This window comes from Mixophyes fleayi, chromosome 10, assembly GCF_038048845.1.
Source record: "Mixophyes fleayi isolate aMixFle1 chromosome 10, aMixFle1.hap1, whole genome shotgun sequence".
Taxonomy (NCBI): Eukaryota; Metazoa; Chordata; class Amphibia; order Anura; family Limnodynastidae; genus Mixophyes; species Mixophyes fleayi.
In genome coordinates this window covers 5692399-5764487 of record NC_134411.1, presented here as the reverse complement: position 1 = coordinate 5764487, position 72089 = coordinate 5692399, and the positions used below count along the sequence as shown (strand labels likewise).

The window sequence follows — 72089 nt, the reverse complement described above, 5'->3', positions numbered from 1 at the left end:
CCCACCTTCTCCACAGTCCCTCTCATCTACCCCCCTGTGCCACCTTCTCCCCAGTTCCTCTCATCTACTCCCCCCCATGTGCCACCTTGTCCCCAGGCCCTCTCATCTACTACCCCCTCTGTGCCACCTTGTCCCCAGGCCCTCTCATCTACTACCCCCTCTGTGCCACCTTGTCCCCAGGCCCTCTCATCTACTACCCCCTCTGTGCCACCTTGTCCCCAGGCCCTCTCATCTACTACCCCCTCTGTGCCACCTTGTCCCCAGGCCCACCTTCTCCCCTGTCCCTCTCATCTACCCCCTTGCACCATCTTCTCCCCTATTCCTCTTACTTGTCATCCTGCAGCCCACTTCCAGCACTGGGTTTATATGTATTTAAAAATCCAAATTTATATAGTGTATGTCGTGTAAAGTACAGGAAATAGAAAATTTGTCATTTTTATATTCATAATCTATGATTTCTATTTCCTCCACATAGTGTCTATTGCAAAAAATACAGGTGTAGCCAAGGGCTCTTATATTTCTTCCCTATAGTGAGAGAAATTTGTATAGGTTACACCTGTATTTTTGAGGCTACCAACTACACAGCAATACAAAAGAATTCATTCAGTAAAGTGCTAGACACACCCCCACATTAGGTTGGCCACACCCACTTGGCAAATGTCACTCCCACTTAGATGGGGGCGCCGGTGCCCTGTCTCGCCCAGGGCACTAAAATGTCTAGTTACGGCACTGGTTTATATGGTATGATATTTAGGTTGTAAGCTACAATGAGGCAGGGTCTGACGTGAATAATTTAATTTTCTCTTTACAGCTCTGATTATATGTCGAAGCTATAATAAGCGCTAATCATCATCATCATATCAAAGCCAGCAAGCTTTAACAACATTTGTATTATTTACATTAAATCTTAAAACAGAACAAAAAGATAGCTAATATATAGAAACATACCAGATCTAGTTAATTTAATTGGTTTCTACTAAAATATTTTAAAATATTAAACAAGTAATCATAGTACAATCAGTGTCGGACTGGGGCATGAAGGGCCCACCGGGGGACTGCAATACTAGGGGCCCACCAGAGGGGGTGTGGCCAGCCATCATAGAGGCGAGACTAGACGCTAGAGGGGGAGTGGTCAGCCCACGAAGGACAGCTAGCACCATAGTGTAGTATATAAAGAATGTAGTGTGCTCATCCTTCTCTTTTAAAATGACAGGCTGACTGCGCACTTAGTTACTAACCTGCTCATGCTCCTCTGGACAGTTGGATATCCGGAACTCCTACTCTCATCTGCCCTGCTCAAAGTGAAAAACACACTACCGCGCAGGTTCAGAGAGCCCAGACGCGACTCTCTGCACCTGTGTGGTAGTGTGTTTAACGGGAGTGTTTGGCAAAAACGGGGAGGGGGGGAGGAGTTGCGCTCTACCACTACTGTTGCAAGAGCAGCAATAACACAGGTTATCCCTCTCTACGAACTAATAATATACTGAAAGTTAAGCGCTCATTGACTTATGTATTATTCCAAGCGTAATGCTAATAATAGAATTTGGATTCTTTTATCTTGAATACAATTTGTATTTTTCTATATCTTGTATTAGGCTGTGAGCAAGAGGCTCGGTTCAATTAGTGGGATAAAATTTAATGTTAGTTTTATCACAATTTATTGAATCCTGGTTAAAATACTTAAAAATAAATTAATATAGACAAATAAAATACTCCAATTAAACCACAGTATTTATATTATGAGGCATTGATTTCTATATACATACATATGGTATGGCATCAATTGAACATACATAAAAATTCAGACAAACCTAGGTATATAGACCTGGACTAGTCTAGCTACTGGGAGGCAAATGGCAGTGGGTATAAATGCTGCATTGATCCAGATATAACACAGTCACTGATATCTCAATAAAATAATGTTCAAAGCATACAAGTCCAGTAGATGGGAATTGGTATTTCTTTAAGTCTCTGCTAGTGCAATATAAATATTCAGATAACTGTCCACATATATCACATGGTTATTGCTGCGATGCTTTCAAATTTAACTTTGTTTACTTACAGTTTCAATGTATATAGAGATGGTGGCCGGGTACCCAGTGTGCTGAAATCAGAGGATGTTTCTCGTGGTCCGTTCTTGTTACTGTTGGAGAGGAAGGTGCCTGCGTTCCACTGTGGAACGCATCTGTCCCTTCCTGTTCTCGCGTATGTCCAAAAGATGAATTGTATGCAAGTCGGGAGTCAGCTGTTTTCTTAGCTCCTCCCTAACAATGGAGGGGGCGTGGCTATAATGTGGCGGGGCCTACCGGTGGATAGTCCTGCTGCCCTGCAGGCCAGTCCGAGCCTGAGTACAATAGTACATAAATAATAAAAGGCATCTCAGTAAACAAATTGAATGTATCAGTAAACCTATTAAATGTTATTCATACTGAAAAGTTCTTGTTTCTATGGAAACGTTACATATCTGATGTGTTTATTATGTGGAAGTACACATAGCTTAAATTCCTTCACCATCTATTTGAATGATAATATATATAATATGGCTTTCACACAACTTCCTAATAATGTGAGCAAAAGTGGGGACAAATTATGCAATCGTAGGCACTTTATAATAGCTGATGCTATTTCATGCATACTCACTTATATTGAGCATAAAACCAAGAGGACCCCAAAGAGCCAAATACTTTAAGTGTGTACAAATACTGAGCTGTATATCACAGATTCCTAGAAAAAGGATATGATTTCCTCACCAATGGCTGTGAATTTTATTGATAGATTTTAATTAATTATATAAGTACTGATGATATTATTTATTTATTTATGTATTTTATATTTCTATGTTTAATAAAGACGATTAATGAGTAAGAAAAAATACATCAAGAAGAATTGTCACATGCTAATGATAATTTTTTTCTACAAAAAGCAAAAAACTTAGAATAATGTGCTCCCTTTAGTAAAATATATTTTCATGAACCAATGTATAATAGGGTGGAAGACATATAGTACATGTAGTATATGCTGTTTTTGTTGTCAATAAAACCCTAAAAATTGAGTGACAGGCAAAGAAAACAATCTTCAAAAATATCCAATTAATTGATTGCAATTTATATGTGTATTGTGTCTACTTTAATGTACATGCGGCAGGGCCATAGCTAGGGCTGTACCAGTGGGCAGCCGTCTAGGATAATTATAATATATTCTAGGTTAATTTGGTTACAATTGATGTCTAGGGGACATCAGTTTTCCTTTTTGCCCCAGGCGCTAACATTTTTAGTCTAGGCTCTGACCTGTGGCATGAAATACATCAGGAGGACCATTTGCAAAAAAGCAATTATGAAGACCAGTATAATACAAAAAAGAAAACCACAAAACATATTTTTACAGGCATTTTATTGAGAAACATTACAGCGACCCTGTACATATAAAAAAAACCTTGACTTTGAAAGGGTTAATTAGAGGAGGTGACCTTCTCAAACTAGACCCATAGTTAACACCAATCAACTGTCTCTCTGCTATCTCCATATGGATGTGCCTCCACCCAGAGTAACAATCTCCTCTCAAATGTCATTCACCTGCAACAACACCACAATATCCTCAGTCTTCCAAACCTGCTGCCTTGGTATCACACTTGACACCCCCTATGCCTTATTCATAATAACCATTCTCTCTCCCAGTCTTGTTGCTTCCATCTTAGAAAAATTGATAGAACATATCGTTCTCTTACCCAAGATGCGTCCAAAACTCTGCAATCCAGTTTCTCATCATCTCCCAACTCAATAACTGTATCCTCCTCCTATTTGATATTTTCCTCACGCATTTATTCCCACTTTAATCTGCCCTAAATGCAGCAGCAAAAATAATCTTTCTCAATATCACCACCCTTTTATATACCTCAAATCTACTATCGAAATACTCTGGTTTACGCCCTCTTAGATCTACCTCTGACCTGCTCCTCACCTCCTCTCTGATAACCAACTCTCATTCCTGCGTATAAGAATTCTCCTATACTGCTACCCACTTATTGAATTCCTACCACGCCCCATCAGATTGTTATCTAGCCTTCAAAACTTTGCATGCTTACTGAAAACCTATATCTTTATTAGAGAATATCCTACTCCCACCTATACAGGTCACACTGATATACTCTCACAACTGCTGTCCTAATCTCTACTCTGAGCCACACTAACGCCCCTTGTCTCAGCTGTGCCGTTTCCCAAAAGTTTGCAACTCTCTCTCGTACAAGATGGTCCCTACTGTTTGTTTTCATGTCCACATTTTGTTTGTCAACCATGTATATACCTCTTTTATATATGTCCTGTTTGCTCCACTGTCCAGTGCTGCAAATCAACAATCATAATAATAATAATATTGCTTTCTCACTGCTTAGATAGTTTACTTAACCAAAATGAGACTCTTAATAATATGTATTTGGTTTAGTTGCACAGTAAATCTCATATTATAAATGGTACCAGCTGCGTGGCAATATAAATGGCCATATATGTGTACAAAACAAAAAGACAGCTGTTGTCAGCGCTTATAATTAACATTGCATATCTCTGTGTATCTAGCAATATGAAAACATAAGGTATTAGTTCATATTTTGATCAATACATTTAAGCCTGCATCCCAGCGTCAAGGGCACCTCATTATATGCAGGTCCTACACTTACCTATATGCTTTAAACACCATTGAAATGCAGTTTTGGTTTACTTGCACATTTAATTAATTTACTAACATGTTTTTGAAACAAATTATGTTTAAATTTGAACAAATTTAATTTTAGAATCTATAATACTCGTATACTTTTTTTTACATAAGATTATATCAATTGCCTAGTGTATATAATTTATTTACTATTGCACTTGATTACTTGTTTTATGTTTTTAATTATTTTAGTGTTACAGAAATTAGATCTTTATTAGCAAATTGCTTCCTTTTTGAGGGCTTGTCCTGTTTCTTATCAATGAATTACATTATGTCTTATTTGTTTCTAATTATACAATTTCCATATGTGCACTGCTCTCCAAGTCAATTAAATAAACTAGTTCTGATATGTTTGTCTATCTAGTAGATGCCTATTTGTTCTGTCCTTAGATTTAATAAACAAAAGACTAATTTCTTTAAACCTGTTGGTTTTGATGTATAAGTTTCTAGTTACAATATATAATGCTTTATATGTATATTGTTTTTAACACATGTATGCTTTTGTTATTTAAACTTAGGCAATTAATGTTTCACTTGTCAATTAACTATGCAAATTTTCACTGAGCCAGCCTTTATATAATGCTGTTGTTCCTCTGACACAAATTCATGTAGCAGAATCTGATGAAAACTGCTAAGCTGGAATGAGAGCCCAGAGCCATAAGTAGACATTCTGGCGCACGGAGTGAGAGAGAACGCTGGCGCCCCCTCCACCTTGCCTAGCCAACCACTGTGGGGTGTGCTTAGCCTTTTACAAATATTAGACTGCCTCCAACATCTAATAAATGTATCTCCCCCCCCTCACACACACACCAGCCCCAGCATTAAATTTATATCACTTTCTTTTAATAAATAAAACTATTCACCAACACCAAGCCTCAGTAAATCAATAGTATTCCCGTTTAATAAGCAGATATGTTACCCCCATCAGCCCTGACAATTAATTAATAGAATTCACATTTAATAAATAGGCCTATTTCTCCCCAACCTGCCCCCATATCAAGTTAATAGCATCCAAATTTCACCCACTGAGCCCTGACTAATTTGTTAGTGCTACATTCAATATAGGCTTACACTGCATTAATAGAACACCCCCAAACCCTGTAATACACCAACAACCCCACTAGCCGCAATATAATTTTAATACTCCACAAGCCTCCATTGTAATACTTCCACCGGCTCCCAAAAAATCTTACCTGTTCTCCATTTGGCACAGCTGGGATCTATTCGCGGACAAGTCCATTCCCCACCAGCTCAGTTTGGTCTTCTAAGTAGGAGGAGCGGAGAGAGACGGAATGGGGAAGGAGCGGTAAAGAAGGGAGAAGAGGGAGGAGGGGACGAGGGAGAGAGAAGAGGATGGACGGGAGAAAAGAGGGGAGAAATGTATCTCTCTGATCAAGGTGGCTGGTTCTGAGGGAGGGGCAAGCCACCAGAATTAAAGATCGATGTCAGGATAATAATAAAATAGACAAATCTTAGGGGCATATTCAATTAGCTTTTGGATTCGCGGTAACGCGCCGGAACGGCCGCGAAACGTAATACACGGTACCGCAATAACGTGGATTTTCGTTCGCAGCCCATAGGGTTGCGTACGAAAATCCGCGTTAATGCGGTACCGTAATACACGCAAGAACGCGCACTTTTCGCGGTAACGCGCGTTACCGCGAATCCAAAAGCTAATTGAATATGCCCCATAATGTATTATTTTAGAAAACCCAGTGGTTTTATTTTGGAATGTCAAAGCCAGTAACTGCTATTAACTAAAAAAAACATATTCTTATACAACACAGGGCACAGAGACTGAAGGTGAAATCAGAGTATGAACTTACTGAAAAGGGTCTCAGTATGTAAACTAATACCTCCCACTGGTCCCGATTATAGTGGAAAGTTCTGACTTTAGGGCTCTGTTAATCTTGTATTGCAATATTATTTATGTGACACACACAAGTTACATTGACATATCTTAATCCAGCTTATGCTCAAGATATTGCGCCGGGGAGTACACTGTTCTACTATCAGTAATTAAACAAACAATGGGCCTGATTCATTAAGGATCTTAACTTAAGAAACTTCTTATTTCAGTCTCCTGGACAAAACCATGGTACAGTGCAAGGGGTGCAAATTAGTATTCTGTTTTGCACATAAGTTAAATACTGACTGTTTTTTCATGTAGCACACAAATATCAACTTTAAATTTCAGTGTACAAATAAGCTGTGTGTTACATGAAAAAACAGTGATGGATATATAAATTGGTAAGCAAATAAACACAATGGGCCTGATTCATCACTTCATGTTTCTGCCAATTTTGAGTGTATCATACCAAAATCACTCTGCGCACGGCCAGAATTGGCAGAAATGTCCATGAACGTAGCTCTGTTCCGTGCACCTGTGAACTAAAAGGACTCTCACTACAATCTATGATTTCTGGGAGTGAACTGGGTGGGAAAGGGGCTTTTTGCCGTAGAGAATTTAAAGTAGGAAACTCAAGCACACACAGCCACGTCTGAATCAAGCTCTGAGCATCTGAAAGTTACTTGTTTTTCTGTCGTATCTCTTGCTCCAGCTATCGGGCTAGTCTTTAAACATTGAATACCTCATTGTGCCAATTTATCATATTTTCACCATTGCACTTTTCAGTTGAAGATTCAGTTACTTTTGCCACGCATTGGGTCTGATTCATCAAGGCATGTATCTGCTGATTTTGAGCGTATCAAACGCAAAATCACTCTGCGCATGCCCAGAAACAGCAGATATGGTTGTGACCGCAGTCCTGTTCTGTGTGCTGGCGAGCACAAGGGGCAGTTACTACAGCCTACTACGTTGGGGAGTATTCTGGGTGGGGAAGTGGTGTGCTGCCTTAGTCATTGTACAATGGGGACGTGCCAAGCCACAGCCAAATCTAGCTGTATGGCCATAAAAGTAATTTGTTTTTCTGTCGTATCTCTTGCACCAGCTCTGGGGCTAGTATAAGTAGGCATTACAGTAGCCCGACCCACCGGCTCTATACAGTGTAGAAAGTAAGATTTGATTTGAAAAACAATGCATGTGATCCCCCCTCCTAATGCTAGTAACCCTTGTACTGCCATCCTACTGCTAGTAATTGCAAAATCAGACGGACGGAGGGGAAGCACTAGGCAAGCCAGTGGCACTATAGCCCCCTTGCCTGTTGAGCACTGGGCTGAGTTCCCTAGGGAGTGGGGTCTGCAAGCAAAATGTGCACCCCCCTTTCCCCCAGGGATACTCAGCTTCATGCTGAAAGCACTAGGGCTCTTCCCACACACCTGTGCGGTGGGTGTGTGGTAATAAAGGGTAAAAAAGAAAGAAAAAACCTCTAATTTACTTGATGGAACTACAAGTCCCAACCAGCCTGGGTTGTCATTTACTGTCTGGGCATTCGAACACTTTCAAACAAAGACTGCAGCGACCTGGCTGGATGCTAAGCGATAGAGCAATGACTCAAACACACGGCAGTTCCTAGCACATCTAGGAAACATTGCCACACAGCAGTGTCAGTAAAGAAAAGTGGTGCAATTAGCAATGGAGCTCTCCTCTTTGTATGTTACCTATATAACACAGTACAATGTAAATGCAGATTTAAAAGACCAAGCCTGCCAGACCTATTATTTGTATTTCAGCAATGACAATTAGCAATGGACCTCTCCTCTTTGTGTGTAACCTATATAACACCATACAATTTGACTGCTAAATCAGAAGACCAAGCCTGCCAGCCCTAGTATTTGTATTTCAGCAACTGGTCTACAGACTATCAAGAACTGTGCTACCCCTTCTGTGTCATTCTGTGAAATGGCACTCGATCACCATGGAGGGCGGTACTTATAGAATCCAAAACCCGCGAGATCCGAGATCTGATGACGTAACAATGACGTTTTGCCTTGTTTTCAATTCTGAGGGTGCTCGAAAGTACCGAGCCAGCTCGGCTCGGTACTCGGATCTGCTAAGTTCGGGTGTGTTCGGTTCTCAGGGAACCGAGCCTGAGCATCTCTAATGAAAATAATATTGTGACCTGTGAGGTGTTCAAAATTGACTTTAAATGACTGGAAATTAGTGGCGCTATAGAAATAACTGATGATGATGATAATATGGGAACAAAAAGAGCAATTTTTTTCTAAAAAATACAGATCCAAAACCAAATGCAGAACACGCAAGAGCGGTTTTGTCAAAACCAAAACCAAAACACACACCTTAAAAGGCGGAAATAAATAGTAAAATATAAGGAAGAGGACAAGGAGTTCAAGGAGGATTCGAGCCAAGAATCACACAAGACTTTTATTCCAAGAGTTCCTATGTGTTTACACAGACAGGAGGATGGGGATCTGAATTTTAATTAATGTGTAACTCAGCAAACCAAAGTGACACCATATTTTAATTTACACACATGCCTCTGTATACATATGTCTCACCACTTCGTAATAAACTATGAAACGAATAGTATATGTCGCATTCCCCACCTGTTGATTGTATGTAAATATCAATAATATGCACTCATTATCAGAGGAGGGCTGGAAAGTTTTAGCCCTGGGATCAAGACTCGACTCAATAGATTGTTTTAATGGAAAAAATGCAGGTGGCCCAGTGACCCATCCCAAGGCAGCCTACTATGGGACAGGCCTGGGGGGGGGTGGGTGGTTGCAGATTCCCCCCCAACCCAGCCAGCCCCTGCTCATACTGCAAATAGGTTTCATAAGTGACTATCTTTTAAAACAGAATAATGTGACAGATATGCAAAGGAAAGTTTGCACAGTCAATTAGACACCTCATGCTTCCTTTTGGCTGTCTAATGCAGTGTAAATTTTTATAGAAATGCAACTGAACTCAGTAGACTAGCTAAAGACCCCAGGACCTTGCTAGGTCCACAATCTGTGTTACTTTTAATACATATGTTTAAAGTAAATATAATGGGTTTTGGAATCACTACTGGTATATACTATACTTATCCTCACATACCAATACATTTCTTGTTTTACCTACACTGATACAACTCGTTCATAATCTATTGAGCCTGGGAAAACCTGTCCTTTAACATCTATCCTAGTTCAGGTCCAGGCAAAACTAGATGACACAAAAACTAGATATTATCGTTGAGAAGCAAAACAGGAAAACTTTTAAATGTAAAAGTCACAAAGTTGCAATAAGAATGATGATAATAATTCTTCATTTTACCCAAAATCACAGACATTGCTAAAACTTTCTACAAATACTGTAAATTTCTTTACACAGCCACCAACCAAAATCTTACACTTTGGGCAAATCTTACTAAAATAACTGAACTCCAAGAGAGAAGTTGGAATCTCATATTACTTCACAGGAAATTATCTACACAATTTGTAATATGCAATTACATAAAGCCCTCGGGGTCAGGTAGCTGTGCTGAATATTATAAATTACTGCAACATAAGTTAATCCCTATATTATTAGAACTATTTCAGCCTGTTCACAGACGATGACTTTCATACAACCTTGATCCTCAAACCTGGTAAAGGCCCTGCTTTAGTATCAACCCAATTCTATTCTAAAAAGTAGAAATTAAAATTGTATCTAAAATAATGGCCAAAAGGCTTCAAAGTATCCTCCCAACGTTGAGAACCGACAACCATCCTTTGTAAGAGGAAGCAAGTATGAAAGCTGACACCCAGTCGCAAAGCAGATTACAGACTCCCTGGCGATTATTATGTATTAGATCTGCGTCCAATATCCACTATTCATGCAGCTGGTTTTTGACAGTTACTTGAGGTCTTGTATCCCCGTTACCACTGGATTTGTAGATCAAGTACTTTATTCGCTTCACCAGGATCTAAGAGTTATCAAAATCTTGAAATCGGATAACTACATTTTGGCGACTTATGCTTGATCCTCGGTTTAAGAGCTATGTCTTCTCTTTGTTTCCAACTGACCTAGATCTGAAAAGATGCAAGGAGCTCCTGGTGAGCAAGATGACAGCTCAAGTGTTACGTTACAGGACGGAATCTCCTCCTTAAGTTTGTCACTCAACTGCTGCTAGGAAAAAAACTTAGCTTTCCCAAGAGACCCAGGGACGATGCTGATGACTCAGCACAACATTGTGACATCTGGGTGTAAATGTATCAAGCTGCGAGTTTGCAACTCCAGCGATTTTCTCAGGAGAGTTGAAACTAGCCGATGTATGAAGCTGAGTTTTCATACAAAATCGCCAGAGTTCTGCTTCTGTCAAAATCGCTACTTGCAAAATCGCCAGAGATCAAACTCACCACTGTTCGCCACTGCAGCTATACAAGTCTACAATGTATGAAGCTGCAAGTTAGCAAACTCAGGAGAGTTTGCTTCTAAACACGCCAGATACAACACGCTGCTTGATAGCAGCGTGTTGTATCAACACATCACTGTTACACTGCCCTGGCAGTGTTAAAAAGTTAAAGAACAGATAAAAGTTTAAAAAAAAAAAAGCGTGAGGTCCCCCCTGCTATTTATGCTTTACCCTAGTGCTGCCTGACTAGTGCTGGTCCCGTGAAAATCGGGGAAAAATTTTGCGTGGGGTCCCCCCGATTTTCACTTTACCAGCACTAGGCAAACCAGCCAGGGTTGGCGGCACTATTGCAGGGGGACGCGCGGCAGGGGTCCCCCTGCCATAATGACTAACCAACCCTAGACTGTTCAGCGCTGGGCTGGATTCCCTAGGGAGTGGGGTCCGCCGAAAAAAATGAGCGGGCCCCCCCCCTAGAAAGAACCAGCCCAGTGCTGATAGCACTAGAGCTCTTCCTACTACCCCTGGGCTGTGGGTAGTAGGGTAATACGGCGCTAAATGGTTAAAGAAAACAAACTGACACCAATTTTGTTTGTGGAACTACAAGTCCCAGCCAGCCAGGTTGCCAAAAACAGTGTGGCCATGCTGGTGCTTGTATAACTACAAGCACCAGCATACCCACGGCAGCCAGGGCATGTTGGCACTTGGAGAACCACAAGTGCCAACATGCCCTGACATTCCTGGCTTGCTGGGCCCTGTAGTTCCACAAAGAAAAAAGTTAACAAAACAACAACAACACTCATACAAACCACACATATTTATTAAAAATAATAAAACCCACAATAAAGACACTAACCACCCTCTTTTAAACCACAACTATTTATTAAAAATAAAAAAAAACAAATACTTACCGATGATGTCTTCTTTCTTGATCCAATGTCCCTTATTATTTGTACATCCATCTTGCCGGCTTGCCCCAGTCCCAGCCATTTATACCTCCATAAACGAATCTGTGCCAACTGGAACACTTCACCCAGAAGGGGCACATATTTGTAATTTCCTGATTCTTTAGTCTTGATTGAAGTAAAAAAAAATAAAAAGCCAGGAGCCGCCGCAAACACCTCCTACCTAGTAGGAGGTCCGTTCCACAATGTTCTTACGCTGTTTGCGTAAGAGCTAAGTACTGTATTATGGTATTTTCCCACGCTAGTGAAGAAATCACATATTACAGTATTTAGCGCTTACGCAATTAACGTAGCGCATTGCGCATGCGCTACGCTACATGCGTAACCTGTATTTACTGTATTACAGTAAATGGCAGCTGTATGACAGGTCAGTGTAACAGTGATGTGTTTACAACTCACTGTTACAACACAGGAGAGTTTGCCAAACACAGGAGAGTTAGCTAAACTCGGGAGTGTTTACATCGCTCAAAATCACCAGAGATGACCAGTGATTTTGAACATCAGCTTGATACATTTCCAGTTTTTTTTGGTAAACACCCGCGATTTGCCGCGATTTCAACACGCTGGCAAACGCGCAGTTTGATACATTTACCCCCTGGTCTGGTCTAAAAGAAATGACCAAAAAAACGTGACACCTCTGCCATAACTCCACCTGATACTATCAACATCAAAAGGATGGTGGAGGATTATTTTCATGACAGCATAGAAATAGACACATCAGACATTCCCTTTACATACTGGGAGGAAAAAAAGGGAATTTGGAGACCCATGTACTAACTCGATTTGCACTGCCTAAGCTGCCCACCCTCGGAAAGAGTTTTCAGCACAGCCGGGAACCTTGTCAGCGATCGCCGTAGGAGGTGACTTCCTCAAAATGTGGAAAAATGAACTTCAACAAGGAAGGCCTTTCCCGCCGATTACATCAAAATACTGAGATTTCTGTATTGGTGGATTCCAGCGTTGATGAATTAATAATGTGTGATGATGATGTACAAACTGATGAGGGTGAGGATGAAGCTGAGGATGATGACAACAACATCTTGCCACAGTAGAATTCTGTCACGTCTTTCACTGGAATTTGCTACTGACTGGTGTTGCCGCGACTAAACTGAGTGGCGCGGAGTCTAACGCACTTCCGGTGTTCACCAGGGACCCCCGCAAGGAAGTATGGACTTTGCGTGTGTGAAGTGCGCAGGACGCAGTTCTCTCAGATAGTCACCAGTGCAATAAATAATGGGTAGTCAGGCAGGCCGAGTCGGAAACCAAATAGTGCAGTACAACGGAGATTAGGCAGAGAATAGTCAGGAACGGTCCAGGGGTCAAATACCAAATGAGCAGCGAGGTACAGAAGGGTGATCCGGGAGAGTAGTCAAAATCAAGCCAAGTATACAGAGGAAGCCAGGAACAAGGACTGCAAAGAATCTGAAGTATAAGAACCAATACTCTGGCACCTACATGGTGCCAGAGGAAGACTTAAATACACGGGAGGAGGAAATGAGGAGAGAAGGCTTCCGGCGATCAGCCCAGCTGATCATCGGGGAAGCGTCCCTGTTGCTAGGGAGCCGGGCAGCCAGTGCGCATGCGCACGCCGCGCACATGTGACCCAGACGTCCCGTTGCTAGGCAACGGCACGGGGAGTAGCAGCAGAAGGCGTCCGTCTCCGGCACTCGTGGGAGGTGCGGAGACGGTGCCTGACAAGTTCATTAACAGCATTGTTACCTTAGGTGCCTTAAGCCCATTGTTAGCTTATTTTGTGGGGGCCTAAACAAACCAAGCACATCAGCCTCAAAAGTGGCACTCCTTGTCGCTGAATTGCTTGGTTTGTTAAAGTGTGCATGTCCTTTTTAAGATTCAACATAAGGGTGGGTGGGAGGGCCAAAGGACAATCCCATCTTGCACCACTTTTCCTTTCAGCTACCGCTGTGTGCCAATGTTACCTACATGTGCTATATACTGTTGTGTGGTTTGCAATAAGCGTAGACACTCATTAATGATGCAGATGACTCAGCACAACATTTTGACATCTGGGGGTAAATGTATCAAGTTCCAATTTTGCAATTCCAGCGATTTTCTCTGGAGAGTTGAAACTCGCAGATGTATGAAGCTGAGATTTCATGTAAAATTGCCAGAGTTGTGCTTCTGTCAAAATCGCTATTTCCAAAATCGATAGAGATCAAACTCTCGACTGTTTGCCACTCTGGCTATACAAGTCTCAAATGTATGAAGCTGAGATTTAGCAAACTCTCCTGAGTTTGCTTTAAAACACGCCAGATAGAACACGCTGCTTGTTACCAGCGTGTTCTGTAAACACATCACTGTTTCACTGCCTGTCATACTCCCGTGTTTAGCTCACTCTCCTGTGTTGTAGCAACGTGTTCCTACTGCTGGATACGTGAAAATCAGGGGAAAAAAGTTTCCCCGATTTTCACGGAACCAGCAGTAGTGTGGCAGCACTAGGGTTAATAGGGAATATAAGGGGACCCCACCTTTTTTTTTTTTTAACTTTGATCTATTTTTTACAGTTTTGACAGCTGTCGGATCTCCGGCTCTATAGCGGAGCTGTGTAACAGTGATGGGTTTATAGAACACGTTTCTACAACACAGGAGAGTTAGCTAAACACAGGAATGTCTTACATCGCAGCAAAGCGCCAGAGATGACCAGCAATTTTGAAGATCAGGGTAAAAATCGCAGCATAATACATTTGAGAAATTTTGGACTAAAATTGTGGGTTATCACCTGCCATTTGCCATGATTTTAACACACTGAAAAAGTCGGACCTTGATACATTTACCCCCTGGTCTTGTCTACTGTAAAAGAATTGACCAGAATTAGTGACACTTCTGCTGTAACTCCACCTGATCCTACTATCAGCTATGGACATCCAAAGAATGATGGAGGATTATTTTTAATTGTTTTGAATGGTATAAAGACAACAGTTTTATTAACAAAGAACAACATTGCTTGCAGAAGTAATGTTAGCATGGATGTCTAAATAGACGTGTATATGTATTACCTTCCACTTTGTTGCTGTTTCATCAGTTTTGCAAAGTGTTTGTAATCTGCACTTTTCGTCAAAGATACCTAACTATATTAATATTTTTTGCGAGTTGGGGCTGATTCGAAGCTCAGTTAAAAACTTGCTTTTTGCTGTGAATTACAATGGCTCTTTTTAGTGCACTGTCTGGCACCCTGGATTGGTCTGGGTCTGATAAAAGCACGCATTCTGGGGGGAAGGGATGTGGCTCAGTGCTCATCACCACATATTATCTGTAGAATTACCACAGTTATCTAAGGAACGGGTGGAGCGATCAAATGAACCATAACTGATTTCATGATCCAAGGACACACCACTTTTCTTTACTGACACTGCTGTGTGGCACTGTTTTCTAGATGTGCTAGGAACTGACGTGTGTTTGAATCATTGCTCTGTCGCTTAGCATCCAGCCAGGTCCCTGCAATCTTTGTTTGAGAGTGTATGAAAATAATATTGTGACCTGTGAGATGGTACAAATGACTTGAATTACTGTTATTGAGGTTAATAATAATGTAGGGGAAAAAGCAAAATTGTGTGATTTTAGCCAAAAAAAAAATAGGGATTTTAGAAAAAAATATAGGGATCCAAAACCAAAACACACAAGGGAGGTTTTGCCAAAACACGACGTTAATCCAGATCCAAAACCAAAACCAGAACACGGGAGTCAGTGAACATCTCTAGTATATACCCTGGGGAAAACATCTCTATTTGTGTTTGGAATGCACCTTTCATGCCCCAGAAAGGGACAATTCATTATATGTTTTTATGTTATCTTTGCATGTGCATTCACAGAATTTTTTAAATTATTAAAATGAAAAATGTGATATGCCAGGATGGTGGTCCTGCTTTTTTTCACTTCTCTTTCCAGTATTGAGTGTATATTGGGGAAGAATTCCTTATGCAAAAATCCCCATTAAGCCTTTGGGAGTCCATAAGAAATATAACAAAATTCCAGAGTTCCACTTGCAGAGAGGAGAAGTCAGGTATATCATCACCATTGCAACCAAAGAAAAATGAGAGCAATAGATAATAGCTCATACTTCATGTGAGTGCAAACACATAAGCGATTATTATTATTATTATTATTATTATCATTTATTTGTTGGGCGCCACAAGGTTTCCGCAGCGCCGTACACAGTACAAACAGTAGTACAAAACAGGGTGACAAAGTACAGAACAATAAACACAAAGTACCAAAGCTTCAGGAACTCTAGGAAGTCATATGGAGTAAAGACAGAGCGGAAGAATCGGTATGGAGAACGGAGGGGAGGGGGGCCCTGCTCATAAGAGCTTACATCCTAAGGGAGGGTGAAACAAAAACAGGCCCAAAAGGGAGCCAGTGAAGCAGGGGGGAGAGAAGAGATGGGCCAGGGGAGAGAGGGAGAATGAGAAGAGTGGATGAGGCGTTAGGTGGATGGTTGGTAGGCTTTGAGGAACAGGTGGGTTTTAAGTGCCCGTTTGAAAGAGCACAGGTTGGGAGAGAGACAGATGGAGCGAGGGAGGTCTTTCCAGTGCAGGGGGCAGCTCGGGAGAAGTCCTGGATTCTAGAGTGGGAAGAAGTTGTTGCCTCATAGGGACACTGTATGGAAGATTCCATAAGCATTTTATGAAGCTTTTTTTTTTTGTACCAAGTTTGTTTATAGGGCATTAATCAGGCTGTTTAATAGTTAAGAATGTGTTATACATAATTGTAAATCATCAATACATATATCCTATTTATCTATTTATAACTCAATAAGATTCTATCTCCTTTGCAGTAGACCTATGTCTCAACTCTGGGTTTCCCATAGAGTCTTAATATGACACACATATGTGGCCATATTATTATAATATGTTTCATGACTGAGGTGTATCCTGGGGTCTTCAAAAAAATGTATATGTGTTATGTGAAAGCAGATACACATGTATTTTTGGAGTGTATCAGATAAAGTCACAGCTTCCGTTACATCAGGTACTAAGGATTCACCTCATTACGCTCACATGTGCAGTATCATAATGTGACCTGTAAGGTGGTCAAAACTGAATGCAAATTACTTGCAATTAGTGTTAGTGAGGTTAATAATAATGTAGGATCAAAAAAGAGCAATAATATGTGATTTTAGCATATTTTAGCAATTTTTCTTAAAAAAAATAGAGATCCAAAACCAAAACCAAAACACGAAGCTAATCCAGATCCAATACCAAAACCACTTCAGGGGGGTCAGTGTGCATCTCTATATGTATAGGACTTTTATTGTATTTTATTATATTATATTATTACTATATTATAGTGGCTATGTCTTTACCAGTGGGGCATTAATTATGTTTTTCTGGTGTGGCAACACTTAATATTTCCAGATGGGGACACCATATAAAATACATACTTGTGGCACTGCAAGTGTGCAGCATGTAGTGGGAGGAAACCAGAGCACCCAGAGAAAGTCCACGCAAACACTGTAAAAACACACAAACTTCACACCGATAAGGATCTGTTTGGGAATCATGCTCATGATCTCATGCTGCTTTGGTTGAACTCTAAGTACACCTGCACAACTCAATAAACTCAATACAAGCACCAATAAAGAGGATTTGCTGTGCTGTGTATCTTAGCCTTTCTGTACTTCAGAAGTGATGACCCATGTCTTATGTATAATAAAACTGTTCAATTCTGATTAAGAAGAAGGAGGATGCATAAGTCCCTTTCAACAAGATAATTTGCACTAAGTACCTACATGCTTTCTGAGTCTGCTTTAACTGACTTGCAATTAATACACAATCTATATAGTACTGGAAGAAAGCTGGTGTTGATTATTTTGTACACAGTTTCCCTAAATCGGATTTATCCCATCTCCTGCAGTTACATCTTGGCAAAGTGATTTAAAGGTGCTCAGATAGGCCGTGTTGTTCCACTTCAGATAGTATCTTCTTCAGCTTCCCACATTATTCTTCAATGAATGTGTCTCATGAGGCCACTTAAGAACCCACATAAATAAATAATAGCATTTTGAGTCTATTCTGCAATATTTATTGAAGCCATTGACATCACAACACATCATGTACAGAATTGGTGTTTACTGTCTTTAGAGGAGTCATGTCGTTCTTCTGTTCTTTCGCATGTGTCTTTTTTCTGTATTAGAACAAAAATGACATTATTACTAGTATTTAGTTCTTACATGATTTCCTCAACTAAATGTATACATATAGGGTCCGATTCATCAAGGCACATATCTGCTGATTTTGAGTGTATCGTCCGCAAAATCACTTTGCGCATACCCAGAACTGGGAGATACATCTGTGAATGCAGCTCTGTCCGCTGTATCTTCGAATGCAAAGGATGCTGCTACAACCTATAGTTTCAGGAAGTGAACAGGGTGGAGAAAGGGCATTTTGTCGTAGTCAATTTACAGTAGGGACGTGCTAAACTCAAGTGTACACAGCCTAGTCCGAATCAAGCTCTGAGCATCTCAAAGTTACTTGTTTTTCTGCAGCTCCTCTTGCTCCAGCTAAAGAGCTAGTCAAAGTCCTGACCAGTAGTGATGACAGTCTAGTATGCATGCTATGATGCAGGGTTTCCCAAACCCAGTCCTCAGGGCTCCCCAACAGTGCAGGTTTTCCATATCTCCTTGCTGGAGCACAGGTGTATTCATTACTGACTGACACATTGTAACAGATCCACAGGTGGTCCTAATTATGTCACATGTGATCCAGAAAACCTGCACTGTTAGGGAGCCCTGAGGACTGGGTTTGGGAAACCCTGCTATAATGTGTTTGCAATCACAAGCAACTGTAAAAGTGCTCAGTAAACATTAACAACATCCTAATAAATGTATTTCAATGGCAAAAAAAACCCCACTTATTTTTAAAACTGTTTTATCATTAGTGTCTATATTATTATTTTTTTTTCTGTGCATTCTTTTGTGAATTTCTAATCCACATAGGTATTGGAGGTATTGTCTTGTGTAGTAGAGCACAGCAGACCTGCCCCCGATTTCAACAGCACACGAATCTTGAGCTCCGTGCTTTGATGAATTTTGGGGTGTACGCAAAGCCGAAATACGTGCGTTTAATACTAAACGTGGATTATGCTGAGACTCTGTGCCTTGATGAATCAGGCACTTAGTATTTTATTATGTCATGCATAGCTGAGGGGAGAAAAGGAGAATTAAATGTAGCTGTGAGCTCCAAACAAGTATACTTAATATCCAATGGACACCATATTTGTACAGAAATATGTTAATCTTCCCCCACTCCTTAACAATACAGTTTTTCTCAAGGCAAATCAACTTTTCCTATACTTACTTCACTGCTGTGGCCCTATGAGCATCTATTGGAGTCACACTTAGAAATCCGGAAGTGGTGTAATAACAAAAACATTGGACGTACCCTGTTATCATATCTTCTATGGTATCCGGCAGTGGTTTGTTGACTGTCTCAGGCAAGAAGTAGACTAGTAGACCAGATATTATAGGTGCCCCTCCATATATGACCAGAGGCAAGAAAGGATAGAAATCACCAAGCATCTTCACTAGAGGAGCCACAATTCCACCAACACGTGCCATGGTGGCACCCAAACCTAGACCACTCTGTCTGAGAAGAAGTTATGTAATTAGTCTTATGTACTCTAGGACTGTGATACATGTATTCTAGATATGCATCTAGGCCACTAAAAGAAAATAGCCTGGAAGAGACACTAAAAACTTGGTAATGTCGAATTAACTGCCTTGCTGGATAACATCCAAGAATTCAACTTTGAGCACACATTCTGAATATTTTATCATTTTGATGTTATATTTGTTCATTTTAAGCTACTTTATATTTTTTGAAAACCTTATTTTTATTGCTGCTTGTTGACTTCTGTATTAAGCTCTTCATTCTGCAGTCTCATATGGCAAATATTTATTCTGTTATTAAAATGTATTCATTTTGTTGTCAACATCTTGGTAGAACCAGCTGTACAGCCCAAGCAATAAGTGATTGGATTTTTGTTATGGGTGTTAGGCCAAACAGCAGCATCCCGTAGGGTCTAGTAAGTACAGATGACTTATCATTATACATGTATAATAATTACAGTCATCAGTCAAATATATTTGCTGGCATTTCTAAACAAAACCTGATTGGTACCAGTGAGTGTTTGATCGGAATCACTTGTGAATGTAAACCCACAGAATGCATAGTTAAAAAGTGCCTAGTGGGCCACATGATCCAGTCACACAGCAGTGTTGGTCAGGGGGTCAGAGGGTTGTTGTCTTGTGTGAACTGTGTAAAGGATGGTAATAGTTTAATCGTGTGAGGTTAAGAGGGTGGTTGAGGAATATTATAAGCTTGCCTGAAGAGGTGGGTTTTTAAGATAACACTTGATGGTTTGAAGACCAGAGCAAAGTCTTATGGTGCTAGGGAGGGAACTGTGGGTATATGTCTCGTTACAAGAGTAGGATAAGACCCAGTCTCCAGAAGGTCTGAGCTGGTGCACAATTCAAGTCCCTTTGTGGAGTACTCTTTTTTTTAGACGTATCATCTGCACCAGCTATAGGGCAGGTGTAAGTGATGACTGATAGTGATGACTGACATGGCATAGTCTTTGTTTGGAAAAGTTCACGTATGTGTACCGGTAACTAGCACAGAACAAGTGTATACAAGTAAGATAGACCATAAAAAAGCATTGTAGTATTGATAACATTTTCATTTAAGCATTTAATGTAAAAAAATATTTGTTTAAAATCAACCATATTTTTATTAATGATTATACTGTTTAGAGCTGTTCCTTTATTTTATAATATAACATTTTTTGCGTTCTGATGTGATCTTATATTGCACATACACTTGTGCGTATTCTGCACTCTGTTGTGTCTATTAACATACGGCAAGTAATGTGCCGGCAGAGCGCACTTACACTCAGATTCAAATCAAAACGCATCTTGAACTCCCCTCGGATTTGAATACAATTGGAACTACGCTAGTTGCGTTCTGATTTAAATTGAGCCCAATATTCATCACTGTAACTGCACTTCTTCCTGCACTAATTGTTGTGACATAGAATAAAGACCTCTTCTTCTCTATTATCCAGCACTCATGTAAATACAGGCTCAGCACGGGGAAAGTTACTCTACAATCCCCTTTTCCTGTCCTCTTGTGGTCACTGATGTTTTAGATGTATAAGGAAAACTTTTATTTTTGAATAAAGTTGTTCGGTGGCAGTTGTACAAACTTTTTATCATACACGTCTGTTGTTAAATTAGAGCATGTAAAATGAAGTAGCATAAAATAACAGTAATTCTGCGAAATAAGAGCTACTTTATAGCCTGTTCTTATTCCATATTTTTAGTCTGCTGGATAGCCTGGGGTAGGGCCCTATCAGAACAAACGGAATGATCTGTGAGTATCGGAAATCTTGGGAGCAGTATTCTGCTGTGAATTAGGTGCAATTTCTTGGTTGCTGAGGATGAATTCTGCAGAAGAAGATATGTTTATTTAATGTATTTTAAATGTATAACGTGTATATGTAGAGAAATACCTACACTCAAAGGTTTTGAATAAGTTATAAAATATTGTTAATAAATTATCACTTCTTCATTTATTCAGAATCCACAACAGGGATAAATCCTTTTATGTTAACTGAAAATTTCTGCCATATGAGCTACTTCTGCTTCCATTCTGTACTCTCCCATAGTGAGTAATTACCACTTACTTGATTGCTTGTCAAAAGCACACATGGGGGTATTCAATTGTTCATCCGGCCGCCGGAAAAACGAGCGTGTTAAAACTATTACCGTTTATATGGTAATATTGCGCGCAAAAACCGTTAATACGGTAGTTTACTCGCTAAATTTCATCTCTCAGCTCAGGGAGCTGCGAAATGAAATTCAGCGAGTAATTACAATATAAACGGTAATAGTTTTAGAGCGCTCGTTTTTCCGGCAGCCGGAGGAACAATTGAATACGCTCCATAGTGCTAGTTAAATGCTGTATCTCGTCCGATTTGACCACCCACGACCCCACTGATCATTTCGTGTCTGGGCACCATGAGAATAATTCCCTTACTTATTTCCAATTTCTAGTATTAATTTTGTAAATAGGTCACTCTGGTTCACAAATGCAGCGTTGGTACTTCATGGCAATTACACCTAGATTTCTGCTGGGGCATTATGTTGAACAGTGCAGAAACAAGACTGTATTTATTATGAGGGTATTGTTAAAGGGGGAACAGGGTACATTTTCCAGGGGTGTTCCTTGCTGTGCTGTTCTCACGGGACTTGAATTCTGCATCATCTCAGAACTGATGGAGAATGCGCCTCATCCTACACTTTAATGTGGCCTGTTATGCACTTACATATTATAGCCTGCCCTTCTGCTACAGAGAACTGCATTACCAGGTCCATATAACATAGCATTACTTCTACAACCCCCACCACACATAACATCACTACACTTCTCATATCAACCACTACAGAACATTACTTCACTCCCCCCCCCACGTTAATATAACCCCAGATAACATTAATACACCCATCCCCACCCCTAGATAACACTAATACATCCAACCCCCACACTTAGAGAACATTAATACTCCCAGCAGATAACATTAATGCACTCATCCTACACCTCCGATAACAATAATACCCCAGATAACCTTAACACACATACCCCCAGATATTTACCTAGTCTTAAAGAAAGCACTCTGGTATCTCTGGGCAGTGGAGAGGAACGGAGATTGAATGATGAGGAGAAGGAAGGGTTAGGGAGTGGAGGAGAAGGAAGGGGCCAGGAGTTGAGGGTAAGGAAAGGATCTTTGATCAGTGGTGTCATGCATTGGTGTCTGGTCCCAGGAGAGAGATCAGTGGCCAGGAAGCAGAGATTATTCCCTAATGTAGATCACCCGCTATGCAACTTAGGCTCCCTGCTGCTGTCTGGTGTCTAATCATCCACATAAGTCCCAGCCCCAGTGGTCTAAATTCGTTTTAAGTGTCTGAGTCATTTCTGAAGAACAACTGATACAGCAAATGTGGATTCCTATAGCAGGTAGTAGAGTTCTGAGTCAGGTAGAGGCTGCATGTTAAGTAATTGTGCAGGCAGAAGTAGATTGCAGAGGTAGGTAGTTAGTGGAACCAAACAGAAGAATAGCTATGAATGTAGGCAATGGCCGAGAGCCAGAAGATTAGTGAGATGGTGCCGGGTGATTAGAGCCAGGAAGGAAGTCACAGTAATCCAAGGGTATATATTAGTAATGAATGGAAGATTCAGGAATGCTCTTTTAAAAGCACAAGTCTCAAAAAATTGGCAACTTGATGGCTTCCAACATATTTTTTTAAACTAACAATATCTTTTTATAGCAATGTACTGACTGCTACAGCATTTGTTCGATGACTGATAGGAAGCTGGCACAGCAAATCAGCATTCTACGGATTAATTTGATTCAGTTCAGATCTGGAGAAACAAACCTAATCAAGGTGGACCATGAAAATAGATAAATCTATCTAGAATTTTGGGACATAATTTGGGTGAATCATGGCAAAGCATATGTCATGGGAGCCATAAATCATTAGTCAGAGGAAAACAGTTTACATGACAACAGAATACATTTTGCAAGAAAATTTAAACTAGTAGCAACAACTGTGGCTGCTCAATTGGTTAAATTAGGCATTTGGTAATAAAGCAAAGATACATATATCGCTAATCAGATCAAAGCTGAAAATGTAAATATAAGAAAATGTAACTAGTAAGATAGTAATCAAAACGGAAGCTGCTCAATTGGGTAAATGAGGCAGTTAGTAAAAAGGTTTAAATATGCAGTAGCCTGTACTTGGTGGCTGTAGATTACTACTCATTTTCTCTTTTTTACTTTATTTAGTAAATACACTCCATTTCTTGGACACACAGGGCCTGAGTCATTAAGGAAAGTAAGGCAAAAAAAAGAGTAAATGTTCTCCGGGACAAACCATGTTACAATGCCAGGGGTGCAAATTACTTTATCATTTTGCACTTCAGTTAAATACTGGCTGTTTTTTCATTAAGCACACAAATACTTCATAGCTTTATTTTTACACTGAAATTTAAATTCGATCTAGGACATATCCTACCCCAACTATAAATCTATCCCTACATTTTAAATATTCCTCCCCCTCCAATGCAACATGGTTTTGCCCAGGTGCAAAGTTACTCCTTTTGTATGTTATGCTCTCCTTAATGACTCAAACCCTCTGAAGTTAATTACTGAGGTCATGGTCCAGGCATCATACAATTTGGACAAAGACTGTTAAATTAATTTTCTGAGTAAAATCTTCTGCTCCAGGCACAGTCATGTACTTTCCAGATGCACAGTTACTGGGTATGGAAGTGTCATATCCAGTAGATGGTTGTTAGCACACTGATTGGTGGATGGCCCTGGGCATTCACCAATCACAGAAGTGCAGGAAGCTTGATGGGTGCTGGGAAATATTGAGGGATAAGCAACAATATTAATCAAATATACCCAAACCATGGCTGTTAAGAGAAGTCATCAACTAAATTCTAAGCAAACCCAAATTAAGGCAGCTGTTTTACTAATACTTTGAGTAGTCACAGCAGAAATCCATCTAGCCATGATGTTGAGAGGGAGGCAGTGCAAGAGGGCGCAGGTAGCTTTTACTTACATTTGAGTATAAAATAACAGATGCTGAAATTGGTGGTGGTTAATATGATAATGGGTAAAGACCCCCCCCACCACATACACACATTGCACCAGCATACAGTGCTTCTTCATCCCTCTCCATACAATTCTAAAATTCTACAATTTCTTCTGAAAATTCATTAGTAGAGTTTTTTTTCCAAATATCTATTTAGGTTGTATTTTCACTATACTTGGTTATACCGTACAGTAGCTATAAAAAAAAAAGCACTCATCCTATGATGATGATGACTATATTTTTACTGCTGTTGCATTTTCTGTGATTAAATTGGTCCTTGTATGTCTGATGGTGATGATAATTCTGACTAAGTAGAGTTATAGGGATGATAGTGATGATGACATCTTTATCATTGTAAGGATGGGGATAGGGAGGCTGGGACTAGATCAATAGTGAAAAATATGCAGTAGCTACAAGGAATGTACTTTTAATGGAACATCCTAAGAAGTGAATAAACAGTGTGAACTATGGACATAATTTTATTCACATTTCATCTGCACAAACTTACAATATAGATATTCTTTAAACATTTACCAGTAGTTTTCTTCTGAAAATTCATTAGTAGAGTTTTTTTTCCAAATATCTATTTAGGTTGTATTTTCACTATACTTGGTTATACCGTACAGTAGCTATAAAAAAAAAAGCACTCATCCTGTTGCAATTTTTCATATTTTAATTTACTACATCATGGAATAAATTGGATTTGCTCTGGAATTCTTACTGCCGAACAAGACAGAATACACTGTAATGTCAATATTAAAAAATGTTAAGCTTGTTTTTAATAATTACAATGTGGGGTAGTGATGGTGATAATGTATTATTATTGCAATGTTCTCCTTATTTATTATCCCCAGGCATTTTGATGTTCCAACTAGAATGATCAGATATCTTAGCTGGAAATGTACTGCAGCATCTGTTTGCTTACAATGCACAGTTTAAATGAACAAAACATTTTAAATAAACTAAATATTCTAATTCAGCTTGTGAATGAGAAGCCTGCATTGTGGTGAATATTTTTTCATGCCACAAATTTCTGCTTCCACTGTGTAGGCAACAAATACACTTTACTATTTTCAATTGTGCCAATTATGCCACAGAAGAATGATGAAATAATATTACTTATAATATTTGAGGTTTCCTTTCTTCTGCATCTCATGTATAGCATTTAACTGGTACAATACATTAAAATGTCCTTTTTGATTTTCTTATGGTCAGTTCCCTTCCCCTCAAATTGTTAGGTTGCCTGCTCTTTTTAATGGTACACAATGCTGGGACTTTCTAACACTTGTGTTTCCAACAATTGTTTTTTTTCATGCAGAGCAGTGAAAATACAGTTTAAACTCTTGAAAACAAATGCATTCTTTATACAGATTTGATGAGTTTTTCATGCAGATTTCATACAGATTAGAATACTTTCATGTGGATTTCAAGTATATTAATGATTTTTTTTATGGAGATTTGATGAGTTTTTAATATGAATTAAATGCATGTGTCCAATGCTTCGATCCTTATAAAAGAAATCCTTAGTGTATCTGCACCAAAATCCTGCATGCTGTGCATGACTACGCAAGTGGTAATAGTACAACTAACTTTCATTTGTTTTCTTTTTGTGCATGGTTCTCATGTAGGTAAACTTCATGTGGGGAATTCAATTGGCCGCGTTACTGCCGAAAGTAACGTAATCTGCGCACTATTACCATCACTACGGCAATGTTTAACGCTGATTTCTGCTCGCGGCTCCCGTATTAACTGTAGTTGAGCACAGGCTGCATTACTTTCGGCAGTAACGAGGCAAATTGAATTGCACTCCCTGAATACCAAATGGAAACCTCCTATGTGTCTATATACTGTACTTTACTTTGTAACTTTTAGAGTGCTTTGTGCCTTTAAAATTGGGTAACAGCTGAGTATGTGAACAAAGCCAAAAAAAAACAAAGGGCAGGGGAGGGAATTATCTCCTGAATTACAGGGTTCCCAGGCATCAACCTAATTCTACTAGCTAAGGGGTTTGACATTAAGGGCCTGATTCATTAAGAAAAGTAAAGAAAAAAATTAGTAACTTTGAACCTTGGCAAAACCATGTTACAATGTAAGGGGTGAAAATTAGTTTATTATTTTGCACATAAGGAAAATACTGGCTGTTTTTTCATGTAGCACACAAATAATTGATAGCTTTATTTTTACCCCGACATTTAAAGTTGATCTAGGATATGCCCTACCCCAATTATAATTCTGTCCCCACATTTTATATTTACCTCCCCCTCCAGTGCAACATGGTTTTGCCAAGGCGCAAAGTTATTTATTTATTTTTTTGCTTTACTTTCCTTAATGAATAAGACTCTAAATATTTTATTTTGGTAGTCTTCTTGAATTTACCACACTGTTTTGGGTGCACATGTATTAAAGGTGTTGTTTTATATTCTTTAACGCACAGTGGCGGGTTTACATGTTTTGTACATTTCAAGAATTTGCAGTTTTAAAGGGGTTATACACTTCTTCAAACAAATAACCGTTCTATACATACTGTAACTGTCTTAGTGCTGACAGACTAAGGGGGCTATATCTTGTTGCAGCACTTATCATGGCAATAAGTATACTTCTTTATTATTTATTTTATGATATTTATTATTATTTGATTATGTGCAATTTAAAACATATATTATTTTACTAATTCTACTTCTAGTTAAAATGATTATTTGATTATTTTATTGCCATGGCAGCTGAGCGATACTCAGATACCAAAAATTATCCATAGCGATAAGGGTTACTTGTCGCTCTGGAGCCTGCCCTTTGCTTTACTGAGCATGCGCTTATGATTAGTATATGGTTTTTTTTTTAAATAGCTTTTATATTTAAAAATATATACGGTAGATATAATGTATCAGTTTTATATTATAGCTACTGCCACCTGGTATCCCCGTACATGAAGAGAAAAGGCTGATCTTAAGGTCTATTTATGACCCTTCGTTTTTTTTTTTTAGTTGAAGCTTTTCAATCCTTATCTCCTTGATAAGGATTGAAAAGTAACGGCAATGTATTAAAAAAAATCTCAGGGACAGCAGTGCCAATAACCTGCTGTCCCTGAGAAGTGATCACCAGGGTATAGCAGTCTTATCTCCTTCTTGGAAGCTGGGGTGATCTTCTCTTATGTTTATTTTGTTTACTGCCCATGCGCTGACTGTAATGACTGTAAACCAGGCATTTCATCTCCTACTGTCTGTATTTCTTGTGAGACGGACAGCATTACTGAAGCATCAGTAAAGTAATGAATGAATCTCTACAATATTTATGTTTAATAAAATGTACATTAAACTAGATGGGTATATTTCATGGTTAAAAAAAAAATAAAGGTCTGGAAAAATAACATAAAGTTAACTAAAAGAATGCTTTACTTCATACATGCCAACTCTCCGAAATTCGGGTCAGTCTGGCATTTCTCCCGCATCCCAATCTCACCAAGAATCGCGCCATTTTGGAGGGCGGGACGAGGCCAATCGCGTCATTTTGGCCCCGCCCCCCGCGACGTGAATTAATTACGTGAATTACGTTTTCGCGGGGAGCGGGGCCAAAATGACGCGATTGGCCTCGTCCCGCCCCCTCTCCCGGAAACAAGTTTCCGGGAGTTGGTAAGCTTTACTTACTTACAATATCTGTACTTGTAGTTAATAGCAGAGGTAATAATCCGTCTCTCGGCAGCAGTGACCAGAGCAGTGAACTCTGGTGAACTCTGGCATGTGACTGGGAGGGATCACATCCCTCCACCCCTCCACACAGACGCCGTCCAGCTCTGCTGAGCTGACAGGTAAGAAAACTTTCACTTATGAAAATGTACGCCAGCTTCAGATGGCGCCAGCTTCAGATGGCGTACATTTTCATGTAGAAATTGAGAAACATTTCAATTGTCAGATGTTGATACATAGCGATACTGAGCGCTCCTCATACATTGCTTAAGGGAGCGCTCAGATAAACGGTAATAGGTGCAAAGCAGCAGATATCTCCGATATCTGCTGCAATGCAAGCTTAATACATAATGATTTTACCGGTAAAGCCCCGAAAACAACGTTTTCGGGGCTTTACAAGGGGGGAAAACTTTAATAAATAGACCCCTCTGTCACTGACAGCAGAGCCTTATGGCATTTTATTGAGCTCTGCTGTAGAACTATGACCTGCCTGCAATGCACTCGTCTTCCCTGAGTAAATAATCAGAATTATGTGAGATGCAGGTTATATGCTTCTTTTTTGCAAGAGGTTGTGGACATCTCCTTTCAGTTCCTAAAAAGTCAATAGAATCTTAGAAATAGAAATGCATAAGCAGAAGTACATGGAAATTATTATTCAGACAATGCAAAAGATAAAAGAGTAGAAATAGTCATTTACATTAATGAAAAAATAATGCAACATTTTAGGCTGTGCTTAACTTTGAGCATACTTAGTACAATAAAGATGAAAATACTGGAGTCCATGGCTATATGAGGCAGAACAACATTCTCCATTTCATTTTATGATATGCTGACTGAGTGGATCTTTTCTTTAGGATATGGCTGCTGGACAGCAAAATCACACTGTTCTAAAGCATCAGTCTGAACCTGTCCTAACTAAGATATAGGGGGGAGATGTTATATCCGCTAATTGAAAGCTAATTGAAAGATCATTATTAAGTCTGCATTTGTATAAAATAATTGCTTGCTATACCAGGGGATATTATGATGGTCTATCAATACTGACTTCTACAGCAATTATCTGCTTTTGCCCTTTTGTTTACATACTTACGGTCATTCTCCCAACATAATAAATGTGTCAAATAGACAGTCATTCTGTTAGTTGTTTTTGATACATGTACTAAATGCTTGTTTTTTACATCTATATATGTAGTATTGTGTTTCCAGTATTTTATGTGCTTTTAATTATTTTGTGTAATTGTAGTTCATTGCATATGGAAAGCACATTTCATATAATTTGATACACATATACAGTGCTAGTAGAGTTGTTCATTGCAGTACATGTATGTGCTAAGTGTTCCTGAGAAGTTCCTGCTTAATGACAGAGGGGTAGGGCATACGCCTTTTAAATCTTTAAATACATAATGAAATGCCTGACAGCATTTATGTTAGGTCAGTAAAGCAATTAAAACACAAACACAATTTCTGCAGCCTCCTCTGCCTAGATGACATTTAAATGTTTAAAATAAACATCTAAAGTTCAAAGATAAAATAATAAATTTAGTTTCTCTTCAGTAATAACTTTATGTAACCAAACAACTACATTTGTGAATGCAAATGCAACAGCAGCTCCCCCTTGTGGTGCAGTATAACCTGTGTTTATGATAGAGGCATTGAATATAGTAGATTTTTATGATCCTTTATTTATATGGAACTGACATATAATGGAATACTTTACAGATGTTTATACATTCACAACGCTCCCTGCCCCAGTGGACCTTACAATCTAATATCTGTACCACAGGCAAATAGGCCTTATAGACAATTTGATTGTAAGTCAATTAATTTACCTATATGCTATTGGACCATGGGAGGAAAGCAGAGAACCTGGAGGAGATCCATGCTAACACAGAAGGAACATACAAACTCCACACAGACAGTGACTCATTCTGATTCAAAAACCAAAGCCCTAGTTTTGCAAGTCAGCAATGCAAACCATTGTGCCATCTCAATGTCACACTTACCTGATGACTGTAGGGTACAATTCCGTGGTGTAAAGAAAAACACAACTGAATGAAGCAGCCAAACAACCCTTCCCAAATACCGCCAGGCTGGTCCTCAATAACTGAAGGTCTAAAAGGACAACAAATATTAGATTTTACCCTATAGAGAGATGTATCTAGAGATAGCAAAATCTTAATGGTTCTCTCACCATTTGGTACAAAGATGTTTGCCAAGATAGCCAATCCCCCAAGGAAGAGGGAGAAGAACTGTGTGACTCTCCGACCAATGTAGATCATGCATGTAGTGGAAATGAGCTTGGCTGGGAAATCAACAGCTCCAAATATAACCTGAATAAGATAGATGCTGACTCCAAAATTTTGCAGATCCATCGCCAAACCATAGTAGGCAAAACTAGTGGAGAACCTGGGAAAAGAGTGAAAGTTGGGAGCAAAGTCATATTATTTTATTTAAAAGAAATTGGATCCAATGCTGTGTGGCCATGTCTTGTAAGGAAATCTGTTTTACACTGCTTGCATAAAGTAATGTATGCACTTACATAATTCATTAAACCAGGCCCAGGGTCTCTGTACTAAAACCTTACCATGTCACTGAGGCTTGCCAGCTCTAAAAAACAGTTAACATCTTTTATATGGGAAACTACTGGGAGTTTCTTTCCAGCAGGTTAAAAATACAGGCGTGCAACCGCATATGCCAAACTCTTTTTTCCATTCTCGTTAAGTGAGGACGAAGCTGAAATGCGGAAGTTTATTATTTTTTAAAAACTCACTATTATTATCATGTCTACATCTGATTTCTTTACTGTCTGAGTACTGGTCTGTATACTCTCACCAGGGGCTCTGCCTTTTTCTTTGTGGTTCATAACTTCTACAACAATGTATTTCGAGACTAGGGGGTATATTTACTACAAGTTAACCCGTGCATGATACTCATGCATTCTAGTCAAATCAAGCTACTTAAGGTCTTTAAAAGGTTCTTGTCATGCATTTGGGCCTAGCCCAGGCCTCCTCAGGGGAAAGCGTTACTTCCCGACTCAAGCGTGTGTTCATGAGGTAAAATTACCTCATGAAAATGAGTTTGACCCCTCAACTCGTAAATTTAGCCTTTACTACCCCTCCCATGGGGGGAAGGGGGGATGATGGAAGTTAACTGACTTGACTATTCTAATTTTTTTGTCAAATAATGTCAGTATACCAAATTTCAGGTCAATTGGATGAGCCCTTTCTGAGAAAATAGTTTTTTCCACACACACACACACTAACGCACGCCTCTGCACATGTGTGTTCATGAGGTAAAATTACCTCACGAAAATGAGTTTGAGCCCTACCAAATTTCAGCCCTTTTTGAATTTTTTTTTCCCACACACACTAAGAATTTAGTAGGTCAGTGTATAACTCTGCCCAGCAGGTGGCGCTGCAGCTCGGTTTTATTTTTTCCACACACAGACGCCACTAGACATTTATATATTAGATGCGGCAGTTCTGTAGATCCGCCGATTCGTGGAGCTTTGAAGGCATTTTATTAAAGACAAAGCCTTCAAAGTGTGGAGAATTGGCGGTTCCATATAAATATACCCCTAGGGGTGAGGATTGCTTTCTTACCAGACAAAGCTAATGGCACAGGAAATTCTCCGCATGATACTAGTTCGAACCAAATCAAAAACTGTATAGGAAGTTTTCGCACAAGCCATCTCCTTCATCATGTCAGCTTTTAGTGTCTATAGGGAGAATAAATTAGAACATTAGAAGACATGTATAAAAGGCTTAAAACTATATTTATAATAAAAACATTAATATTCTTCTAGCACTTGCCACTATTCTAAAAAACATATTTCATACAAAGCAGAAAAAATCCACTCGAAAAGCAGTGTTCGAAAGGGGCTTTAAACCCTTAAATTTACTTTCATTTAATGGTTGGTAAATGACTTCCTGCATTTTTGTTGAAAGCAAGGATTTATCTTTCTTGCTTCCTATTGTGTTTTCACCAAATATGTTACATAATTTATACAGGGTCGTGTATTTTTATTTACCTTGGTTATGACACGAAAGTCTTATTTGGATATAATTGTATCCAATTTGAAAAGTTGAGTTGTGTCATGTCCAATAGCACTGGAAACAAACAACTTTATTTTATTTACAAACCAATAAAAGGTTTTCTAAACATGAAAAACCCTTAAATGCAGTGATGGCAAACCCAATATACTTCAAGGGCCACATGTTCGGCCCTCCAACCTCCAAACATTAACCTTCATTTCATTACTTAATTTCAAGAGTAAAAAAACTATTTCAGCAGCCCCATATCACTAATCTAATAATGCCCACCTGCTCCAAGCTTCCACCACATGCCACTCAGACCTGAGACCTGAGCTTCAAAATAGCATCACATGCCCTCAGACTCCCACCAAATGCCTTCACGTTCCACATTTACTCTGAAAGTCCCCTAAAATGCCACTCAGATCTACCCACATGTTCCTCATGCCACTCAGACCTCCCCACATTCTTCCCAACATCTCACTCAGACTTCCCCACAGACCTCTCATATGCCACTCAGACATACCCACATGCCCATCAGACTTCTTCACATGCTCCACAAGCCCAGCACATGCCATTAAGACTTCTTCATATGTTATTTACATACCCCGCAGAATTTCCCACAAGCCCCTTACATGCCACTCATGGTTGTGATGTTCGGGTGTCCACATACTTTTGGCCATCTAGTGTTTGTTAACCTAGGAGAACTCTGTGGGGTGCTACACATTTAACTGCCAGTTAAGCAACCATTATTATTAACCATTATTTATATTGCACCAATATACAATACAATGCTTTCCAGAAAAGATTTATAATTCACATCAGTCATTGCCCCAGTGCAGTTTACAGTGTTAATTTTCTACAACACAAACACACATTAACATTAACCGATTAGTATGTTTTTGAACTGTGAGAGGAAAATGGAGCACCTGGAGGAACAAACACCAATCAGTTATATGTAACTTTTAACACTTTAGGTCTAGATGAATATTCCAAATCTGTAGTAAAACAAACACACACTCTTAACAGAATTAAGATTATTTGACAAGATTTATCTTATTCATGAGATCTTCAACATACTTTCTGAGTAGTGACATGGTCCATTCATCCGTAATCATATTCCCAGTTAGACAGTGGCAGCTGTTGTTGATTTGCAGACATCTGTGTCACTGGCACAGTGTCACGATCTGCCCATGTCTGCAGTACAGCATCTCTCCTGTGGATGCTGCTTTGCCTACACCAGATCCTGCCTTCAAATTGTTAAATTCTCATCATTGGATCTGGATCATGATCACCAGTGTCTGGCCTTTATAAGACTGCCTTTTCCAACAAAATGATACAATTCATCAATTGTTACTGTTGCTGGTCTCTCTTAAAAACTCATGTGACCTGGTTCTGATTTGTCTCCTGGTATCTGCATCCTTTCCTCTGACCCTGACTGCGGCTTCATTTGGCTTCGCTCCTGATTATTCCCAGGTACTGTTGTGGATCTTTCGGCTTCTGATCCTGGCTCATATAAACCTGGTAATCCTGGTATCCTGTACTACCACTTCTCCAATCGTGCCTGGTATCCAGTATCTCCTATTTCCTGGTAATCCTGGGATCCTGTTCCTGCTGTTTCTATGGTTTAGTGCTAGCTGTTTTACCATTGACTGCATTTAGATTATACCTGTGTGACCTGTGTGCAAAATAAAGACACTGCTTAATTTACACTATTCTCCATGGTCTTCATACTGGAAATTGTGACACCCTGTTTGCATCTTCAAAACAATTATCTTTGTAATAAGCATTGCTGATAATTAAAAAAAATTTTTTATAGTATTGTTCAGAATCTTATCACATGATTTACAGCATTCCAGTCACATTGAGATGCAGCTGCATTCCTACTGCAACAATGCCTTGCTTTCTTATTGTAGACATATGCATAGTTTGTCAACAACCTTTCAATATTGATGGGTAACGGGCAACAATTTCTCCCCTCCTTCTTCCTTCTAATATTCATGTTCCATAGGAGTTTTCATTGTATTCCTGAATAGGTTAATATTTCCCAAATTTACTTTTTCTGATTGAGTAGAAAATGTTGATCTTCATCTCTCTCCATTGTTATTATGAGAAAATAAGTAGCGCTTTACAACATTTTGCCACAGATGTTGAACGATGTCCCCCTTCTGCTCATTGTATATTGGCATATCATCCACATATATCACAACATGCTAACTATAGAGACAGGGATTTGCTTTGCTCCTGGTGAATCCTCAATGCAAGATGACTTGGTTAACCATCCCATTCCATGCTCTGGCTGTTTGTTCAAGGCCAGGAATCCCCTTCTGAAGCATCCACAATAAGGGGTAAATTTACCAAAGTGTGGTTTTACAAAACCACACATTTCTTGGTTATTTTATGTGCTGTTTGAAAAGCATGAGATTTACTAAAGGCCAAACTGCACATAAAATGGGATGTTTTTAAACCACACGGTTTGAAACCATCATCCCAATATTTTCAAATGGCAAGTTTTAGGTGAGATAGTACATAATTCATGCTATTTAAGCTATCTTGCCTTTCAGAATGATGATGTAAAAATGTAAATAAATTGAAACAAAAACCCCTCTCCCTTCCATTTTATAAAATACCAGTACTGCTCAGCATTGAGCCATCAATTCAGGGGGCAGCCCGAAAAAATACTGGGCCCTCATACCTTGAGTTGATGGGCCCAATGTTGAATAGCACTGGGCCCATCCTGATAGACCTGGCCATAATATAATAATGTCAGACTGGGGGCACTACTATGTGGCATAATGTGAAATGTTGGCACTACTATGTGGCATAATATGAATTGAGGGCACTACAATGTGGCATAAAATTAATGTTTATTTGTTGGTCTACTTTTGAGTAAGGGAAAGAAGGTATGCATAGTGTTAAGAGCTGGTGAAGTCAAAGTGGCAGCTTTGATGGGTGGCAGTTGAGAAAGGGCGAGGTGCAAGGAAAGTAGGTGGAAGGAGGGGGCAGGAAGAGGGGTTAAAGTTGTCGTAAGTAGTGAATGAAATTATTAAGAGGAGAATGGGAGATGTAGAATGTGGTAAACTAGAAGGGTAAAGGGGTTTGTGGAATGCTGGAGTAAGTAGAAACAAAGACCTAGGAGATAGCAGAGAGGGGCAGAGGGATTGGGGTTGGAGTTGCAGAGCGAGGGAGGAAGGAGGAGGAACAGAGACAAAAAAGAACAGGTAATTATGTAATAGTATATGTTTGGAAGAAACGATTAGAGTGAAATAGTGTAAGTAGAAAAATGACTTGGTAAAGATCAATGTGCTAACTCTATGTTGTTGTCCGTTACAGCTATGAGTGAGAATAAGGGATAAGTGGAATAGTACTTTGCATGCACAATGTACATCAGGCATGTGAATTTAAACAAATATATGAGTGAGAATATAGAACTTTCAGGTGGTGTGAGGATTATCAGTTATATATGTGTGGAAAAAGCAGGATAGTGATTAGACGGTAGAGATCAATTAATCCCACCTCTCTCCTTAAACCACCTGAAAGTTCTTTAGTGTCTCTCTCTTGTATCCATCTACAGTCACATACATGATCTACATTCTCCACATGTACATTATTATTTCACGTATCACTTATTTTCACTAACAACTGTAACTGGCAACAACATACTGTACACTTTGTTAGTCGAAGCAAAGTAAATTTTATGTTTACAATATTCCACCCTAATCACTACTTCCGCACATTTATCCCTACATAATTACCTGTGCTTCATTGTCTCTGTCCCTCTTCCTTCCCTCCCTCTACAACTTCAACCCCTATCCCTCTGCCCCTTTCTGGCACTACCAAGGCCTCCATTTCCGCTTCCTCCACCCTTCCACTCCCTTACCACATTCAACATCTCTCATTCCGACTGAAAAATCACCCTGTTCTCTCTCTACTTTTCACACCTGCTCTTCTTCCACCCGTCCACCTTCCCATTTTCCACCTCCTACTCACGAAAGCTGCCACCTTCCTTCACTCTAACATTTCCCTTCCTACTTTTTGTTTTTTATGCCGCTAGCAACTCCCCATCAATAATGGCACTGCATATCTCCAATACAGCACAGCTGAAGACTTTGATCTACTGGAAAAAAGAGATCACTGACAGTACTCAATAGCTATGTACAGATCAGTATCTCAAGTAAGACTGGTGTGAACTCACATGACCTTAACCATTTTCCCTACATGCAGTAATCATATATATATAAATATTAACACTGTGTGTGTTATGGGATAACCTTGTCTGTTGCAACTCCAACATGCTGAAAGTTGTAACATAAAATATTAATGTTATATTGGCTGTTAGAAGTATTTACTGCAGTATAACTAACCCACTGATTGGCCCATTTAGTCAAAAGTACCATGGAAGACTTTAGGGCAGCAGTTTATTGCCATGTTTACTGCCATGTTATGTTATATTAATTTACTGTTTTGTTGTAGTTCAAGGGGCATACAAGTATTTCTAACATACCTCCAAAGTAATGTTTTCAGCCGCTTCCATCTTTCCATTGTACTTGGCTACTCTCTTCATCTCACTGACAGCCTTGCTGGGTTTACCAGAGAGGACAAGCCAGCGTGCAGACTCAGAGAACCACCTGTGGAGCAAATCAGCCATAGTGATTATCATCATACATAATACTTCTAAAATATCCCAAACGTTGGATGCTGTTCCAGTCACATAATTGTCAGGATCAATAATCTTACACCAATTCTAGAAGTGCCATATCCCAAATAATATTACCCAATTAAGAAAAGCATTTCAAAGGGCCCACTATGTGCACATGTGAGCATTAGAGTTCAACTTCTCTGTTACCAACAGATATGTGGATATTTATTTCTCCACAAGTCCTACAAGTGTAAAGCACTTGTAGAATAGCATATCTTCATATTCCTCTGCTGGCTGTCGATAGCACAGATTTGTGGAGCAATGCGAAAGTAAGATTTCAATTAACGGAGCATTTTTAGGCCTGATCCTAGCTGTGTGGAAGGGCACACATCCATTTACACTTTGCAAAAGGTCTTGGCACCAGCTCTGAGATGGTGGAGTTTGGACTTGTCCTACACATTTAAGAGGATGCATCTTGCACCTTCTAGTTGCACTTTGGCATAGAAGCCCATGATTCATTTAAGACATAAAAGACACAATCAAGCAGTAATTTAGCAAAATATTGAAAAGTTTAATTTAATGAAAGTTTATTCTAAAGGGGTGGGACGCTGGACTATTCATGTAACGTTTACACTTTTGCACATTACGAATCTTAAGTCTTTTTTACCTCTATGCACAGATAAGTACACTTACAGTCTGTGGAGGTATCTCCCTCCAGAGAATAAGCATACACCTTGATGGGTGGACCATCTATGAGCATGGATACAAGACTAATGCGGTTTATGCTGCACATTAAAATGAGGTCCGTTGATGCTAATTTATGTGTGACTAACGGTTGCAGGATGGTCTAAGACAGGGACAAACTAGAAGAAGTAAAAAGGTCACTACCTACTATCAGTTTTGGACCACCCAATTAATACATTTTTTCTTTTGCATTTTTCTCCTAAAATACTGCACATTTAAGCCTCATTAATGCCATTGTATAAAAATACAAAATGCCTTGTCAGAAGTGCTAGATGGCCAGACCGGGCTTGATGGGGTTCCTGTGGAAATGTATTAGTGCCAGGGGCCCACAGTTTTGCAGCTTGACAACTGACCTTTTGTAAATGTTATTTATATTTCTATATATATATATATATATATATATTATTTTTTATCAAATATGGCTGCTTTGTAGCTTTAAGTTTTTCTCACTGCATTCCTCGCATCAAAGAAATTTTGACATTTATGATGTTATAAGAAATAGTAGCCTACCAGCATTTATTTGTGAACTATCTGTATTCAGTTATGTTAAGCACATATTTAACATTTAATATGATAGCATTTCCCATTAATTATTTTTTTTGACTGTGAGAAAACCATGCTTTGTTTGTAAGCATTTTATTTGATGTGTGAATATTTCTGAGCAGATTGTAGAAAGGGCGCAAATAGCAAATGTCCTTTCCTCTTCTAGTGGAGCATACAGAAAGGACTGAACACATTGCTAGGTGTAGCCACATAATATAAAAAATTATATATTGGTTCATCTTGAAGAACAGCACGGCTTAATGCTAATACTGATGTTCTTTGCATTGCCAACTCTGTGTTAAAACATTTATGTTTGAACACTTTACCATCAGCCAGGGCCAGACTGGCCATCTGGCACTTCTGGCAAATGCCAGAAGGGCCGATGGTCAGTAGGGCCGGTTCGATCAGTCAGTGCACTGACCGTGCACTGGACGATCAGTGCACTGACACTTCCTGGCCACATGTGCCACGTGCAGCATGTGATCAGTACAGGTCCTGGAAGGCAGCTGAAGAGCGGACAGGAGATAGAAACAGAAGAAGCTGAGAAGAAGGTAAGTAAACAAAACCGGGGGAGGGGGGGAGGGAGAACATAAAAGGTGCAAGACAATAACAGGGGGGAGGGGGGAGAACATGAAAGGTGCCAGACAATAACAGGGGGGGGAGAACATAAAAGGTGCCAGACAATAACAAGGGGGGAGAGGATAGGTGCCAGACAATAACAGGGGGGAGGGGGGAACATAAAAGGTGCCAGACAATAATGGGGGGGGGGAGAGGGAAGGTGCCTGACATTAACAGGGGGGGGGGAGAACATGAAAGGTGCCAGACAATAACAGGGAGGGAGAGGAAAGGTGCCAGACAATAACAGGGGGGGAAGAATATAAAAGGTGCCACACAATAACAGGGAGGGGGGGGGGAGAACATAAAAGGTGCCACACAATAACAGGGGAGGGGGGGAAGGAAAGGTGCCAGACAAAAAGGGGGGGGGGGGAAGAGGAAAGGTGCCACACAATAACAGGCAGGGGGGGGTGGAGAGAGAAGGTGCCACACAAAAAACGGGGGGGGGGGGGGGAAGGTGACACACAAAAAATGGGATAATATGATTTGGGCCACTATTGTGTGCCATAATTTCAACTGGGGGAACTATTGTGGCATAATATCAACTGGGGGCACTATTGTGGCATAATATCAACTGGGGCACTATTGTGGCATAATATGATTTTGGGGCACTACTGTGTGGTAAAATATGATTTTGGGGCACCACTGTGTGGTAAAATATTATTTTGGGGCACTACTGTGGGGTAAAATATGATTTTGGGGCACTACTGTGTGGTATAATATGATTTTGGGGCACTACTGTGTGGCATAATATCAATTGGGGGCATGTACTCAGGCATGCGGGAAGGAGGAGAATGTTAATATAATGTGGGAGGTAGGCTATTAATTTAATGGTGAAGTTTAGGTGGGGCTAATTATTTAATTAGTGCTATTTTATTTGTGGGGTGATGTGGGTTAATTTTATATTAGGGCCTAGCAATTTAAGATAGGGTGATTGGACCTTTAATTTAATGATGGGGTGGTTTGGGGGCTATTAATTGAAAGTGGAGCTGTTTGTGGAAAAAAATGTGAATATGAATTATTTAATGGCAGTGATGGTTGCGGGAAATAGGTATATTTATTAAACGTAAATGCTATTTCATTTATTGCTGGGGTTGTTTGGAGGGAGGGAAATAGGTTTATTTATCAGCAGCAGCTATTTATATTAAATGTGAATACTAGTATTTTAATGTTGGGGCTGGAGGGAGGCCTAATTATAAAACATGGGTTTTATTGATTAAACACCAGGGCTGGTTGGAGTTTTCTAAATTGCATGTACCCATTTTTTTTCCAAATAGGGCCTCCAGCATTCCAGTATCCAGACAAGCAGCAACTGAACTAAAGTCACCAGGAGCCAGAGGTGGTGAAACTAACAAGACAGGTAGGAGAGAGCAGGACAGTCTGCCACTGTCCTGAATCTGGTGGGGAAGTCCCGAATTTTGGTGACTGTCTCGTTTAGTGAGATTTAGGCCAACTACAAGGACAGTTGGGAGGTATGTCCCGCTTCACACTGTACTGCTTGTGAAGACAGAGCTGCGTGCAACTAACAGTATTGCACACAGTATTGCCTGTGTATTTGTCTAACATTTATCTAAAATGATAGCCATGTTACATAATAGGGGCTCACTGTCTTAAATACCCCAGGCCCCCCAAGCGTTAATCTAGCTCTGGTTAGCAGGAGGGAGCGGATAGCCGCTCCAAGTCTCTGGATAGGACACAGCCTGCAGAGCAAGCCGAGGAGCTCTAAGTCTCACATGATTTGGTAATCTTGTAAAACTAAGAGCTTCCCTGCTCACTCTACAGGAAGTTCCCACCCTGATGGATGTCAGCAGCACCAGAAGCATAGATAAGTACAGTGGGCTGGGGGTGTCATAATGTGCACAGGGGTGGCGTGATAAATGTAATGTTTTATTTTAGTGAATGTATCATTGCCCCATGTTGGCCACACCCACAACACAATGTGGTCACGCCTTTTTCGGTGCCGCTGCGCAGGCCCACCTCGGTTTCTTTCCTGCTGGAACTGAGGTGGGCCTGTGGACTATAAATGCCAGGGCTGATTTTTAGTCCCAGTCCGACCGTGCCATCAGCTATACTGGCAGATACAGGTGGCATAATAATAGAACGGAAAATGTTGTGTATATATGTATATATATATATATATATTGTAACAAAGGGAGGCATTTATCTGACAAGATGCAAAGAAAGCATACAAACAGAATAAAACATTGGCGCAGTAATGCACCTAGATTGAGATTAAACAAGGTAAAAACTCATGTGTAGTTAAAGTTTGGTTAATTTACATGATTTTGAAAGCTCCTTCCTTTCAGCAAACAGACAGGGTGTGTCTGTTAGTGCAAACAGAGCCATTGATGGGTGTTTCCTTTTAAAGAGAAGGTGGGTGTGTCACCTGCCCATCAAGCTAAGGCTGGGGGAGGAGTATCATGTATAAAAGCTTGATTGTGTTATTTGATCAGTGAGACCAACACTGGGGAAGCTGGCTGGTCTTGAGAGAGATTGTCTATGTCTAGCTAGCATTTAGGGTCTCCATAATTGCTGTGAAAGTCATATGGTGTCAAATACATTTTAACCATCCTAACAATAAAGCTGCATAAAAAGAAGAAGTTGTTCGCATGTGCTTCAGCAGTAGCGGGCTCTTGCCACAATATATATATATATATATATATATATATATATATATAGTTTGAAGGCATTCAATGTAAGTAAGAAATATATTAAAATAATGAAAGCAATACCAAACTTATGCATTAGACAATTATAGTCACTGATTAGATTAGTTAGAGCCGTAATTAGAATTGTTAGCGCCTGGGGCAAGAAGGAATGTGATGCTCCCCAAACCCACAATTGTAAAACAAAATGAATGCAAAATATTAATTCCCTGCACCCTCTTCATTGCGAACTGGGCAGCTGCCCCTCTCACACAGCCCTAGTTAACATAATATATATGTAGGAAAATCCACTTTCAAGTTTGACAATCTGATTTACACTTTTAGGGCCTGATTTAGAGTTAAATGTAAAATTTTGCAAACATGTGTGTCAATACACTTCTATTCTGCAGCTGTATTTTAACTTAAGATATGTGGAACTTTAAATCTAGCGTAGAGATACATCTTTAAATAATGTGGACATCATAATCATCAGCTCGGAAATTTTTCACCAGGCCTTTGGGATGCACTCCTTCTAAAATGTGTGTTTGAGTTAAAATTGAACGCATCTCTCAGGCACATGATTGTGTCTCCATGACCCTACTGTTATGAACTTACACATGAACACCACTGTCCCCCTTCCCTCTTCAAGTGCAAGTGGGCTTATATATAAAATATTCTTAACTTAAAATATGGATGTTTTCTGCATGCGCAGTGCAATAAATTCAAGCAAGTCATATTTTTACAAGGTGCAAGTAGACTTACACTCAACTCTAAATCAAGTCCTCAGTCCACTAAGTGAAAGACGGAAAATCTTGAGCTATAAGTAATTGGGCTATAGCTTTCTTGTAAATAAATAATAATTCTATAATGCTTATATAATTTATTATTGGCAAGTATATAATGTTACCAGCCTAGAATGCAGATTTAAAGTTTGGAATCAAGATGATTTAAGATGATTTATTTGTCTATTAGATATATGGTAAATATTTGACACAGTCACTGCACCAGCTATCTGTAAAGGATCAGATGTGCAAAATTGTCTAATAGATATATGGTATGCTTACCCTCTAACTATTAGTTTGTTTAAGAATTCTATTACTTTCTTTGTAGTGTGTGTGATTAGTGGGGCTTACCTCAAGTGATCACATGGCTCTGTGATCATATTTAACTAGCAGTCATAGGCTGTGTAAACCTGTTAGGCTGTTTTAGCAAGTAAGGATTTCTTCTAAGTGAGGATTTTTACAAGTGTATTAGCAAATATAGATAGCATAGTAAAAGTTACACAAGAGTTGAACAAAAGGAGAATTTTCTACATGGAAACACAGCTACATGAGGACAACATTCAACAATCATCTGTGAGCTCTGATTTCCTCCACCACTTGCATTGTGCACTGCCTGTATATGTGGGAACGGTTGCCGGGTTGGGGAGCCAGTCCAGCCCGTTAAACAGTGGCGTCGCCGCAAACCTATCCTGGCTCGGGAGAGCGTGGTGGAGCGGCGGCAAGCTGATGTCATCAGGCGCCGGCGTCTATTTAAGACGCCCGCGTCGGCACCCGGGTGTGCAGTCGACGACGGAGCTCGAGGAGACCAGATCTCGTGGAACCGTGGCGGATCAAGTGAGAAGACCGGCCGGTGGCAAAGACAGAGAGCCCTTGTCAGGGCTGAGAGCTACTCTGTCTATTGAAGACCCGACCGCGGAGAGAAGAGAGGATTTCCGGCGGCCGTCCCTGGAAGGCCAGAAGAGGACCTACGCAGAGGTAGCCGGAAGTGTCCCTGGAACAGGTAAGGCCCCTGTGGCACCACCTCTCCCGAGCCCGTGCCTGCATTCTTGTTCAAGCCACTAGCAGCCATCTTTTCCCCCAGCACAAGGCCTGAGCCGCAATTAGGGGCGGCTATTGTAGGTTATTAGCGGGTATTAGGCCTATAGTTCAAGTAGGGGGCTCATCCTAGAGATAGGTAGGGGGCACAGCCCCACAGTAGGGCACAGCCACATCAGTGCACCTTCCATTATGGCTAATGTTATATAATCCCTCTCCACTCCTGCCTTATGTCACTGTCTTGTCTAACTATTTTTTACTCACCTATCCCTTATCTCTACTGTTCTTACTACTCCTCATTCCCTTGATCCTTTTCCAACTTCCTATTCACTCTCCTACTACCTCTGCAATCTCTCACTTTACTCACCTGTCGTGTTCTCACCTTTTCCTCACCTCACTTGTAACCTCTCACTGTCCTTTCCTTCTGTCATATTCTCATATGTCATTTCCATGCAATTTTTTCTCTACTATTTCATGACTCAGCAAGGTCTCAATTACTACATTTCCTGTACCTTATTACTCTCCATTCAACACTTCCACCCACTCCCCGTAATGGCTCCCCACATCACTACTCCATACTACAGACCCAAGCCTATCCCCTCTTTTCCCTGTCGCTCTCCCCTCCACCACATATCATCCTGTCCCCACCAAACATCCAACCCCGCCACCCTTATTCTTTCCTCTTACTCATCTTCCCCTGTCTTGTGCATGCTGGAATGCAAGATCTGTCTGCAACAACCTCACTCCCTTTCATGACCTCTTCCTCTCCCATTCCTTTGGTCTCCTGGCCCTTACAGAAACTTGGATATCCACCCCTGATACTGCTTACCCTGCTGCACTCTCCCACAGGGGTCTCTGCTTCTTCCACACTCCTAGTCCTGGAGACCGCCAAGGAGGCGGTGTAGGTGTCCTACTGTCTCCTGGCTACACCTTCAGTGTTATTCCCCCTGAACCCACCCTCTCCTTCTCCTCCTTTGAAGTTCACACCATCTGCCTCTTCTCCCCTCTCCACCTTCATGTTGCGGTCATCTATTGTCCCCCTGGCCCTTCCCCTCAATTTCTTGATAACTTTGCCACCTGGCTATCCCATTTGCTCTCTTCTGATCTTCCCACTATTATCATTGGGGATTTTAACTTCCCTACCCACTCTTCTATTACTACTGCTGCCTCTAAATTCCTCACTCTCACTTCCTCCCATGGCCTCTCCCAATGGACAACTTCTGCCACCCACCGTGATGGTCACTCCCTGGTGTTTTCCCATCTCTGTGACATCTACTACTTCTCCAATTCTGTCTACCCCCCTCTCTGACCACAATCTCCTTTCCTTTACCTTCACTTTACCTCTTGCCCCACTTCTCCCACCCAAAGTCGCTTGCACACTGCTTCCCATCAACAGCATCGACCCCATCATTTTTGCATCCTCCCTCGAACCCCTCCTCACTCCCATTTCTTCCTAATCATGCCCAAATGCTGCTGGCTGTCACTCTTTACAACTCTTCACTCTCTGTTGACCTTGACATTGCAGCCCCAGCCCCCCCCCCCTTTCATCCCTGCTAATCCAAACCCCAACCGTGGCACTCCCCTCTTACTTGTCTCCTTCAAAAGTGCTCGCGCTCCTCTGATTAACAATGGAGAAAATATTGCTCGGTTGCTGACTTCACTTATTTTAAACTCATCCTTTCTTCCTACTATTCTGCCCTCTCTCTTGCCAAGCAACCCTAGTTCACATCCCTTATCTCCTCCCTGTCCAATAAACCCTGTCGCCTCTTTGCTACCATTAATTCTCTAGTGTGTCCCCCCCACCTCCTCCCCCCTCGTCCATCACCGCTCTTGACTTTGCCACCTACATCAAAAACAAAACTGACTCTATCCACAATGATATCTGTTCTCGTCATACTTGCCTCCCCCCACCTGTCCTCTCTATAACTCACTCTGCCAGCCTTGGCTCCTACCCTCCTGTAACTGTGAATGAGATCCTCTCTCTTCTCTCCTCCTCTTCTTCTACAACCTGTCCTCTCGATCCTGTCCCCTGCAAGTTCCTCTGCTCTCTCCCAATGCTTGTTGTCACCTTGCTCACCTCTTTAACCTCTCCACTGGTGTCTTCCCCTCTGCTTTCAAGCATGCTCTCATCTCTCCTATTCTCAAGAAACCTTCCCTTGACCCATCCTCTCACTCCAACTATCGCCATGTATCTCTGCTTTCCTTTGCTTCTAAAATTCTCAAACGACTAGTCTTTAATCGATTGACCCACTTTCTCTCTTACCAAACTCTTTTTGACCCTCTCCAGTCTGGCTTCCGTCCACTTCACTCAACTGAAACTGCCCTCACTAAAGTAACACATGGCTTACTCTCAGCTAAGTCCAAAGGTCACTTCTCCCTTCTCATACTCCTCAACCTCTCTCTCTGCTTCTGACACCATAGATCGTTCTCTACTCCTCACCACCCTTCACTCCCTAGGTATTTGCGAAACAGGTCTGTACTAGTTTGCCTCCTAACTCTCTGGCCGCTCTTTTAGCGTGTCTGCTTCTGACTCTCCCCATCCCCTCTTCCCCATTCTATTGGAGTCCCACAAGACTCTGTCCTTGGTCCTCTGCTCTTCTCTCTCCACATCACATCTCTTGGTGAACTCATTCAATTATTTGGCCTCCAATACCACCTCTATGACACGCAAATCTATCATTCCTCCCCTGACCTCTCACCCCCGTCCTAACACAGGTATCTATCTGTCTTTCTGCCGTAACTACCTGGAAGTCACAGCGCTGCCTGAAACTCAACATCTCCAAATCCGAGCTCATCATCTTTCCTCCTGCCAATGTTGCTAGCCCTCCCAATACTTCCCTCTTGGTTGAAAACATCACCCTTTCTCCTGTCACCCAAGCCCGCTGCCTTGGAGTCACCCTTGACTTACCCCTCATATCCAGTCCCTCACCAAATCCTGACACTTCTGCCTCCATAAAATTACGAAAATCTGTCTCCTTACTCTCTCAGAAAGCAACCATAATCCTGATCCATTCGCTCATAATTTCTCGTCTAGACTATTGCAACCTCCTTCTCACTGGCCTTCCACGCTTGCGCATTTCTGATCTTCAATCCATACAGAATGCTGCGGCTAGGCTCATCTTCCTCTCCCACCGCACCACTTCCACTTCTCCTCTGCATAAATCCCTTCATTGGCTCCATATTCATCTCAGAATTCAGTTCAAACTCCTTACCCTCACTTACAAAGTCCTTACCAACACTTCTCCCCCTTACATCTCTTACCTTGTCTCAAGGTACATACTACCCGGCCACTCTGCTACACCTCTGCCCTCCACCTCAATTCACCTCTCATTACCTCCTCCCATGCTCGCCTTCAGCACATCTGCTGTTACATCCCTTTAGAATGTAAGCCCTCATGGCCAGGGTCCTCTCTACCTGTCCCACGCCTGTCTATTGTCCCTCGTACATCCTGTCACCTCTTTTGCAGCACTTTGTGTGAGTCCCCATAGCATTACTCACACTCATCTGTGCTACTTACATGTATTACCTCATCTATTTGTTACTTGCTTCTGTATCCGGCGCTATGAAATCTGTGGCTCCTTATAAATAAATAATAATAATAATAATAATTTATACAGGCTATATGAATAGTATTCAAATAGCCCAATACCTATCAAATTTTGGCACCTCCAAGCTATAAAAGTATAGAGATAATGGGCACTTCATGACTGCAGGACTGAGAATTGCTTTATCTAATTAGGAGTAGTGTTTACTGCTATATGTGCTATACAAATCTGAGTTTTAAAGTGCCCATGTATGTTGCAATTTTAATGGGTAATGACCCCGTTTTAAAACTAAATGGCCAAAAACATCAGCATGTATCTGCCCAAAAAGACCACCAATCCTGATCAGGTGCGTACAGCATCTGACCTTTTATGTGGTGTCCAGTGGGCCAGTGCTTGTTTATGTACTATTAACCTGTGTGCCATCCTATTCCAATCATACTGACCCATTGATTCTGCAAGTGAAATAGCTATTTAGCCTATGTAGGAGACTAGACAGATCTCATCGAATGCGACTATTTATATGTGTGGCCAATGTAAATATTGATCCAGCAGCCTATGTGTGGCCATCTTAAGTGCATGAGCACAAATCAACTACAGAAAACAGTGAGAGTTTGCCTACCAATATCAATCAATTTTTAAATAGAAAGGAGACTCAACTGTAGATTTTTTTCACCCTTCTTGCAGACATTTACCAACAGAAAAACATTCAGGCCTTTTTCAGGATACAGATACTATGAAATAATTAAAATCTAACAACAATATCATCATTAAACCAGCAGACAAAGGAGGAGCTGTAGTGATTATTAACACATCATATTACATTCAGGAAGCACACAGACAGCTCTCGGATAAAAAATACTACACTCTGATTATGGAAGACCCCACCAAACAATACACAGAAGAACTTATAAAGATCATTAATGGTTTCAACCCTGGATCATCCTCTCTACTGGACCTTATACCAGACAATCCCAAAATGGGTACCTTCTACACGTTACCTAAAATACATAAAGAAGGCAATCTAGGGAGACCAATAATTTCTGGTATTGGGACCTTAACGGAAAATATTTCTGGCTGGATAGAGAATGTTCTAAAACCTTTGGTGAGACGAACACCCAGCTATATCCAGGATACCACAGACATTCTCTGAAAACTTTCAGTCCTGGGTCCACTACCAGAAGGCTCAATACTGGCAACTATGGATGTGAAGTCTCTATACTCTAACATCCCCCACGAGGATGGCATAGCCGCATGCCGACCCTACAGCTGATTAGGTTCGTACTCAATCATAATTACTTTTCTTTTGGGAAAGACATATACCTGCAGTGTATGGGAAGTGCCATGGGTAGTAAGATGTCATCTCAGTATGCTAATCTTTTCATGGCTAAACTAGAGAAGGAATTGTTATCAACTTGCACAATAAAACCTGTACCATACTTCCGTTATATTGATGATTTGCTACTAATCTGGACGGGCTCTGAAGATTAGCTGCTGACTTTCCATAAAAACTTCCACAAATTTCACCCAACCATTAGACTCACTCTTAACTACTTACGATCTCAGATACATTTCCTGGACATGACCCAATAAAAACAATACTATACAAACATCAGTCAATCATAAACCTACAGGCCGCCCAGCATATCTGAGATGGAACAGCTTTCAACCAGGACACATAAAGAAGTCCATCATTTACAGCCAAGCTCTGAGATACATTCAGATTTGTTCAAACAGTGAAGACAGCAAACAACACCTGCTATCACTGAGGAGTACATTCCTACAAGGATACCATCCAACAGTTATAGATGAGCAGATCCACAGAGCCACAAGGATCCCAAGGAGTAGCCTCCTGGATTACAAACAGAAGGAGGTTAACAGCAGGTGCACCTAGTGGTCACTTACAATCCCCACATGAACATATTGGGGAAAATTGCTGCTGACCTTCAACCCATATTTCAGAAAGACAATATACTGAAGGAAATATTCCCAGATTTACCTCTCCTTTCATATAAACAGCCTCCAAACTTCTGAAATCTCCTCGTTATAAGTGCCCTCTTATCACCACCAGAGACTGGCACCTTGCCTTGCAAAAAACAAAAAATGCAAAACCTCCACCCATGTCCTACCAACAAACACAGTCAACATACCCAACACACAACGGGACTATAAAATAACTAACACATTCTCATGAACATCCTCCAATGTGGTGTACATGAAACAGTGTACAAGGTGCCCTGAGTGAATATACATTGGAGAGACCAAGCAGAAACTGCAATCCAGGATCAATCTACACAGACAGACAATAAGGAAGTCTCTGGACACCCCCATGGGTAAACACTTCTCTGGACCAGGACACAATATGACAGATTTATAAGTCTTAATACTAAAAGGAATTTTTTTAAAAAATTACAGGGAGAAACATATTTGAATTCAAACTGATAAGAACATTCCAGTCATTAACTCAAGGACTCAATGTTACACCTGGATTTATGACCCACTACACGGACACATGGACACACCGGCTTCGTTTGCACTGAATGTCGGGCGTGACATCATCACGCCCGACATTCAGTGAGGAGCACCAGCAAGACAGAAGAGAAGAAAAGGAAGAAGCAGATAGAAAAGGTAAGTGATAGGGAAGCATGGCAGAGTGAAGGGGGAGCATGGCACAGAAGGAGGAGCATGGCACAGAAGGAGAGGCATGGTAGAGAGAAGGGGGAGCATGGCAGAGAGAAGGGGGAGCATGTACAGAGAAAGGAAAGTATGGCAGAGAGAAGGGGGAGCATGGCAGCGAGAAGTGGGAGCATGGCAGAGAGAAGGGGGAGCATGGCACAGAAGGAGGAGCATGGCACAGAAGGTGGAGCATGGTAGAGAGAAGGGGGAGCATGTACAGAGAAAGGGGAGCATGTACAGAGAAAGGGGAGCATGGCACAGAGAAGGGGGAGCATGGCAGCGAGAAGTGGGAGCATGGCAGAGAGAAGTGGGAGCATGGCAGAGAGAAGTGGGAACATGGCAGAGAAGATGGAGCATGGTAAAGAGAAGGGGGAGCATGGCAGAGAGAAGGGGGAGCATGTACAGAGAAGGGATAGCATGGCACAGAGAAGGGGATCATGGCAGCGAGAATGAGGAGCATGGCAGAGTGAAGGGGGAGCATGGCAGCGAGAAGGGGGAGCATGGCAGAGAAGAGGGAGCATGGCAGAGTGAAGAGGGGAGCATGGCACAGAGAAGGAGGAACATGGCACAGAAGGGGGAGCATGGCAGAGTGAAGGGGGAGCATGGCAGAGAGAAGGGAGGATCATGGCACAGAGAAGGAGGAGCATGGCAGAGAAGGGGGAGCATGGCAGAGAGAAGGGGGAGCATGTACAGAGAAGGGGGAGCATGGCACAGAGAAGGGGAACATGGCAGCGAGAAGGGGGAGCATGGCAGAGTGAAGGGGGAGCATGGCAGAGAGAAGTGGGAGCATGGCAGAGTGAAGAGGGGAACATGGCACAGAGAAGGAGGAGCATGGCAGAGAAGGGGGAGCATGGCAGAGTGAAGGGGGAGCATGGCAGAGTGAAGGGGGAGAATGGCAGAGAGAAGGAGGAGCATGGCAGAGAAGGGGGAGCAAGGCAAACTGAAGGGGGAGCACAGACAGCATGGCAGAGTGTGAAGGGGGCCAGGAGAAGGAGGGAACAAAAGGAGCAAGGCACAGGGTGATGAAGGGGTGCCCGAGAAGGGGGGGGAGCAAAAGAAGCATGACACAGTGTGATAAAGGGGGGCCAGGAGAAGGGGGGAGCAAAAGCAACATGGAGGGCGCAGTGTGATCATAAGGAGGCACAGCATGGTGATGAAGGAGCGCAGTAATGTGTGTGTGATGGCACAACGGGCTTGTGGCAATGTAATGTGTGTGTGGTAGTGGGTGGCTAAATAATGGGTGCTATTTTCTTTGTAGGGTAAAGATGGGGCAATTTAATTTTATAGTGGGGACTATTAATTTAAGATGGGGTGGTTTGGGTGCTATTAATTGAATGCGGGGCTGAGTTTGAGGAGCATGAGGTATATTTATTGAATGTGAATATGAATTATTTAATGGCAGTGACGGTTGCGGGAAATAGGTATATTTATTATACGTAAATGTGATTAATTTATTGCAGGCGCTGTATGGAGGGAGGGAAATAGGTTAATTAAATGGGAATACTATTACTTTTATGTTGGGGCTGGAGGAAGTTCTAAGTATTATTTGTGGGTCCAATTGATTTAACGTCGGGGCTGGTTGAAATTTTCTAAATGTACCCATTATTTTTTCCAAATAGTGCCTTCAACATTCCAGGATCCAGACAAGCTGCAACTAAAGAAACCAGCAGCCATAGGTGGTAAAAGTGACAAGAACAGGTAGGACAGTCTGTCAAATGTTCTGAGTCTAGTGCAGGCTTGGCTAACCTGTGACACTCCAGGTTTTGTAAAACTAAAAGTCCCAGCATACCCTTCAATAGGCTGCTATATATTGGCAAAGCAAGCTGAGGCTTGTAGTTTCACAACACCTGGAGTGCCACAGGTTAACCAAGCCTGATCAAGTGGGATAATCCCGATTTTTGGTGACTGTTCTGCCCAATCTAAGGTGCAGGTCAAGACTGTGTACTCTTTATACACATACTGCATTCTTTATATACTACACTATGGTGCTAGCTGTCCTTTGTGGCCTGACCACTCCCCCTCTAGTGTCTGGTCTCACCTCTGTGATGGCTGGCCACACCCCCTCTGGTGGGCCCCTAGTGTTGCAGTCCCCCGGTGGCCCCTTCATGCCCCAGTCCAACAGTGGACACACTTCACACCCCACAGCAGATTAACTCCAGGGGGTAAATGTATCAAGGTCCGATTTTGACAGCGTATTAAAATTGCGGAAAATCGCGGGTGTTAACCCACGTTTTTAGTGAAAAAAAACTGAAATGTATCAAGCTGCGATTTTGACACTGATCTTCAAAATCGCTGGTCATCTCTGGTGATTTGCTGTAAATAGAGCTTACGCAAGTAGCGTACTTAATTGCGTATGTGCTACGCAACTTGCGTAAGTTCTATTTACGGTATTAGGTGATTTCCCCAATAGCGTGGGAAAATCACCTAATACAGTACATAGACCTTGCGCAATGAACGTACGTTCATTGCGTAACGGACCTCCTACTAGGTAGGAGGTGTTTGCGGCGGCTCCAGCTTTTTTTGTTTTTCTTCAAGCAAGTCTAAAGATTCAGGGATGTACAAATATGGGGCCCTTCTGGCCGAAGAAAAGAAGACTTCTAGCAACAAGGGGCCCCTCCTGGGCGAAGGCAAGAAGAGATTTTTCAAGCCAGAACTTTTGGATGGTACAAATAATGTGGGACTGGGGCAAGCCAGACAATTGGATCTATAATTTATTTTGGACATTTACAAGCCAGGACTTTTGGAAGGTACAAATACTGTGGGACTGGTGCAAGGCGGCCAATTGGTACAGAAAGAAGACTTCTTTGGTGAGTATTTGGAGTTTTATTATTTTTAATAAATATATGTGGTGTAAATGAGGGTGGTTACTGTGTTTATTGTGGGTTTTTTATTTTTATTAAATATGTGTGGTGTTTACAAGGGTGTTGTGGTTTTTTAAACATTTTTTTTGTGGAACTACAGGTCCCAGCCAGCCAGGGATGTCAGGGCATGTTGGCACTTGTGGTTCTCCAAGTGCCAACATGCCCTGGCTGCCATTGGTATGCATGGCCACACTATATTGGGCAACCTGGCTGGCTGGGACTTGTAGTTCCACAAAGCAAAATGGCATCTGTTTGTTATTTTTACACTTTATCGCCGGTATTACCCTACTACCCACAGCCCAGGGGTAGTAGGGAGAGCCCTAGTGCTATCAGCACTGGGCTGGGGGCTTCTGGGGGGGGCACTCAATTTTTTCGGCGGACCCCACTCCCTAGGGAATCCAGCCCAGGGCTGAACAGTCTAGGGTTGGTTAGTCATTATGGCAGGGTGACCCCTGCTGCGTGTCCCAGTACTATAGTGCCGCCAACCCTGGCTGGTTTGCCTAGTGCTGGTAAAGGAAAATCAGGGGGACCCCACACAAAAATTTTCCCCGATTTTCACGGGACCAGCAGTAGTCAGGCAGCACTAGGGTTAAGCTGGAATAGAAGGGGAACCTCAAGCTTTTTTTTCTTTTACTTTCTTGTATTCTTTACCATTTTTACTAGCAAGCAGCGTGTTGTATCTGGCGTGTTTTCAAGCAAACTCTCCCGAGTTTGCTTACTCGCAGCTTCATACATTATAGAGTTGTATAGCTGCAGTGGCAAACAGTCGGGAGTTTGATCTCTGGCGATTTTGCAAATAGCGATTTTGACTGAAGCACAACTCTGGCAATTTTGCATAAAGTCTCAGCTTCATACATCTGCGAGTTTCAACTCTCACGATAAAATCGCTGGATTTGCAAAATCGGACCTTGATACATTTACCCCCAGATCTCTGAACTCCTAGGACTTTTACTCTTCCATCCATAACGAAAACCTTCGTTTTATTACTTTAGCTTATCTTAATGATGTATCCCCCACCCCCGTACAAATTTCTTGATGTAACAGCTCTGAAATGTTGTGCCTTTTCTTCAGTCATTCATTTGTAAACTGCCTGATGAAGAGGCCTCTGTGCTCTGAAAGCTAGCAAATATAATCATTTTTTTGATTAGCCCATAAAGGTATCACTCCTATAATACCTTTTGTCTTTTTTGACACAAAAGTATTTAACATCACATAGATTTTTCTGGCTAACACTGTACTACAATAATAATAATAAATAATTGTTGCTACACATCAGAAAACAACAAATTGTTTATGTGTAATTATACAAAATTGTTTAGGTAAATTCAAATGTGCTTGCAAAACAGAACAGATTTGAGAATGTAATTAGAATTTTTTTTTTTTTTTGTATCTCCTCTTTTGTAATGTAGAGGTCATCATCATCATCATCAACATTTATTTATATAGCGCCAGCAAATTCCGTAGCACTTTACAATTGGGAACAAACATTAATAAGACAATACTGAGTAATACATACAGACAGAGAGGTAAGAGAACCCTGCTCGAAAGCTTACAATCTATAGGACAATGGGAGTTAGAAACACAAGGGCATGTGCTACATCATATTGCACAATGGACCAGCCAGACTACAAAGGTAAAAGTACTGAGTGGGCTATGTGTGTTGCAATGTTGGTCAGAAGGTTGTTGTCTTGCGTTAGCAGTGTAGAGGATGGTAATAGGGTAATCTAGGAAAATTAAATGATGGTTGAGGAATATCATAACCTTGTCTGAAGAGGTGGGTTTTCAGTGAACGCTTGAAGGTTTGAAGACTAGAGGAAAGGCTTACTGTGCGTGGGAGGGAATTCCACAAAGTAGGTGCAGCCAGGAAAAAATCCTGTAACCGAGAATGGGAGGATGTGATGAGAGTGGAGGAGAGACGTAGATCTTGTGCAGAACGGAGGTGTCGAGTAGGGAGATATTTCGAGACAAGTGAGGAAATGTATGTCGGTGCAATTTTGTTGATGGCCTTGAATGTTAGTAGAAGAATTTTATATTGGATTCGTTGAAATACAGGCAGCCAATGTAGAGACTGACAGAGTGGCTCAGCAGAGGAATAACGGTTTGTAAGGAAAATCAGTCTAGCCGCTGCGTGCAAAATAGATTGTAGAGGTTCAAGTCTGACTTTGGGAAGACCAGTAAGGAGGGAATTGCAGTAGTCGATGCGGGAGATGATGAGTGCATGAATTAATGTTTTTGCGGTGTCTTGTGTCAGATATGTGCGTATTCTGGAAATGTTCTATAGGTGTATGTAACATGATTTAGATATAGAGTTGATGTGGGGAATAAACGACAGTTGTGAATCAAAGATTACACCTAGGCAACGAGCTTGCGGGGTGGGATTTATGGTCATGTTATCGACAGAAATAGAAATGTCAGGCAGGAAGCTTCTGTTTTTGGGTGGGAATATTATTAATTCAGTTTTTGAAAAATTGAGTTTGAGTTGGCGAGAAGACATCCAAGATGAAATGGCAGAAAGACAGTCAGTAACGCGAGACAACACAGATGGTGTCTAGTCTTCTTGCTGTCTCTCCCTTCCCAGAATTCAGTTTGGCTCTTCATCTGTGAAGACCTCAGAGGTAACAGGAACAAATTATGAGTCTAAGTTTCTGTCCTAAATGGGGAATATTATATTGCTGTTGGTTCAAAAATAAAATATTTGTGATATTAACCAATTGAATACAAAACAGCAAAAGCAATGTTTATTTTATAACAGCTTTGCTGTGAATATATCCCCCATGATGGCTCGACAATATTCTACTGTACATAAATCAGCAGCATAGTCACATAATACTTGCCAAGAGTAGAAGAAGTAGATAACAAATGGAAGGGAGACACACAGTTGTAGCCATCGCCAGTCTCTGATGCCATATGCCAAACCTGCCAAGACAAGTTGCCCAACTGTGTAAGAATATCCTGCCAGGGTGCCAGTAATGGTACGTTCTTTGGTTGGAACCCACTCTACAACTGCAATGACAAAACACCACATCGACAATGTAAATAGCATGGTGGTATTTACTTTCACACTTAAAATTAGGCATAATAAAGGCAGTGTATGGTCACTTCACACAACATATGTTTGCATAGTATTTATTTCTTTTGCACTTGGATGTGTAACACATATTTTGCAGATTATCATACAGCCTCCTACTTATAATTTACATAGCTACATAGAAAGGTTTAAAAAAAAAAAAGCACAGGTTAAATTCAATCTCTCATAAATATAATTGTGTTAATCCAGAGGAGGACAAAACAAAACCTCCAATCTTACAGATGCCAAATAGAGAAAGTCCCAGTCATATCAGGACGAAACGCGTCAGTTGTTATTTTTTTATCTCATTGTTGTTTTGGCAGTTGGATTTTATGCAAACCTTTCTTGTTTCGTCCTCCGCGACAAGTGGAATTCATTATTGCAACTCCGGAACCTCCAGGCTTGTGGAAATCAATCATACCGGATATAATCAGCATGAGTGGGAGCACTAACTTTTACAGTTCCCACGGGATGACTGCATTCATGCAGTCAGACTAGCTGAAGTCTTCGTAATCCCTCCGGAGGGTCTTCATGCCGGTAAGAGATTTGAACTAATTTTTTTCCTGGTGATGGATGGTGTAACATCTATCACAAGAAGGTATTTAGATATTTACCACGCTAGAAATACTCTGCCTATACTTACCCGTTCTCCTCTCTGAGATAACGTGGACATTTTTTGGAGTTCATATACATTTGATTGGGATATTTCTCCCTAAAATTGAACTTCTGAATGATCTTCAGAGGAGTGATTATTTTACTGCTGGATCATTTGCAATCACTGATTTGTGGATTAATTACATTTTTATTTTTTATTTTTATTTTTTCGTTTCTACATGTGCTTTTTTGTAATATATGCCCAGGCATTTTTAGTGTTTATTTCTGCTGCATAAATATTCTCATGTATATTATTATGTAGTCAATTTATTGGGCTATAGTAGAGTTTATTCCTTCACCCTATATTAGGGTTATTGTCCTCTTTCTTTGCAGTCAATTGAAGTTTTACTGTTTATTATTTTTTGGAATAAATGTTATCATGAATTTCTGTTTGTATTTGAATTACATGTTTTGAAAGAGATCGGGTCATTGGTTACAATAAGCAGTTTCACAGCGCTCTTTAATTTATCTTGATGAAAAAAAAGCCTCAAAGGAGGAAAAAAATCCTTGCACTACCAAGATCCATTTTAAAATTTGAAACCTTAAAAAGTAATCATATTTGTCAGGCCTGATTGGTTCTTAGTGCAAATTGTGTTCACACTGTGTTATCAAATTATTTTCCACAATATATTTTAGTATCTCCTCCATCAAAATTCCTTCAAATAATTTACACATGAAAGATAGTTATGTTCACAGGCCTATAATTTACTGGCAAAAGAAAAATAGTTAGAGAGAGCTCTGTTTCCAAACTATAATTTTATTACATACCAAAGAGATTAAAAGTATAAATAGTAGTATAGGTCCCTGTATATACCATAGATTGTAAGTTTGCGAGCATGGCCTTCTTACTCTATGTATGTATGTATTACACAGTATTGTTTTATTACTGTTTGTTCCCAATTGTAAAATGCTACGGAATCTGCTGGTGCTATACAAATAAATTATGATGATTATGATGATATAAGATCTGACAAATGATAAAATAGTTGTCCAAAACAGCAATAATTTCCGAAATTCAAAACTTAATGCAAAGGCCTGTTGAAGATCTCACGCAAAAACTTTTAAGAGTTTATAGACCTCTTAATTATATGGTCAACTATGGTCACCAGATCTATCAACGATACAGTTCTATTAAAAACTCCCCTTTGCTGTTCCAAGAGAAAATGTGCAAACTTCGTAAAAAGCTCATTAGCATACGCATAGACCGCAGCAAAACGGTTCAGGCCAAGAGATTGTATATGCAAAGGTACTTATCCAACTTGATACCAACTTTGGTGTCCAGAGAGATATTTAAGGATTATTCCAGAATCAGTCCAAATCATTAAGGTGACTCTGATTTATCAATAGAGGTTCAACCCTGGGTTATCATAATAGGCAGGGCCGCCTTCAGAAATCATGGGGCCCAGTACAGGGAGATCACATGATCGCAGGGGAATGATTCCTCCACCCCTGCGATCGCATTCTGGTGCCTGGCTGTCACGGTGACAGCCAGGCTGAAGACAGAGTAGCGGAGACCAGCGGACTGGAAGACAGCAGGCCCCCAGGTAAGTATGTGTTGCACTGTTGTACCGGGCCCGGTACAACAGTACCCCCCGTACCCCCCTGATGGCGGCCCTGATAATAGGTATTTTCATAGATATACAGTGTCCCAGCAAATCAAACTCCAATCATATAAAATATAACTGACGCGTTTCTCCGTCATATAAGGTGGTTTCATAAGAGGAAATTAGTCTCAAATCATTAACAAGAGCTGTTTAAATGCCCAGCTGGTGATCATATGATCCCGAGCCGGCAGACATGTGATTCCAGCCAGCCAATTCACATCAATACGGATTGTTCCTGTAGTTTTATGTGTGCTGCTAATAAAGCTATGCAGTCTGTTGTCATGGTGATTCTTAACAACAAAACATGATGTTAATCTGGTCCCAAAAGGGAGGTGTCACGGGCACTAGGAGTTTTACCCAGAATTCACCAGATGTAGCCTTACTCACCAGAGGCGTGGACTCTAACACAGTGGCTGGTCTTCTCCAGGAACTCCCGCAAGGAAGTATCGTTTTTAGGCGGATTCCATTGTGCAGGTCACGGCCCCCTGGGGAGTATGGTGAATATACGGTACAGCTAAGTACAATAGATACACGGCACTACTTAAACTGAATGGAAAAAAGGAATGTCAATGATATATATATATATATATATATATATATATATAGTCTCTGAGCAGTAGAAACAATAGTAACTCGGCAGAATAATGAGGAGTAATAATAGGAGGAGAGAGTTCCAAAGTGCTTAGCACGCAGTTAGCATAAAACAGGCAGATGCTTGACAACTGAAGAAAGTCTATGCGAGTAGTCAATCATACAGTAGTAGAAGAGTCAGCGACTCGCAGCTATACTACAAAGGCACAATAGAACTCAGTCCCGAAAATAGGAAACATACGAAGTAATTAGAGTAAGCTGCACCTGGCAGGTATTACCACTAGCATGAAGTGAAGGCTTGTCAGGGGCAGGTAGAATACAAGGTAGCCTGAAGCAGTATGCGGCTGGCAGGTATTACCACCGATGTGAAGTGAAGACTTGTCCAGAAGCAGGCAAGATACAAGTAGCGTGGAGCAATCTGCGACTGACAGGTATTACCACTTATGTGGAGTGAAGACTTGTCCAGGAGCAGGTAAGGTATGAGGTAACATGGTGCGGTCTGTGGCTGGCAGTTATTACCACTGATGTGGAATGAAGACTTGTCCAGGAGCAGGTAAGATACGAGGTAACATGGAGTGGTCTGCAGCTGGCAGGTATTACCACTGATGTGGAATGAAGACTTGTCCAGGAGCAGGTAAGATACGAGGTAACATGGAGCGGTCTGCGGCTGGCAGGTATTACCACTGATGTGGAATGAAGACTTGTCCAGGTGCAGGTAAAATACTAGGTAGCGTGGAACGGTCTGCGGCTGGCATGTATTACCACTTGTGTGGAGTAGAGACTTGTCCAGGTGCAGGTAGCGTCCACAGCAAACAGGTACCATAGGCAGGAACAGGAAACTCCTTGGTATCTCAACAGAATGAGGACCAAGAACAGGCAAAGGTAATAGGGCAACAGGTGTCTTAAGTAGTGAGGAGTAATTAATTATCCAATGAGGATAGGAACAAGGTTTTAACAGTCTGTAGGTCTGCACATGCGCAAACCTCTGGTCAAGATGGCGGATGGCAGCGGCGTAAGACAGGCGCCGGCAAGTGAGCGAGAGACCCATGTCTATAACTAGAGGAACTAACAATCCAGTGAGTGACAGGAGGATCTCGTTAATAACAAAGAAGGCAACCAACTCCTAAATCGTAGAAATAAACCAATAGATTCCTGTCACGAGCTGCGGCGGCTACGGGCACCGCCGCGACTCAGCTTCTGCTCCCTCTAGCGTTCCGGTCGTCATAGCAAGGGAAATTCGGCCCGACCGTTGCCAGGGCAATGGCCGGACACCGAAAACTGTGTCTAGGCGCTCTGGGCGCCACAAATAGCTGGGCGCATGCGCAGACAATAGCTCAGCCTGTGGGCTGATTAAGTAGCCTCTTGATATGTACAGCTTGTAGGCTAATTATCTAGTTGGTGTATTAGGCAAAGGCTGTGAGTAATTTCAGAGCTAGGCTCTGATTGGCTAGCAGTAGTATTTAGGGCAGTGAGGACTAAGCCTCACTGCCGGTTATAGCGTCCTGTTTCAGTTCTGCTGCCTGCTACTTTGTACCTGTGTTGGTGTTTCAACCTAAGATTGATTACCCGTGTATGACCCTTTCCTGTTCCTGGACTCTGAACCTATGCTTCTGACCCTGATCTATTACCTGAACCTGGATTCTGAACCTTTGCTAGTAACCCTGATCTTACGCCTGTCCCTGGATTCTGAACCCGTGCCTGTGACCCCTGACCATGGTTTGTTCTCCGGCTATGTTGTCTGCTGCCGGCACCGATTCTGGCCTGGACCCCACGCTGCTGTCTATCATAACACTCTATTCCTGGGTTCTCCTTAGCCGGTACCGATAATACATACATTCAGTGGAGTAAACATAAAATTAGAGCATTTATACAGATGAATAACATATGGCATATTAATAATAATACCTGCCAAACTAATATACCAGAACTACTGGACTTATTCTCATAAGTTTTGTTGGCTCTATAATTTACTGGTTCCAATTTTGTTCCCTTTTTAAACATTGTTGGAAAGCATATGTGGCACCAATCTTGTGGCAATGACCAGGTTGCGAGCAAGTTCATAAATATGAGAAATAAAGGTATCTAGCAGCTGTGTGGTGAATTTTAAGAAACAATTAAGGTCATTCAGCTGAGAGCACCCTTTTCCGTGTTTGTCTTTGTTTCTGTTGTTATTGTCACTTGTTCTATATCTAATACTAACAGTTATAGAGCCTTCATGTGGGTGGTTTTCATACTTAAATAAAACAATAAAGAAACAAAAATGCAATATCTGTTTGACTCATGAGTGCAATATTTTATAAACATTTCATTTAAGAATACAGTACATTATAATATTAAAATCTAATCTTCAGGAAAATATTGATTAAAATATTGACTAATATGTGAAGCTTGCAGCAGTCTATTCATGCAGGCACCACCAACAGGTCCATTTGCACTGTGAGATGTAATGTGCAATTGCAGCCCCAATTTTCTTGTCAGAATAAACACCCGACAGAAGTGGCCTTATAAGCAACTCAAATGGAGTTACATTTTTTCGACCTAGACACACAAAATATGCTTAGCCATCAGTAAGATACTAATTTAGCAAATGCATTTGAGAATTCAATTATTATTATCATTATTAATGTTTATTTATATAGTGCCAATAACATTATGCAGTGTTGTACAGAGAATATGTAATCATTCCCATCAGTCCCTGTCCTATGGAAGCTTACATTCTATATTCCCTACCACACACACGTACACAAACATTGGTGCTCTCGAAACCCAAAAGTGCCCAAACAATTAGATAGAAAAAAAGTGTAAAAATAGGGTGCAAACGGCAGGCCCTCCTCAAAAGAAGAAGGGCCCCTCTATTCCTGACCCGAGACCAAAACTTCCCTTAGGGGAAAGGGTTTTCAGACCCCCCCTTTTCACAAAGCTAACGGGTCATTTTACCCTGGGATCTGCCAGAGCTTCATGCAGGGTTCAACATCTTCTGTCCCCTCCTGGAAAAGGTGAACATCAGGAGATTCAGGAACAATATGACAACCCCTAGATTTTGAGGATTGGCGTTCATAGGGGCACCCACATCACAGCAATGTCCCAATATATTGCTGAAAACCTCCAAAGAGGATTCATGGGGAAGTCTTCGTCTCCTGCAGATGCTGGCTTCTTTTTTGTGAAAAAAAAGGACGGGACGTTACGTCCTTGTATTGACTATCGGCAGTTGAACGCTATAACCCTTAAAAACAGGTACCCTCTTCCTCTCATCTCTGAGCTATTTGACCAGATTAGAGGCTCCAAAATCTTCTCCAAACTGGAATTACAGGGAGCCTACAATCTTATCCGAATCTGGGAGGGGATGAGTGTAAAACTGCCTTCAGTACCCGTGATGGACACTACGTGTACTTAGTGATGCACTTCGGGTTTTGTAGTGCTCCTGTGGTGTTCTAGCCCTTCATTAACGAAATCTTCCGTGACCTGCTCTATGGTACGGTGGTAGTGTATCTGTATAACATTGTGATTTTCTCTCCTGACCTTATCTCCCACTGGTCCCATGTGAAGGCGGTTCTATCCCATCTCTGTGCTAACCAGTTGTTTTGCAAGCTTGAAAAATGTGTTTTTGAAGTTTCTCTAATCTCATTCTTGGGGTATATTGTTTCTGGCTCAGGTCTCCAGATGGATCAGGAGAAAATTTCTGCCATTCTCAACTGGCCTCAATTTTCCGGCTTGAAAGCTGTGCAACGTTTTATTGGCTTTGCCAATTACTACAGGCAATTTTTTTTTTTTTTTTTTTTTTAAAAAAGATAGTTTATTGAGTTTTACAATGCAGACAATGAGGGAAACAGGCAATACAGGTAAAACAGAATTGTAGTGAAGTTTTCACGTAATATAAACAGCGTATTGTTATTAATATGAAAATACAAAAGAAAATTTAGGAAGAGTTGGTGTAAGAGAGAAGAGAAAGGAAAGAGTAGGGATAAGAGGGATAGGGGAAATCACTAGCCAAAGCGATAGGGAGAAAAGTAAGGAGAATATGGTGAACCATAACGAGGCTCTAGATTGGTAGTTAGGGTTCAGAGGCCTTAAAATGCAAGAGGAGGGGAGGCTCCATGAAACTCAGTCCAAGGACTCCAGACCTTATCGAATTGAACAGGAGTGCGGCAGAGAATGCTAGTCATATACTCCATATGATAGACTTGCCAAGTGCGATTGATCACAGAGGGCAGGGAGGGAGGGGTAGGGTTTTTCCAAAGAAGGACAATTTGGCATCTAGCAGCACTAAGTATATGTGTGATAAGTTTCTGAGTTGATTTTGATATCTTGGGAATAGAGCGCGGGAGTAAGGAATACGGAAGAGATGGAGGGAGAGAAATCGAGTGATACTGGAGATTAGCTGATGGACTGACTTCCAGAAAGAAAGTAGTTTTGGACAATGCCACCATATATGAGACAGGGTGCCCTCCCGACCACACTGGCACCAGCATAACAGAGAGGAGCTTGGATAAATCATGTGAAGACGGTGAGGCACCAAGTACCAACAATAGAAGATCTTGCGACTATTTTCGCTTATCTTAATGCAAATAGAAGTCTTTGAGAGGTTCAGGTGAATCTTAACCCATTTCTCGGGTGGGAGCGACTCTCCCATGTCCTCCTCCCATTTAAGCTCGTGAGAATCCTTAGGGGGGCAATTGTATTTTACCATAAGGCAATAGAACATGGAAATCAAGCCCTGAGAAGAGGAACGGAGATAACAGAACGAGACCAAGGGAGAAGTTAGGTGTATATCAGTGACTGTACGTTGGATAGAGTTATATAAATGTCAAAGTTGTAGGTATTGAAAGAAGCAGGACGAAGGGATATGAAAGCGCGTTTGAATATCAGCAAAAGAGGGAAAGATTTGTAGCGGAGTGATGTCAGAGAGGAAGTTGATGTCACATTGCGTCCAGTAAGGGAATTGAATCGGTCGAAGTCCAGGAGGGAAGGCGGGGTTGTTCCAAAGTGGCGTCATTCGCCATGAGTTAGGAGCTAAATTATATGAGGAGACTGAATGAGTCCAGGAAGCAAGTGAGAATGCTAGTGGAGGGGGGAGGCGTGAGGGAGGAGGCCGATGTTGTGGTTTCAGCCAAAGAAAGCAAGGAGGGGAAGGTAGTATCAGCTTCAATATCGACCCAAACTCTCTGTCCCGGAGGAGAGTGAAGGAGAACACACTGGGCGAGATGGGTAGCGCGATAATATTTAAGAAAATGGGGAACTCCCAGGCCCCCCTCCTGAATTGATTTATGGAGAGTCTGCATACGAATCCTGGGCTTCCTAGCTGACCAAAAGAATTTAGTAGCCATTTGTTGGGGGAGTTTAAAGGAGTTAGCGGGGACTTTAAGGGGTAAGGTCTGAAACAGGTGTAAAAGACGAGGGAGGATGTTCATTTTAAGGGAGTTTATTCTGCCCGTCCAGGAGATAATGAGTTTGTCCCACTTTTAAAGGTCAGTCTTAATGGCTGAGAACAAAGAGGGGAAGTTTGCTGCGTACAGTTGATCGTAGGAGCGAGTGAGATAGATCCCGAGATATTTTAGTTTGTGGGGCTGCCATCTAATACTACAGGCAATTTATCAAGCATTTTTCCACCTTGATTGCTCCCATTACCAGATGTCAGCCAATCCTAGAAAGTGGACCCCTGAGGCCATCGCTGCATTTGCCACCTTGAAGGAGGCCTTCGTTTCTGCCCAAGTCCTGACCCAGCCCAATCAAGAGAAACCTTTTCTCCTGGAGAGTGAAGCCTCCTCAGTCGGAGTAGGGGCTGTCTTTTGAATCTCCACCTCTGAACATAATTATGGGATTAGTGACAAAGAACTGCTGGCCATTAAATATCCACTAGAAGAGTGCCATCATTTTTTAGAAGGAGCTTGCCATCCAGTTATGGTTTACACCGACCATAAAAATCTTGTCTACATTCGGGAAGCTCAGTGTTTGAAAGCCAAGTGGTCATAATTTTTGTTTGCTTTGACCTGAAATGGACTTACCGTTCGGGTGCTCAGAATTCCCGGGCAGATGTCCTATCCCAGTCATTTGTCGAGTCTGAACTTATTCCTACCTCTGAGCCTCCTCACATATTTGAACCTTCCAGTATTGTTGCTCTCACCAGGACTTCATCTAAGACCCCTCCTGTCGGCTGTTCCTATTTGGAACCACATCTCCACCTCAAGATTCTTTGGACTCACACCATGACATTCGCAGCCCACACTGGTTTTGTGAAAACTCTCTCCTTACTGTCTCCTTGTTACTGTTCGCACTGATGTATAGGAATTTGTTGCCGCATGTGCTACTTATGCCCAGATTAAAGTACCTAGACAACCTCCATCTGGGTTACCTTTGCCATTGCCTTTCCCTGATCGTCAATGGGCAAGCATAGCCATGGATTTTATTACAGACCTACCTCCCAGCAACTGCTTTAATACCATCTGGGTAACTGTGGACAGATTCTCAAAAATGGCTCATTTTGTCCCTTTGAAAGGTCTTCCCTCTGCTCCCAAACTTGCTCAAGTATTCATCAAAGACATTTTTCGTCTACATGGGTGTCCGCAGAAGATCGTATTTGATCACGGAGAACAATACATTTTTCGTTTCTGAAGGGCCTTCTGTAAAGATCTGGGGATGGGATTGAAATTCTCCTCTGGTTATCACCCCCAGACTAATTGTCAGATGGAACTGGTTAACCAAGATCTTGAATTATTTCTCCACTGTTTCTCCAATAACAACCAACTTGACTTAAGCACCTTACTTCCCTGGGCAGAGTTTGTTCATAACAACCATGCCCATATATCTTCTGGCTCCTCCCCCTTCTTTATTGTTTGTGGTGCCCAGCCCATTCTTCCCGATTTTTCCTCCTCCCCGACAGGGACAGTCCCTGCTGCTCATGCTATGATTCGCGACTTTGGCAAAGTCTGGGCAGACCCAAAGAGAAGCTTTTACAGTCCTCTCAGCAGTATAGACTTGCAGTAGACCGTCATTGGAAAATGTACAAGATCTGCAAGTTGGGGACAAGGTGTGGCTCTCCACATGGAACCTTAAGCTACAGGTACCCTCAATGAAATTGGCTCCACGATTCATTGAATCTTTTCCAATACTTCAGGTTCTTAATCCCATAATCTACATAATTCAACTCTCTCCCTATCTTAAAGTACACAATACTTTCCATATTTCCTTGTTGAAACCACTAGTTCTTAATAAATGTTCCCATTTTCTATCTTCTCCTCATCCTATCCCCACAGCATCTGGTAACAAGTATTAAATAAGTCATATCTTGGATACTCGCAAGCTTCATGGACGCTCCCAGTATTTGGTCCACTTGAAAGGCTTCGGTCCTGAGGAGAGGTCCTGGGAGTATGAGCAGTGCCGTAATGAGACATTTTAGTGCCCTGGGCGAGACAGGGCACCGGCGCCCCCCATCTAAGTGGGAGTGACATTTGCCAAGTGGGTGTAGCTATCACTTTACTGAAAGAATTCTGTCAATTTACAACATAAAGGGGTCTATAATGAGAGAGAGAGAGAGAGAGAGAGAGAGAGAGAGAGAGAGAGAAAATGCTCATGTGTGCACTACATTACAAGAGGATAGACAAGGTTGTAAGTCTAGCAAAATAGTATGGTATATGCATATTAAAATATAAATAGAAACATAACTATACTTATGAATTCCAGCAGCTCTTAGACAACTGGATATTCCAGCACAGACATAGTAGTTCAAAGAAAGAAAAACTCTTCTAAAAAGTGCTAGTAAAAGCAAAATATATAAGCAAGATATATAAGCCCATCCTGTACAGAAATAAAATGTGAATGCGCAATGCAGTGCCTGAATTTTCAAAGCAAACAACTTCTCAGGATCAAATCGGATCATAGATACCATAGCATAACCTTTTAGGGCTACTTGCTGACTTAGGGCCTGATTCATTAAGGATCTTAACCATACTTGCCAACAGAGCCCTCTTAAGACCATCTTGGGTCCCCGGGCACAGCAGTGCACCAGGGCCCCTATATAAACAAAACTAAAAAAAAGGATTATATATATGGGCCTGTCGGAGGAAGCCAAAAAAAAAAAAACCTGGAAAAAGAAAAGAAGAAAATACTTACCGTGCTGTCAGCTGGCGATCCGGCTCCCTCCATGGTCTCCTCCTTCGTCGCGCTCCGCAATGGATGTCGGGCGGGCGTGATGATGTCACGCCCAACATGCACTGCAAGCGTGACGGAGGAGGAGACCAGGGAGGGAGCCGGATCGCCAGCTGACAGCACGGTAAGTATTTTCTTTTTTTCTTTATCCAGGTTTTTTTTTTTTGGCTTCCTCCGACGGGCCCCCCTGGACTGCAGGGCCCCCGGGCACCTGCCCATTGTGCCCTATGGGAAAGACGGCCCTGATTGCCAACTCTCCCGGAATGTCCAGAAGCATTTTGCGAGAGTCTCCCATACTCCCGGGAGAGTGTGGCAATCTCCCGAATTCTGCCCACTTCCTAGTGAAGTGGGCAGAATTAGGTCCCGGTGAATCGCGGCGTTTGGGCCCACCCCCGCTGTCAAATGACGCGTTTGCGTCATTACATCACAGGGGGGTGGTTCCAAAAATTACGCGATTTTTGGTGCCCCCGCCCCCTCACGCCCACCTCCAACGGCAGGCTCCTGGAAGAGAGCTGAAGAAAGTTGGTAAGTATGATCTTAACTTGAGAAACTTCTTATTTCAGTCTCCTGGACAAAACCATGTTACAATGCAAGGAGTGCAAATTAGGATTTTGCTTTGCACATAAGTTAAATACTGACTGTTTTTCATGTAGCACACAAATATCAACTTTAAATTTCAGTGTACAAATAAGCTATCAAGTATTTGTGTGCTTCATGACAAAACAGTCAGTATTTAACTTATGTGGAAAACAAAATCCTAATATGCACCCCTTGCATTGTAACATGGTTTTGTCCAGGAGACTGAAATAAGTAGCTTCTCAAGTTAATATCCTTAATGAATCAGGCCCTTAGATTGTAAACTCGACTGGACACAACAAGAAACATTCTGTCTCTGAATGTTACTTGTTTGTATCATGATTCCCTCATTGTGCATCTCTGTGTAACATGTAGGTGCTTTATAAACAGAAAATAAAATATAATCTATAAAGTATATATATATTTTAAAAAGACTTAATTTTAACAGTATATACAGCTGATATAATCTATTTCATAAATGTTTCTCTATTTTTCTGAAAACGGCTTCAGATGTAAAATGCAAGATATATTCCAGGGATACACAATCTGTCACCTTTAATAAGGAAAACAAAGGAGTCCATTTTCATGGTCATATTACTTCCATGCTATTCTGAGTATCACCCATTGTGCAGCTTGCCTGCTCTACCACACAAAACAAGAATGTTTATCAATATGTGATACTCAGAATCATGTGCAAGGAGCCACGTATATCAGAAGTACCACTGCTACATCTACTGTACATACAAAATACTGTTACTTACCACAAATTGTTACTTTATAGAAATAAATTATAATAGCACAATGCCACCTTATATATTGCACACAAAAGGGGACACTGGATATTCAGCACAAAACAGAAGCAAACTGAACACATCTTTGTTGGAAAGTAAGTGTATCTTAATTCCAGATTGTGATAAATAGAGACCTGCAGAGGAATTGAGGACACCATTAAAGTAAAAGAAATCCTACTGCTCTGCAAGACCTCCCCTATTGAGATGTATGGTTACGTCAGGGAGTAAGTGAATCAATGTATCCTAAAGGGAACATGAGAACTAACGAAACAATTATGTGTCATCAATTTCATGCAGCTTTGGTTATGAGAGAGAGAGAGAGAGAGATTCTTCAGCCCTTAAGTTCCGCAGTGGAACAGAAACAGAAGTTTGGCATTTGGAATGCAAGTTTGTGTTCCAAATGCCGAACTTCCTGTCAGTGGAACGCACATGTATTTCACTGCGGAACTAATGGTGTGAAGGTACAGAGGCAGGTGGCGGGCGGCTGCTGCTCCCCCCTTGGCCTTGTGCCCTGGGCGACGGCCCGCACATGCCTCGTACGATCTCAATGCTCCACAGTTGTTGACCAGTTTTCATAAAAAATGCTTCCTCGGAGGGTAGGCCTTCTGGAAGAGAGGGGGGGGGTTTGTCAGTGTCAGCAAGTGGCCTTCAGTCCCTGTGACTTGTGACATATTTATTGAGATTACCCTCAGCTTCAAGTAGCGGGAGGGTTCCTTGTTCGATATACTGTCAACGCATAGAAGGTTTATTTTAAGTATCCTTTAAGCATGCATCTAATTTCATTTTTCTTAACTTACCCTCTACAAATCATTATCTTCTATTCAAAATCTCTCTAGAGGGGCATCCAGTATGAGTGTCAGTCACACAGATACACAGGCTCACAGCTCTCAGCATGTTATGTAATTCAGTGAGAGGAAGAAGAAGGGGATGATTTTACAGTACACAGAGAAGACAGAACTCAGAGAGACATTCCAAAGCCTTTCTGCTCACTATATCATGTGCCATGTAACTGTGGTTGCCATGGTAGTACATGACACTGTTCAGCATTATAAATCACTAATAAACACCTGAAGGAAAACAGGGAAAAATGCCAATATCAACATTCGTCTTATAGCATGCCACAGTGATTTATGCAAATTAAAACACACCTAATTTTTGGGGGATTTCTGCTTTAAGCAGATGTTGGGGTATATTTGCTAAACTGCAGATTTGAAAAAGTGAAGATGTTGCCTATAGTAACCAATCAGATTCTAGCTGTCATTTTGTAGAATGTACTAAATAAATAATAACTGGAATCTGATTTGTAGCTATAGGCAACATCTCCAATTTTCAAACCCGCAGTTTAGTAAATATACCCCGTTTTCTTTAAGATATCTGGCCCATGTGAAATAAAATTTATACTAGAATATATTTACATTTAACAGAATAGTCAGAGCACTAAGGGTTAACTGTTTAGCTCTGTACATAAACATTCTTGCAAAAATACACTAACAGTAGTTTTACTCACTGCCAAGCTATATCTACACAAGTAGATATATTACAATCAATTTTGATATATGCTTATTTTCCCAAATATGTCTAGATTTCCCTTTTATGTATATCCTTTGCAGTACAGTAGGAATGAGATATGAGGGGCCTGATTTTATCAAGGAACGCAAAAAGAACGTATTGTGCGTTTTTTTTTAAATGCACATATATCGGGTACACGTAAGTCCATATTCAGCAAGGACCGGATTTGAAGATGCATCTGTTAATAAATACGGGTCTAGGTTCCCTCTGCTATAACAGACAATAGACTGCAGTATGCAGCCAATAGATATATGGTCAAGTCACTAAAGAACACACAGAAAATAAAATGATTCAATGATTGTCACCTGTTAATAATATAGTCAAACATTAAAAAAAAAAATTTTTTAACATTTTTGTTACCCCCCCCATAAAATACATTTATTAGGATGTTATTAGTATCTACTGTACATAAAATACATTTTTACAGTTGCTCTTGATTGTAGACACTTGCTCTAGCATGTACTTTTGAGATGCCCAAAGTATGAATCAGACGCTGCGGTGTGCACTTGAGCTTGATGCGCCCTTACCGCACATTGACTACATGCATATGCCCATTCCCCTCCCCATTCCACCCCTGAAATCGTAGGCCATAGTAAGGGTCCTTTGCACTCGACAATAAATTGGACGCGGCTGCATTCTCTGGCTTATACTCCGGTTCTGGGCATGCACAGTGCAATTATACGCAAAATAAGGCACATATCTGCATTTACGCTCATTTATAGATCAGGCCTGAGGTCTTCAGATACTTTTTACACCACAACACTTGACAGCAAATGTCTGATTGGTTGTTAGTTCACAATGTGTGATTCCCTTTACATACAATTCAAATAATATGAAAGGATGCATTGCAAATATTCACAAGTATTTCCCTTATAGTCACATAATTCCAAGCATACACCGCTCGTGTGCTGATCACATTATGGTATACTGTACATTTCAACATAACAAATAGACATGGTATATTGCCCTTCTACATACTTAATGCTGTAGTATTCAGCCCAATTCCAGACAGAGCCATTCCAAGAAGGAAGCGGAACACACAGTAGGAGAGGTAGTTCGGAGAAAAGGCTGTACAGGTCCCACTGATAGCCATTTGTAAATAAGACCAGATCAGCAATGCCCTTCGACCATACCTAGGAAAGTTTAAGAACCTTTATGATGATGGTCTGAATCATAGTCTGGGCAACATCAACAGCATATAAATGGCAGTGAATTCACTTAAAGTGCATTAGGGGTTAAAAAATAAAACATTTTGCTCACCTGTCCGATAGACCTCCAAGAATGATGGCTCCAAACAATACACCTGCCATATATATAGACTGAGCCAGCTGTCTTCGATTTTTCTTTCCACATACCAGATCCCACTGCAAAAGGGATCATCTGCATTTAATTTAATTAAATGCTGGGTGTTTTATGTCTACTGTTATAGACTTAGATCTTGATAGATATGGTATTAGGTCATGTCTAGTAGCTCTGATCTACTCTATGTGAGTCACTGTTAGTGGGAGAACTTAAGTCATTCACTGTTAGAACATTTAGACTGAATGAGTAATTGTTGTGTCTTGGAGCACTTACCTCAGTGATTATGGTTGAGCTATATTCATCGCTGCTATAGTCCCAACCACTCATGCAGGGTCTTGTCTTCATATCTGTAGTATTGTATATTGTGCTGTTGGAATCCACCATTCTCCACTGTACGTCAACAAGCTCCAGACATGATTCAGGCCTCCCATTTTCATCCAGTGGACTGAACACCCTCACCCAGCCCTCCCTGATAATGCTACTATTCAAAATCTCACTGTCATTTATTTTGCACTTGTGACTTGGAATTGCAGCACTGAAGTTTTGTAGAAGGTTGTGGCTGGCCATCAGTAATATCGGAAAGCATAGCAATATAACATGTATGACCTGGAACCGTCCCATGCCACCTGTTTTCTCCAGCAAATCAGCAAACGCCATGGTTGACAACTCAACTTGACCTCTCAGGCAGTAGACTGTATTCTTATTGTAGATACATAGATTTTTTTTCTCTGAAGACTGAAATTCAACATTAACTTTTCCACAACATAAAGTTCCATAGAAAAATTGTGTTTTATACTCTGTTTTGTGGAGTACTCATGCCAATATTTCCACAGGCATTCTTAAACAGGATTAAAATAAAACCCTCCCTTCTTGCTCAGAATTATGTTCTTTATTCTTTGAGTATTTAAAACCCTTGTAAAAACCTTAGATAATCACTGCAGTTTCATTAATAATCCTCAATTTTCCTTTAGATTGTAATCGCCATGTAATAATGAAAATGTTCTGAATTTTGTGTTCCACACCAATTTATGGATAACTTTAGTTCAGTATTTGTGCTGGGTTTTTTTAGAAACGTAAACTTCAATTTCTTTCAGATGTTGCAGCTGTCATTTTTCTCTGCAATTATAAAATACTCCAGATAACTCTCTTCTTGGGATGTCAAATAATAACAATGCTGATGATCAGTTTCTTGAAAATACCTTACCAAAACTGCAAATAGTAATAAAGTGTAAGTAAAGTGGTCACCTGTGTTCTGTGAGACAAAGCTGGCACCCATGGAGCTCAAAGTGACCATGATTATTTTGCATTGGTCACTAGATATTATTAGATAACAATTTATGCCTGTTTGTGATACAATTGCATTTGTGTTTGTGCTTTGTTCATGCTTGTTTATGCTTATGTATGAGAACTTTCCAAACAGGC

General features: G+C 41.0%; 1 protein-coding gene across 1 annotated transcript; it reads right to left on the bottom strand.

The window, feature by feature from the left end:
* Positions 1 to 17931: 17931 nt before the first annotated feature.
* LOC142103634 (solute carrier family 22 member 6-A-like) lies at positions 17932 to 71414 on the bottom strand. Its single transcript, XM_075187737.1, has 10 exons — positions 70941 to 71414; positions 70626 to 70729; positions 70344 to 70498; positions 55206 to 55374; positions 36794 to 36917; positions 31861 to 31976; positions 30450 to 30664; positions 30262 to 30370; positions 19303 to 19506; positions 17932 to 18046 (listed from the first exon to the last, which is right to left on the bottom strand). Exons 1-10 carry the CDS (start codon positions 71322 to 71324, stop codon positions 17962 to 17964), a joined length of 1665 nt encoding a protein of 554 aa, XP_075043838.1. The 5' UTR covers positions 71325 to 71414; the 3' UTR covers positions 17932 to 17961.
* Positions 71415 to 72089: the final 675 nt, after the last annotated feature.

What these genes read in the sequence shown, in the direction of transcription:
- LOC142103634 (XM_075187737.1), bottom strand. Translation starts at nt 71,324, where the DNA reads ATGGCGTTTGCTGATTTGCTGGAGAAAACAGGTGGCATGGGACGGTTC. An exon ending in CTTGGAGGTCTATCGGACAG is followed by an intron (nt 70,499 to 70,625) that starts GTGAGCAAAATG and finishes AAACTTTCCTAG; the next exon opens with GTATGGTCGAAGGGCATTGC. An exon ending in CTGAAAACATTACTTTGGAG is followed by an intron (nt 31,977 to 36,793) that starts GTATGTTAGAAA and finishes TTCTCCCTATAG; the next exon opens with ACACTAAAAGCTGACATGAT.